General features: G+C 36.0%; 4 protein-coding genes across 6 annotated transcripts; all 4 read left to right on the top strand.

The window, feature by feature from the left end:
* The first annotated feature begins 20,670 nt into the window (after positions 1-20,670).
* LOC131017905 (ethylene-responsive transcription factor ERF061-like) lies at positions 20,671-21,973 on the top strand. The gene has a single exon (XM_057946644.1). It carries the CDS (start codon positions 20,962-20,964, stop codon positions 21,787-21,789), a length of 828 nt encoding a protein of 275 aa, XP_057802627.1. The 5' UTR covers positions 20,671-20,961; the 3' UTR covers positions 21,790-21,973.
* An 8,028-nt stretch (positions 21,974-30,001) lies between these two features.
* Positions 30,002-36,274, top strand: LOC131017904 (uncharacterized). Of its 2 annotated transcripts, XM_057946643.1 has the most exons (17): positions 30,002-30,153; positions 30,259-30,407; positions 31,077-31,127; positions 31,211-31,386; positions 31,798-31,875; positions 32,004-32,115; positions 32,744-32,828; positions 33,148-33,199; positions 33,307-33,368; positions 33,441-33,553; positions 33,640-33,752; positions 34,011-34,079; positions 34,211-34,268; positions 34,417-34,490; positions 35,140-35,188; positions 35,317-35,396; positions 36,068-36,274. In XM_057946643.1, exons 2-17 carry the CDS (start codon positions 30,284-30,286, stop codon positions 36,128-36,130), a joined length of 1,359 nt encoding a protein of 452 aa, XP_057802626.1. In that variant the 5' UTR covers positions 30,002-30,153; positions 30,259-30,283; the 3' UTR covers positions 36,131-36,274. The 2 variants fall into 2 exon arrangements, with proteins under 2 accessions (XP_057802626.1, XP_057802625.1); XM_057946642.1 differs by having other exon boundaries at positions 30,025-30,407.
* A 5,383-nt stretch (positions 36,275-41,657) lies between these two features.
* LOC131017902 (abscisic acid receptor PYL8-like) lies at positions 41,658-43,318 on the top strand. Of its 2 annotated transcripts, XM_057946641.1 has the most exons (3): positions 41,658-41,939; positions 42,023-42,238; positions 42,712-43,318. In XM_057946641.1, the coding sequence occupies exons 1-3, from the start codon at positions 41,814-41,816 to the stop codon at positions 42,925-42,927; spliced, it is 558 nt and encodes a 185-aa protein (XP_057802624.1). In that variant the 5' UTR covers positions 41,658-41,813; the 3' UTR covers positions 42,928-43,318. The 2 variants fall into 2 exon arrangements, with proteins under 2 accessions (XP_057802624.1, XP_057802623.1); XM_057946640.1 differs by having other exon boundaries at positions 42,023-43,318.
* Positions 43,319-55,671: 12,353 nt separating this feature from the next.
* Positions 55,672-62,117, top strand: LOC131017901 (probable polygalacturonase). The gene is made up of 6 exons (XM_057946639.1): positions 55,672-55,935; positions 56,158-56,761; positions 59,418-59,538; positions 59,618-59,792; positions 59,885-59,955; positions 60,036-62,117. The coding sequence occupies exons 2-6, from the start codon at positions 56,417-56,419 to the stop codon at positions 60,662-60,664; spliced, it is 1,341 nt and encodes a 446-aa protein (XP_057802622.1). The 5' UTR covers positions 55,672-55,935; positions 56,158-56,416; the 3' UTR covers positions 60,665-62,117.
* Positions 62,118-72,089: the final 9,972 nt, after the last annotated feature.

Raw genomic sequence — 72,089 nt, 5'->3', positions numbered from 1 at the left:
CTTAAATGTAACTAAATTTTAATGTCCACATCAGATTTCTGAAGAAGTAAAATTACTTTATGCTTAGATGCATTTTTACATGTAAAAATTAAAGTTCGATTTGCTTCTTTTATTAAATATTTAAAGTGAAAGGAAATATTTATGAACAAATCGAATTTTACCTTTTATGTATTTTTTAAAATAAATAATTTTAATAATAATTTATAAAGTTTACAATAAAACAAATGTATAAAATAAAAAATATAAAGTTAATAAAAGTTAAATGTGAGTGATACTCACATAGAGTACCGGTGCTCAAGTAAAGTACTCCCTCCGTCCGGCCCAAGATGCTACATATTTCTTTTCGGGCCGTCCCAACGAAGATGCTACATTTCTATATTTGGCAAAAATAAGGAATTTTAAACACTTAATTAACACTAATTAAGTATTTCTTTATTACCTTCTCTCTCCTACTTTATCACTTTATTACATTCTCTTTCTTATTTTATCACTTTATTACTTTCTCTCTCCTACTTTATCACTTTATTATTACACACTTAAAACATTAATCTACAACTCCTTAAATCCCGTGCAAAAAAGCAAATGTAGCGTCTTGGCCGGGACGGGGGGAGTATAATATACTATTTCCTCCGTTCTATAAGAGTGTATCACATTTTTTATTTTCGTCTGTACCATAAGAGTGTATCACTTCTATTTTGGAACATGACCTCACTTTCTTCATTTAACCACAATCACTTATTTTTACATAACTCCACAATCAATTCAACTACAACCACTCATTTTCATTTTACACTTTATTTACTATTAATTTTTTTCTTAAAATTCGCACGATCTCTTATGTGATATATTTTTAGGGGACGGGAGAATATTTGATAGTTATAATTAGTAAAGTATAAATATATATTCATGTTGATGTTGTGCCCAGATAGAACATACGTGTGACATTGCAACTTAATTTATTGGGTTTATTCCATTGATGATTTTTTTATGTCGTAGATATGCATACCATATATATACCTATATAGTAGCGGATCTGGTGACTACAAATTTTATTTTTTAAAATTATTATTATTATATACTTCATTCGTTCCTAAAAATTATGATCCAACGGAGGTACCATAAGTTTTAAGAAAAAGTATGATAGATGTGTTTGAGTGGAGATTGGGTTCACACCATTTTGTTAATAGTGAGAGGGAAAGTTTGTCAGGTCATTTCCAAATAAGAAAATGTCACAATTTTCAGGGATATTCCGATATGGTAATAAAGTCACAATTTTCAGGGACAAAAAGAGTATATATATAAGAAATACGAGATATAATATACTCCTTCCGTCCACGAAAAAGTATGGCATTTTTGCCATTTTGGGTGTCTACCAAAAGTATGACACTTTCCTTTTTTGAACATGGACCCACATCTTTTTCCTTATCTTTTATCTTTACAAATACCTTTTATTTACAAAAAAAAAACCACCTCAATTCAATCGCAACCACTCATTTCAAAAAATATTGGGACCCTTTCTCCACTACATAAAAATCACCACCAATTTTATTAAAATATGTGCCCATCAAAAGTGCTATATTTTTGGTGGACGGTGGGAGTAATACATTATTTTAATAGTCACGCTAATTGTTTACTCCATTCGTCCCTCAAACATCTTCATCTCTTTCTATTTTGGTCCGTCTCCAAAACATCTTCCTAACCTATTTTTGGAACAATTTCATTAATTATAATTATTTTAAGGGCAAATTGCATGAAAATACCTCACTTTATACCAAAATTTGGTTTTTTGACAATCTTTTCAATTGTAGCAAAAATTTGAACTACCTTTCAATTTGTTGCAATTGACTTCCGGAGTAATTTTCCGGCCAACTAAATGCTGATGTGGATTCCCGTAAAGTTGATGTGGCATGCCTCGCCGGACGACAAATTGCATGAAAATACCCCACTTTATACCAAAATCTGGTTTTTTGACAATCTTTTTAATTGTAGCAAAAATTTGAACTACCATTCAATTTGTTGCAATTGACTTCTAGAGTAATTTTTCGGCCAACTTAATGCTGATGTGGATTCCCGTAAAGTTGATGTGGCACGCCTCGCCGGCTAATCAAACGAAAACGTCTCGAATTACCTTAAACGGTGTCGTTTTCCACGATTTTAAGCAAATTACAATTTCTAGTTTTATATATTTGTCGATTAGGGCTTCAAATGTCCTCATTTCTTCTCCCAAATTTTCTCATCTCGGTTGAAATTCTTGTTCCATAAATTCTCATTTGCAGCAAAAATCTTTGAACTGATGGATTCTTCTTCTCAAACGGGACGACTGAGCTCATACAATTTTCCCTTACCTCCAAAATTCTGCAGATGCGAAGAACCAGAGCCGTGCATCTTGCAGGCTTCAAATAGTGTGACTAATCCGGAGAGGCACTACTTCTCATCATGTACAAAAACACCCACATCAAGTATCTTGTACTCTTTAAAATATACTTTTATTTAATTCATATGTTTTTTTTTCTTTAAAAAATTTATGGAACAAGAATTTCAACTGAGATGAGAAAATTTGGGAGAAGAAATGAGGACATTTGAAGCCCTAATCGACAAATATATAAAACTAGAAATTGTAATTTGCTTAAAATCGTGGAAAACGACATCTTTTAAGGTAATTAGAGACGTTGTCGTTTGATTAGCCGGCGAGGCATGCCACATCAACTTTACGGGAATCCACATCAGCATTAAGTTGGCCGAAAAATTACTCCGGAAGTCAATTGCAACAAATTGAAAGGTAGTTCAAATTTTTGCTACAATTGAAAAGATAGTCAAAAAACCAGATTTTAGTATAAAGTGGGGTATTTTCATGCAATTTGTCGTTTGATTAGCCGGCGAGGCGTGCCACATCAACTTTACGGGAATCCACATCAGCATTAAGTTGGCCGGAAAATTACTCCGGAAGTCAATTGCAACAAATTGAAAGGTAGTTCAAATTTTTGCTACAATTGAAAAGATTGTCAAAAAACCAGATTTTGGTATAAAGTGGGGTATTTTCATGCAATTTGCCCTTATTTTAATTTCACTTTTTGTGGGACTCATTCTCCACTTTTAATAACTATTACTCTTACAATTTCACTTTTTGTGAGACGCATTCTCTAACATTAATTATTACTCTTGAAATTTCACTTTTTGTGGGACTCATTCTCCACTTATCAAATACACAATTAGCTTTTATTAAAACTCGTGTCATCTTCCCTTAGGAAGATGTTTGAGGGACGAAAGAAGTAGTAATATTTTACATTGATATGTTATCTTTTTTCTCTTTTTCCTTTTTTTTAGTTAATTTTCAATGATGATTTTGAACCAATCCTCTAACTAAAGTAAGATATGAGTTATTAATAATGCAAATTAGTTTATTTTTGTGGAAAATACTAACATTGTTTCAAAAAAGAAATGCATAAAGGTTGATCTTTTTAATTATACTTTAATGTATTGTTAAATCGATTAAAAAAAGATCAATTATTTATCATAATCACTATAATAAGTGATTAGTTGAGTTCTAATCAAAATTCTATTTAAACATAAAAAAGAAATTGTACAAACTACCCAACAAAATTGGAGTTAGGGCTACTATGCCCGAACTTTCGTACAATATCTTCAAGTCTCATACTTCAACAAATTTACCCCCTAACGATAAATCCTGAATCCGCCTGAGATTATATATGCGTATCGATCATAAGCTAACTCAACATTAATTTAGCCAATTTACACGGATTGAAGTATGAAAAGCAAACTCGACTAGTAATTAAATTCTTTATTTCACACAAGTTAGCACGTGAACAAGGTACCAACCATGTAACATATCCATGCTAGTCAAAACCTTTTGAAGCAAGCATCCGTGCTTACTGATATTTCACGTATATGATCGACATTAAATGACACTAATCAATGAGAAGCACATTTTATTAAAATTACAAGTCAATTGTCATAAATTTTCGTAATTATATTGATATTACATTAGAGTAATATTTCCGACGGCCACTTGGAATCTAAAGTCTACAAATCAATTGTATGTCATACTTTTTTCGTATTATATAATATTTCCTCAGTCCCTATAAAATATATCAACTTTTAAATAACACGAATTTTAGTAAAATGATTGAATGTGTTCTGAGTGGAGTAAGGGTCAACTTTATTGTGAGTGAAAAATTTATGAAAAATAAATTAGAAATATTTTATAAGAACAAATGAAAATAACAAATTGAATATATTTTATGAGGATGAAGCGGAGTATATTTTTTCATATGATACCTCATATTTTACAATTCTAATTACACGTTATGTGTATTACTCCCTCCGTCCCACTTCAAATGTCTCACTTTCTATAATGGGACGTTCCACTCCAAATGTCCCATACCTTTTTTGGCAATTCACTCTCACTCTATACTTAATATTTAAACAACTTTCATCAACCCACTTTATCTACTTTATACATATTTCTTAATCTTCGTGCCCAAAAGAAATTAGACATTTGGAGCGGAACGGAGGGAGTAATATTACTATACCACTATACCAAGGATAGGATGGCAAAATATCTTTGTCCATATTAGCTTTGGACGAGGCAAGAATTTCACTACTGTTAATAAAAATTGTTACACACATCGTGTCTTATTTAATTTTCACTTAGTTTGCCGGATGTTATTAATGTAAGCAAGCAAGTGGTCATGTTCTAATTGGTACATGAACAAATTTCATTCAATTTTACTTTATCATTCGGAAATATTACTATAATTGGTATAATAAATTAGTCAAGAATTTATCTAAAGTTGGGAAAGAGTTAGTGTGTGTATGGGAAATGAAGAGAAAGAGGTGAAATATGATTTGACTTTTTAGGAAGAGTTAGGTTTTGGTGTCACATGCATGCATGGAGAGACGAAAATACCCTTTGGAAAATTAGATGGGCCATCATATCACGAGCACTGTCGTCTCTTCTTTTCTTCATTTCAAACTTTTGCCTTTACACCTTTAATGCATCAAACCAATCAGCAATAATGGTCCCTCACTCCTTATTTATTTCTATTATTATTAGTATTAAATTTCATTTTCAGTAATTCTTCTTATTCTTCTTCTTAATTCTTCTTCTAGACTTGATGGCCACGTCTTGCATAGCTTTAATTAGAGGCTCTTATCTCTAAAATTAATTAAGCTGTAGTCGGGAATTGCTGAGTGTGCTATCCTTCATGTGACAAAATCACGTGTGGATCAATCCTTTGATTTTTAATTTTTATCATTCATTATTTGGTGTTTTTAATCATCAAACTATGTATAATAATGGTATAGGCTAAAACAAAAATTCCTTTTAAAAATTATAAATTGAAAATCATTTTCAGAATTTAGATAAGTAAAATTTATGGTTGATTCATCACTTTGTTGAATAAATTCAAGGTTTAAGGTTCCATTCATATAAGGAACGAAAATTTTAATTTTTAAAATTCAGACATTTACACAACGAATTCAGATGAGTTATGCATAAAATTCAAACATTTTAGTTGGTTTGTATTTTATATTTTAAGATATGTCTATAGCCTAACTATACATAAGCAATAAAATTAATGGGTTAAATACAAAATTTCCCCCGACGTTGGCAACCCTATCGCCTATAGCACCCTATACTTAGGGTCAGTGTTGTTTATTACCTCCACATGGAAAAACGGGATCAAATACCCCCTCCCCCCACTTAACAAAGCTTAACACTGTCCGAAATGATTTTTTTTTAATTAATGTGGGCTCCACTCCAACGGTTTTCAGCAGGAGTCAAAAGAGTGTTTTGCTTAGCCCACCAAAACCAAAGGTTTTTGTCTTCCACTTCAACCATTACAATTTCATATTCCAAAATCTTCAGTGTGCGCCGCCGCTTCTTTGTGGAAGAGAAATCCAATTATCTGCAGTGTTGGGAATCTTGTGGAATATCCTAATCCTTGTTTTGATGATACCAAAATTCATAGGTCGTATTTGTAATAGACTAGAATTATTTTGAACGCAAGTGTTAGAGTTCGGTTCTAGTTTAGCTTGCGGTGTCGAAGAATGAAGACTGAAGACTGAAGAACGAATGACTGAAGACTGAAGACTGCAGATACCAATTGAAGTATCAGTTGAAGAATCAGTTAGGAACTGATTACTTAATGCGCGCAATGGACTGATACTAAAGTCAAGTATCAGTTGAACATTCCTCCTAGGACTGATCTTCCAACGTTCAGAGGAAGCCACGTACTCACAAAGTACAGTCGCATTAAATGCAGAGATCTTAGGATCTTATCTCTGCAGAGGTCATTCCTATCTGGTGGTTACTTTTCAGAGACGTCACATCTCCTGTCCATCAAGAGAGTCGTTTCCACCCAGACAAGGAACCTCGAAGATTGAAGCCTCAGCCCAAATTCGAATTGCTTTCCAACGGAAGAAATCTTGATGACGTTCTACGCCAACGGATCTATTCAAGGGTTCTCCTACAAATAGCGCTCGAGGATCACTTCAACCTTCACCGATTCAACGACATAAGCTAAAGCTCTGCCGAAATTGCTACTCAGCCTAAAGCTTAACCTCCCCAAAGCTTGAATCGAAGAAGAGAATTCCAAAGCTAAAATCAGTCACTGCTGATTACATATATTCTCTTAGACCTTAGGCGAACCTCTGTTTACCCAGAAGCCAAAGGTCAAACTTGCTTCAAAGAACTTGTTCTTTGTAGCATAGTTGGCACTCGTTCAAACCTGCCCCCCAAAAGAGTGTTTGAGTGATTCGGAGTTCAGGAAAGTACTCTGACTCTGAGTGAGAAGTCTTAGCACGGGTAGGAGTGAGCAAAATCCGGTTAAATCCGAAAATCCGAACCGAACCTAACCGAAATACTAATTCGGTTCGGTTAATTTGGTTTTCGGTTCGGGTTTGGTTTTGAATTTTGAAATTTTTGATTTTTCGGTTCGGTTATGGTTTTTATGAAAAAAATATTTGGTTAACCGAAAACCGAACCGAAATAATAATTAATTTAATAATTTATATATATTATTTAAAAATTAAAATGATTATTATTACTACTATATAAAATAGTCAATAATTACTCTTAATCTCGGTCAATTTTAAAAAAAAAATAAACTTTTCAATAATTACTCTTAATCTTTGGTTAAGATGTTTTGAAATTTTGGATTATTATTTTTTAAGGATTTCGAATCTTGTATATTGAATATTAATTAGTTATTTAAACTTTAAAAAATATATTGTGTATTTATTTCGGTTATTTGGTTTAAACCGAAACCGAACCGAAATATTTCGGTTCGGTTTTGTTCGGTTTTAAGCATGTTCGGTTCGGATTTGGATATTAATTATATAATTCGGTTTTAATTTGGTTTTTGTTATTCGGTTCGGTTCGGTGACCGAATAACCGAATGCTCACCCCTAAGCACGGGTTGTGCTGAGCAGAGAAATCTGACGCGAGTGAAGCGTGGGTACTGAAGAAGGATTTTCTTCAGTGGTACGGTTGTGAGCACCCGACAAGCACACGGTTTGGTTTGCAGTGCACCTGTTAAGCACTTGCGGAGTGGATTGTTGGTCTGATCAACCGACCGTGGATGTAGGAAAGGGTCTTTCCGAACCACGTAAAAGTCTCTGTGTTGTTTACAGCTTTCAGTTTTACATTCTTACTTGTGTTATTTCAATTGATAAACTGAACACTGATTAACTGTAAAGAGAAACCTAAAGACCAACAACGTGTTCCACCGAGGTTATTGCGAAACTAAGTTTAATTTCCGCTGCGTATGATATCAGTTTGACTGATCTATCTTGTGATAGTCAGGAAGAGTGTTATCATCTCTGTTTTAGCAAACCCGACTGAAGCCTTTATTTGCATCAGTTAAGTTCCAGTAACTTAACTGATAACTCTTTACTAAAGAGCTTTCAGTATCAGTCGTCAACCCTGTTTGGTCAAAACTATTTTCAGTAAAACATGAGTCTGTGTTTGCGTGTAAAGTTTCGTTTCGATCTCTGATTGAGGAAATTGTAAAAATAGCCCATAGGTGTATTCCCCCCCCCGGCCATATACATTTTCGAGACCCTCAGGACCTAACATGCAGCCAAGAAACCTTGCATGCAATGGGGGAAGACGATGCAGGCGATTCAAGGTAAGTAGTCTGAATTCGAAGATCGTCCTTATTTTTCATGGTTTAAGTGTTTGCATTGTTTTGTTAGTTTTGAAATTTCATTTTGATTTTTTTTTTCGTTTCAGTGTCGTTTTTATGGGATTTTGGTTCCACTATGGGGGTATTGGGAGAAAAGGGATAAATGGTGTTATGAAGAGGTTAACTCAGATTTAGTAACTGAAAAGCTTCAAACAATGACATTCGAAAGGGTTGTTGTGAAATTTTCTGAACTAGGGTTCCCAAATCCTAGAGAATATTACGTGTAAGACTCTAAGGTCCCATACGAAACTGGTCTTTATGTTGTTTATGATGAAGATTCAACTAGGAGAATATTTTATTTAGCTAGTTTGCTTGATTGGAAAGAGGTATGTTTGTACATAGATGGTAAGAAGTTGGCTATGCCTACTGAATTGATAAGTAAATTACGTAGTACACTGGATGAAACTGAAATTGAAAATTTTGATGAAAAAGTGGAGGATGGGGGTGATAAGCTTAACAGAATTGAAATATGGGAGGGTAAGGATGATAAGCTTAAGGGAATTCAAATAGGGGAGGGTGATGATGGTGAGACTGTGAAAAGAGTTGAGGTAAGGGAGGGTGATGATGGTGAGACTGTGAACATGGTTGAGGTAAGGGAGGGTGAGGATGGTGAGACTCAGGGAATAGATGATACATTTGCTGAAAGTGATGGAGAATAATCTAATACAGATTTGAGTGAGAGTGGTGAATCATATGATGAAATAGATGATTTTAAGGAAGAAATTGAGGGAAGCTTCAAGCTTGGACAAACATTTTCCTCTGCAAAAGAAGCAAGGGAGGCAATCAATCTGCATGGAATTCAGCATGGTTATAAGCTGCATTTTGTGAATAATGAGAAGACAAGATTGAGAGTGGTTTGTGTGAATGAGAAGAGTTGCATTTTTTTGTTCTGCTGCTCAAAGATTGGGGATGATGGAGGCATGGCTGTGAAGACATTGATTGAAGAGCATAATTGCTATAAGCAAATGGAGGTGCCAAGTATGACACAATGTTTCCTTGCAAACTACTTCAAAGAGAGAGTGTACAAGGATCCTAAATTCAGTTCCAAACAGATGCAGGAAGAGGTGGAGAGTTATTTCAAACTTCATGTCTCTTTGTTAAAATGCAAAAGAGCAAGGAAGATGATTATACAAAACTCAATGACAGCATTGTTAATGAGTTCAAGATACTAGGTGCTTATATAGAAATTGCGAAAGAGGCTAATCCTGGAAGTAAGTGTGAATTGCAACTATCAAAGGAAGGTGAAGAGGCTGGCAGAAGAGTGTTTAGAAGACTATTTGTATTTAGATGCTTGCAGAAGGAATTGGATGGAGGGGTGTAGGCCAATAATTGGCCTAGATGGATGCTATTTGAAGAGTGTTGCTTGTGGTGTATTGCTCACAACTGTGGCTAAAGATGCAAACGATCAAATAATGGCAATTTCTTGGGCAGTGCTGAGCAAGGAAAACTATGTCAACTGGACATAGTTTATGCAATGGGTGAAAAATGAATTGGAGCTTGATGAAGGTGACAGAATAACAATAATTTCTGATATGCAAAAGATATATTGTGATTTTTATCTTATTTTACTTGTTTAAACACATCACTTACTTATACATGATATTTCACTTGAACTTGTAGGGATTTGTTAATGTTGTGGAAAGCATACTCCCCAATGCATAACATAAATAGTGCTAGGCACATTTATGCCAATTGGTCCAAGAAATGGAGAGGTCTGGAGTTGAAGAAAAGATTTTGGATTTGTGCATGGAGTTCTTATGAAGAGGATTTGAAGGAGAACTTGTTGAAGCTTGGAGAGATCAAGAAGAAAGCAGCAGAGGATCTTATGAAGTATCCTCCACAAACTTGGTGCAGAGCATACCAAGATTTCAAGTTTAGTACCTTTATGGTTGACAACAATATTTCTAAGTCATTCAATTCAAGTTTGTTAGAGGCTGGGAGCAAGCCCATTATAAACATGCTAGAAGATATAAGAATGTTGGTTATGAATAGGTTTAGGGATAGGAGAATAGGTAGTAACTTTTGGAAATCTAAGTGGTCCCTTGCTGCCGTGAGAGTGTTCCAGGTAGCTAGGGAGGATTCCATGAGTTTCCATGTACTGTGGAATGGTAACAACTGTTATGAGATTGAGGAGGGGTTAGATAAGCACACTGTGTTCATTGATAGGAAACAATGCACATGCAGGGTTTAAGGATTATGTGGTATACCTTGTCAACATGTAATTGCGGCTATGTATCACTCTAAGATAGACACTGAGACTAAGATAGCACACTGGTATCACAAGGATACTTCTGAGTGTAGTTATGCACACACAATCCAGCCTATTCATGAGGTTAAATTCTACAAGACTGAGGCTCATGCCCCAATTGAGCCTCCATCAGTTGAAATGAAGATAGGTAGGCCTAAGAAACAAAGAGTGAGGGCTACCAATGAATCAAGGCAAAAAGCTCATAAACTTTCCAGGATTGGTCAAGTGCAACTGTGTACCCTTTGCAAATCCAGTGGCCATAAGAAAAATGGTTGCCCTAATGCACCAAGTGATCAGGTAATGCATAGTATTAAATTACTCCATATGTCCTATTAGGCTTGTCCCATTTCTTTTGGGCATGGTTATTAATGAGAATTAAATTAGTGTAGTAAAAGTGTGTAAAGGTGTGGGGCATATTATTTGTAGTGTAAAATCATTACCAAAAATAGAAACATGACAATATCAATGGGACAACCCAAAGAGGAAAACATGACAAGATCAATGGGATGTAGGGAGTACATTATTTGCTTCATGTAAAGTTATAACTCCATAATTGAAATTTGTGTAAATGTCAAGCTCTCATGCTTCTACATCAAAGGCTCGAAAGGGTGCAAAGGCTGGATTGAGAGTTCATGTCAACCTTCAAACTGGAAAAATAACAATAAATGTAAGATTATTCCACATTTACCTTGAAAGTGTGTTTGCTTTGAGGTATAAGGGAGGGATAAGCTATATTTACCACCTTATACTTCGTTTGCTTTGATGTATAAAAAAATTTGGGCAGGTTGTATAATTTTTCGGGCAGCCCCTTATCCATTGGGAAATGGATAATTTTATACCTAAGATAGGGTGGTATAATTTTATACCACCTTATAATGAGTGAATAAATATATTATCCTTCAAACCAAATAAGACATAACAAATGTGGTCCCCACTTTAAGTGATAGATTTATACCTCATTATCTTATCCCTCCATTTAGAGGGATAAAAAGCAAACAAACACACCCTGAGTGTATGATTTACACATATGTAACTTATTCCATAACTACATTGCTTCCTGGAATGTCTAGTGAGAGAGTGGTGGTACAGGGTGACGTACCAACTCAAGAAAGCTCGGATCCAAATATCATATATCCAATTCCAAATGAAAGGCAATGCAAGAGGAAGTACAAGGACATAACATTCAATGCAGAAGAGAATGAGAGTAGGAAGCCTGGCAATCTTCCTTTTAAGCTACTTGGTCTGAAGTGGAATGGAGCAAGCAGTGTCAGTACAAGTTAGTTGCTTGATGAAGCTGTATCTAAAAGCACAAGACTTTCCAGAGCTAAATCATCACAAAGCTCAATCATTTCTAATGTCTAGAACTTCGAATGGACGTTTGGTTTTGATTTGGCAATTTGGTGAAGTTAGTAGTTGTTTATGTCTCTTTGGTTAAATATTCTATTTTTTGGCTTAAGACATTCAAGTGTTTGGGTCATAACATTTTTTTTTTTTTTTTTTTTGTGAATTTGCTCAAGTGGATTTCATTTGGGGTATTTTATGTTCGAATTTTAATTGCCTTGCATTATTTCATGACTCAAGTTAATATAACACTAAAGATTTAATTGATGAAGAGACCATAATACATGTTATAGCAAAATACTTATATATAATTCATTGAGAATAAGAGAATTTTAAACCAAACCATTGCATTGCAGTACAAAGAAAATTGCCAAAAAAAAAAAAAGATCCAGATGAATATCAACATTGAATAAGCTACAATCTTCTTCCTCCATTCATCACCATCAACCTTCATCTGCTGCAGGGCATAATTCAATTCAGCTTTTTCAACATCAGAATCGCAACCTCTTACTTCAAGCTTATTCACCATTTTCCTACATTCCTTCAATTCATTTATCATAAATTTAGCTCGTAATGGGCTCGTCACACTACTAAAAAAAACTCACAATTTTGTGCCTGAAACGAGAATACCATCCAAAAAATGAAACAATGAACGCCAATCTCAGAAATTTCAGCTTCATAAAGAAAGAAAAATTACCTTCCAATTTCGACACCCATAAAACCTACGACCTGGATTATCAGTTGTCCATAAAGTCATTATAGGTGCCTTCAACCTCGTGCCATCAATTTGTAATCTACAGAATCGTGAAGTAACTTCAATGTGTGTCTCTGCCATTCTTCTTCTAGATGAAATGCTTAACCCACAAAACGAATTCGAAATCATATTGCTTATCAATTGCATAGAAGAAATAAAACCCTAATTTAATTTGCAATGTTTCGCTCCCAAAAGACATGAATTCTAAATCGAAGAACTAGGGTTCGTTGATTTCCAAATGAGGAATCAGCCTCCCCAACGTTTGATTTTAAAACAGTTGGAGTGGGGGCCATATTAATTAAAAACAAAATAAAAATTATTTCGGACGTTGCTAAGCTCCGTTAAGTAGCCGGGGGGGGGGAGTATTTGGTCCCGTTTTGCCATGTTGAGGTAGTAAACAGCGCTGACCCTGAGTATAGGGTGCTATAGGCGATAAGGATGCCAACGTCAGGGGGAGAATTTGGTACTTAACCCAAAATTAATTTATTTATGTTTTTATACTGAACTATACAGATGAATGTGTTGATGTAATTAAATTTTGTTAAAAAAAATACTCACTCCGTCCATGAAAGAACATTATAGAAGGAAGTGAAGTTTTAAGAAAAAAGTTGTATAGTGTATTGATAATGGAGAAAAAGTTGTTAAGTGTTTTGAGAATGATGAAAATGTGTTGTAATTAGTAATATTAGTTGTGAAAAAGTGAAAAGTAAAAGTAAATGGAGTATTACAAGTGATGGGGTATAATCCAAAAATAGGTAGAAATTTTTTTTGTTGATGTCCCAAAAGGAAAAAATATGAAATTCTTTCAATGACGGAGGGAGTATAAAAAAAATGTGACACATCTCTTGATGTTATTAAAATCATGTCACTGATCACTAAAATTAAAATACTGTAACTAAATGGTGCATTTGATAGCAAATATCGTATCCTCAGGGACTGACAAACTAAAATACAATGAATAATCCTAATAAATATTGAGTCAATATCCAAGCAAGCAAACAGAAATACGATGAAGATCTAAAAATACGACTCAAATAATGCAAAATAAAATCAAAGAAATAAATCAGATAAAAAAACATTGATCCAATAAAATGTATTTACATTAATTAAACCTATGTATTTCACTCATTGACTCAATTACAATTTTAATTCAACCCAGATGAGACAACTCTATTCATAATCTTCTCTAACGAACAACTATGAAAGCAGATTAATAAATTCCCTATCACGTTTATGTTTCGAAAGAATAAAATAACTCCAAATAGTTCACTAAAAATAACTTCTTATAGCCGACCTATCACAATCAAGTCTCAAGGTAAAACTATATCATGCATTCATAAATCGGCTGAATAATTATCACATCAAGACTCAAACTGAATAGCTAGACATGCAAATTATTGATTAGGTAATTCACAAGAAATCAGACACCAGAAATTATGAATCATAAGGTGGAGTGCAAATTGATATCAATAAATCAAACACACAAATTCAATCAACTACATATAAACCATAGAATTAGAAAAGAAACTAGCCATACATAATAAATAAATAAATAATAGACATAATAAAAAGAAAAGCAATTAAAATAAATAAAACCCAAAACTAATTCGGAAAGAAAAACTTGAATCTTCAATCTTTTCAGAAAATAAATCTAAGCTATAAAACTGAGAAAACAGTAATTCTAAATTGAAAAATATGAAAAGATAGAGAAGAGAGGTGTCTAATAGATCAACAAAAGAACCTATATATATATATGTGCATTCATTGTTGTGCGCGACTTCTTGTTTTAGTTATATCTTCTTCGTCTTAACTACGATTTGTAATCCGTTTGCGCCCACGAACTCGTATCGAGATGGTCTACAACTTTATTTCATGTCAATTTTCCAAATTTAACTTTAATATTTCTGTAGATTTCATCAAAATACGAATAAATATTACATTTCACAAGATATATAGCAATTTAAGCACAAAATAATCATCACACTAAATTCTTTATAAAATTGACATTATAAAAGCATTAAAGATAATAATAAAATGAGTGTTATCAGTCACTGCAAGACAATTTTAATGTAGTGAATATTAGATATGATGAACATTATTCTACTCCAAGAAGCAAGGTATAAATAGATCATTCAATTGTGTTGTAGTGGATGTTTGATTTTTACATCTCTCTTTTAGTGCATACTTTGTGATACGTAAGAAAAAAGGTAAAAACGGATCATTCCTCTCGTTTTTAGATGTGATGCACAATAATTAATCAAAACCAAATTAATTGTGAGTACTCTTGGGGCATCTTAAATCAAGAAAAATAATTAATCAAAACCAAATATTTTGAATATTTGTTTTTCTAAAAGCAATTCTAAATTTTCAGTATTTTTCATAAAAATGTCCCGTTATACAAAATTTAGTGATGAAAAGATAACTTACATCGCCAAATGTAATATTTTAGAGACCGTCGTTATTGGAAAACCATGTTAGGAATCATCATTGTTGGAAAACATTGAAAGTTAGAGATATTTTGTCATCTTTTCGTGACCTAATTTTATATAGCGGAACATTTTATAAAAACGTTGAAAGTTCAAAAAAAAAAAATTATGAGACAACGAAAATTCGAAACATTTTATGACATTCTGAAAGTTCAGGACATAAAATAATATTAACCCAACAAATGATAACAAAACGAGAACAAAACACGAAAAAAGAATGTCAAAACAGTAATACTCCTTCCGTCCCAAAAAATGGTCCTAAAAAGGGACGATACGAATTTTAATGAAAATGCATGATTAAGTTCATTGTGAGTGAGGAAAATATCTCACTTAAAAGATAGTGTTAATAATGCTAATTAATTATATTATGAGTGAAGATAAGGGACCATCACATGATAAAAAAAAAAAAATTATGGATGTCATAAAATACTAGCAAACACGATTATTTTTTTGTGAACTAGAGAGGTCTAATGTTCTTTATTTCTCTCTCTATCTATCGGAAAAGTGGGATTCAACAATTTCACACTTAGCAGCTCAAGAAATATAACGAAAAATAAAAATGACACTAACTATTATCGTAGGCATTCCGTAAATCAGGCACGTGTCTATAAGGTATCATTACTAGTAACTAGCAAGTCAAAATTTTCACGTGTAGCTAAATCTTTAAATTCGATTATTTGTGTGTGCAATTTTGTATAAGTTGAATCAATTATGAGTTGATATTTCATGAATAAGAATTCTTCCTGAGCCATCAGTTTCGGAAACAATTGCGACTTTTGAAATGTATTAATAATGTAGATACATGCCGTAGCTAAATTCATCGACCTAAATCATTTCATTCATTTGAATATAATTATTCACAAATTCCTCACCATCTTTTTTCAGATACAAATATACTCCCTCCGTCCCAAACGAAATGTCCTGTTTTCCTTTTTGGACTGTCTCAAACGAAATGTCATGTTTCCTTTTTTGGCAATACACTCTCTCTTTATACTTAATATTTAAATAATTTCCACCAACCCACTTTATCTAGTTTATACACATTTCTTAATCTCTGTGTCGAAAAGAAATAGGACATTTCGTTTGGGACGGAGGGAGTATATCGTAATTCACTACAAGAAAATGCGGCTCTAACGACCGAAATTTCGGTCGTTAAAACCCAAAAATCGGTCGTTAATATTTTTAACGACCGATTTAACGACCGTTTTTTTCGGTCGTTGTTTGCATCGTCGCCCGAGTTTTAACGACCGTTTTTTCGGTCGTTAAATTTAACGACCGATTTTTTATTTTTAAAGACCAAAATTTCGGTCGTTAAAAAGAGAAAAAAAAATAAAAAATAAAAATAAAAAAATTATTTTTTTTTATTTTTTTAAAATAACGACCGAAATTTTATTTTTAACGAATGAAAATTCGGTCGTTAAAAATTAATAAAAAAAAATATTTTTTTTTTTTAAAAAATAATATTTTTTTTTTATATCTTTGTATCCCACAAGTATTTTTAGTGTATTTCTAATGTATTTTGACCTTAATTGCATACCATTTGACGAACTTCCCAGTAGGTCACCCATCTTACTTGTGCTCTAAGTCAAGCACGCTTAACCTTGAAGTTCTTTTCGAGTAGTCACTAATAGGGAACACTCGTATTATTGATATATATAGTACCTATTAATTCATTTAAACTCTAATTCAATATAAAATATCATTAATCATTCATAACCTTATAATATGTCGAGATAATAACTAAGATTTGTGGTGTCGACGAAACATTGACGATAAATATACGATCGAATTTAAAATAATAAAAAATTAATATTATCGTAATTAAAAAAAGAAAAGAAAATATGAGTATGAAAAATAACAATCAAATATACAACAAAATCAATATTAAATCAAATAATCAATATTAATAAAATTAATATTTGAAAAATAATTTTATTATTTTAAAATAATAAAATTATTAATATTTTGAAAATAATGAATCTAATAATTTAGAAAATCAAATAAGTCTAATAATTTATTATAATAAGTCTAATAATTTATTATAATAAGTCTAATAATTTATTAGTATAATAAATCTAATAATTTATTGCAAATAATATCGCATTTTTATTAATAATCAATATTATCTATTTTTATAGAATAATATTATGAAAATAACAATCATTTCAAAATATTCTCTATAATTTGAAAATAATAATTAAATAGAAAATTAATAAAAAATAATTAAATATTTATATATATATATATATATTTATATATAATCAAAAAATAAAAATAAATAAAAATAAAAACGAAATTTAAAATTTTTAAAATTGAAAAAATAAAATTAACGACCGATTATTCGGTCGTTAATAAATAAAATAAATAAATAAAAAAATTAAAATAAATAAAAAATAAATAAATAAATAAAAAATAAATAAAAATAATTTTAACAACCGAAAAATTCGGTCTTTAAAAAAAAATAATTAAAAAAATATTTTTTTATTTAAAAAATATTAAAAAAATAAAAAAAAATAAAAAAATAATATTAACCACCGAATAATTCGGTCGTTAAAAAAAATAATTTTTTAATTTTTTTTAAAAAAAAATAATTTTTTAATAAAAAAAATATATATTAACGACCGAATTTTCGGTCGTTAAAATTAAAAAAAATAATTAAAATATAAAAAATAATTTTTACGATCGAAAATTCGGTCATTAAGAAAAATTAAATATTAAAATATTAAAAAAATAATTAGCGACCGAATTTTCGGTCGTTAAAAAATAAAAATAAATAAAAAATAAAATCGGTCGTAAATCGGTCGTTAAGGCCGCAAAATTAACGACCGAAAATTTCGGTCGTTAAACGCGTGTTTTCTTGTAGTGATTCTACCTATCCGCAAAGTCTATCGCGCAAAATTTATGCTAGGTTGGCAGTAATTTTTCAATTTAATTTAATAATTATAACTTAATTATACATGTAAAAACATATGTTTATAGTGATATTATATATATGCACAAAACGTTCGTGGGTATTATAAAACTAAAACATGCATGTAACAGAATTTGTACGAGAACACTCTCACTTATGTATAAAACTATACCATATTCAAGGGAAATAGTGATGTTCGAAATTTTATACGATATATTCAAAATCTTTATTACGTCAAAGTAAACGAGATATAAATGATCAATACTCCATCCGTCCCACTTCAAGTGTCTTATTTTATTTTTGGGTTGTTCCACTTCAAATCATGTTTTTATTTTTAAAAAATATTCTCAAAAAATGAGAATTTTTGGGGTTCGCATCACTTTTTCAACTCTACATCACACCACTTAATAATCTAATTAACATACAACCGTGTCAAAAAGAAACATGACACTTGAAATGAAACAGAGAGAGTAAAATTTATCACTTCAAAGTAAACGAGATATAAAATATTCAAAAAAATTTTTTTACTTCGTTGTACCTCGAAGCAAACACATAATCGGTGTAATTATACTATTTGATAATTCCATATAAATAGTAAACATTGTTACTCTACCTATGAATATAATTATCATTTGATGAGGGTGAATTATGACCTTAAACTATATCATTCACTTGGAATATATCTGTCACAATATCTATGGTCCTATTTGATGCAACTAAAAAGTGGATTAAAAAAAGCTGGGACGCGTGTGGTAGTAAGAAAGTTAATGATGGACACAATCCAATCCTATCCCAAAATTAAAGAATAAAAAGTGATTAATTATTCATGGACAGATTTTATTTTGTGATAGACATCGACATAGACCAGGAAAAAAAAAATGAACACAACAACATTACGCGTGGAAGTAGGCAGTTCATTATGACATTATTATCACAGGACATATTTTTAGCTTTTTGTTAGAAAAAAGGTGACTCGTAATAAATTCATAAAGTAGGCTTCTGTCTGTCAGATGTCCACGGTGTGGCCTCTAAGACTCAAATTGTGAACTCACTTTTGCCAACCATAAAAATATCACATATGGAGTGTTAGCATAGAAACTACATTTAATTAAGGGTGAAAATTAAAAATATTAACTTTATTAAATTATAGGTAGGGAGAAGATAAATGTGATGAGAAATAAAATATAAAGTAATGTTAAATTTTTAAATATAATAAATGGGGCAAATTTTTTCATGGATTTGAATTATGAAGCGAGCGAAAATTTTATCAATTAATTAAATATCAGTCAGCATGATTTCAGGTCCTCTTGGAACACAATATTCTTCCCGGGGAGGGAACGCGGCACTGGTACCCTCTGTCCGCGAGTGTCCTCCGGGTTGATGTTGATGCCTCTTTCGAGAAAGATGGGTTGTGCTGTGGGATGAGATTCGTAATAAGGGATTGTCATAGGCAGATCATCATGGTTGGATGCCAAACTATAGGGTACACAGAGACGGTACTTATGGGCAAACTTCACGCCATTTTGCTTGCGGTTGGAACCTGCCTGGAAAATGATATCGGCCCCATTGTGGTTTACACTGATTCGCTCCTTGTTGTGCATGTTTTGTCGGACAAGACACATGGATCGGATTCGCTTTGTGATGAGTTATGGGAAGCTTTTGTTCATGCTCGTCATCATGTCGTTTTGAATTTTATTCATATGCGGCGTGAGGCTAACTGTGCAGCTCACGAGCTCGCTTGACATTCTTTTATTTTTTCTGATGTGATGATCTGGAAAGCCGATTTTCCTAGATATTGTTATTTTTTATTCCTCGTAATAAAGTTATTCACTTTCCGTTTCAAAAAATATATATATATATATCTTTATTCAGTCATTACAAACAATTTATGCAACACTATATACTGACTTATACAATATTCTTATTTTTCACAAAAAATAGCATTCTCACTATAACCTAATCTTATTTTTATATATGACATACTTAGTTTTAAATGTAAGAACAAAAAATTTACACTCACTGTCCACCTAAAAAAATTTATAATTTATCATTTTCGTCCATCTACAAAAACGTGTTCCAAATTATTTTTTGTAAATAATCTCATTAACTATTATCCTGAAGATTTTTACATCTTTACACGTATTGTTATTCATGGACCCACCATCTAATTTGTTCTGTCATTTCTCTGACTAAATTTATGCTTTAAAAAAAATTGTGAAATCATTTATCCATCACTAAATAAATAATTAATTATTTTTTAAAAAAATTGTGTCAACCTCCCTTAAGACTTCTTTCCGTGAACGAAGAGAGTATTAAAAGGCTTCATTTCTTTTTTATGGTATTAGTATTATATTCAAAATTTTATCTGTGAACCACATCAATAATACAACCCTTAACAATAAATTCATCAAATTTCTTTTTAAGAACCTTAAGTTTGTCATAAATGGTATTAGTTTATAATCTGAACTTGTATAATCCAATAATATAAGGTACTTTTTGTGTGGATGAATGATAAAGAGGGACAAGAAAATTGAGGTGGAACAAATTAGAGATTTGCAAGAAAATTATTCTTTGTAAGGAAAAAACGACCTCACAATATCTTCACACAGTAGTGTTTAGAAGAAACTATATGAGCCGTACATACGAAATTAGTGGCATAATAGTCAATTCAGCAGAAGATATATATATATATTTTTTTTTTTGAGTGAAGATATATTGACACGGATAAAGTTGGATCATAAATGTGAATTGCTACTAGCCTACTAGCATGGCAAAAAAATCCTCTCCTCACCTCTATAAATATATCGTCCAACACAATCAAATATTCATAAATCTCACCATTTTAACCCAAATATCAAATTTCCCTCTGCCATCACTTCCTCTGCTATAATCTATTGATCCTTTCCTTTTATCTGGGATCAATTTTAACCCAAATAAATCTTTTTCTTCTTCGGAGAAACAGGGGCATTTTTTGAGAACCCTGCTTCCTCCCCTGTTTCTAAATTTTCAAAAAAATGGCAAGTATTCATGATTTCAACGCTCCCCACGCGCTATCGCAGCTGATTCTATCGACGAATTCGAACACGTTGGATTCGATCTTCTCCTACTGCGAAGCTGCGAATTCCGTCGCTGCTGCTCAAGCAGCGACGGAATTGGAATTTCCGTTGGGCTCGTCCGTGTATTTTAGGCAGAGAGATTTGCTGCGGAAATTTTCCAACGAGAATCCGCGGATTCCCGCGGCCGACCCGGTTCGGTGCGAACCGGGTTTGTTTCCGACTTATTTCAGCCCGAGCAAGAAGAAGCTGTACAGGGGCGTGCGGCAGCGGCACTGGGGGAAATGGGTGGCGGAGATACGGCTGCCGCAGAACCGGATGCGCGTCTGGCTCGGCACCTACGACACGGCGGAGGCCGCCGCCTACGCCTACGACCGCGCCGCCTACAAGCTGCGCGGCGAGTACGCGCGCCTCAACTTCCCCAACCTGCGCGATCCGGCGAGGATCGGCCTCGGCGACGGCGCCAGGCTCGCCGCCTTGAAGAGCGCCGTCGACGCCAAGATCCAGGCCATCTGCCAGAAGGCCAAGCGCGGGAGGAAGATGAAGGCGGCGGTGGCGGAGAGCAGCAGCGCCTCCACCACCACCACCACCGAGGAGAATAACAAGGCCGCGGAGGAGTCGCCTTCGCCGTCGTCGTCTGTGGCGAATGACGAGAGGTGGAGCGCCGGCGGTGGCGCGGAGGAGGACGCGCCGTGGAGCGGCGGCGACGCGGAGTCGCGTGAGTGGTACTCGCTGGCGCGGCTGCCGTCGTTCGACCCCGAATTGATCTGGGATGTTCTAGCAAATTAGTACTATTATCAAAGTAATTCAGAGCAGTGTTTGAATTGTTTTTTTTAATACTAATTAAGTTTAGTTTATTAGATTTCGAATTTATTTCCTTCTTGAGGTTGTTTGCCACTGCCAGTGTGCTCTTGTTTCACCTTAAGTACGGATTTCATGTTTCCATAATTTTACTTCTCCTGTGTTTTAGTTACTCTCGCTTTGGTTTAGCATGAGCTTTAACAAAATAGTTCATGATTTTTATGTAGGGGAGAAAATGTGTCATCACTCATTATTATATAAAATGAGCGGTTCAGATTGAATAAAAATCGGTTCTTTCTAGAGAGAATAGCAAATAGTCACATATCATATAATCTCTTAACACAGTTAACTTCTCCTCATCTTTTGATTTTGGATTGTTAGCCTCTCAACATCTTTTAAGGAGCATAAAAATTCTCTCTATTTTTGATAGACACTCAACTTTTTCCAATATTTTTTATTTTTATTTCTCAAGCCGGTCTCATCCTACAGATATAAATTGTCATAGTTCTTAAAATTTCAATTGAGGAATTATATTATTACCGACAACCATTATATAAGCATAATAAATTAAAGAAAAAAAATGAAAATTTTCTTCATTAACATAGCAAAATTCAGTTAAACCCGATGGAAAAAAAATAGAACTAAATGAAACAATAAAAAATGAAGGTACGAAACTTGTCCACTTCTATAAATCTTGAGACAATATTTTCGGGCTTATATCAAACAAAATGAAAATTCATTAAAAATATTAAGTAAAAGAAGTTCAGTCTTTCTAATAAGAGTGTGACCCACTTGAGAAATTGAAAATAAAAAAACATGAAAAATATTGGACGAAGTTAAGTGTACGTCAAGAATAAGGGGGATTTTGCACTCCATAGGAGATATTGAGGGGCTAACATCTCAAAATCAAAAGATGGGGAGGTTAATGTGTTAGGGCCTTAAGGGGTTATATGATAGAGTTTAGGGTTAAGGTACAAATTCACCCCTAAACTAGACACTCCTAGAGCATAAACCCCCTCATTCTCGACCTTGGCCCAAATACACCCCCAGAGTCCATAAAATGGGTGCATTTAAACCCAGCAAGTTAACAGTCGTTTCTTGCCGTTAACTTATTGGGTTAAAATGCACCCTTTTTATGGACTTTGGGGGTGTATTTGAGACAAGGTCAAGAATGGGGGTTATACGCGCAAGTGAACTTAATTTTTTTTTTTTTAATTTCTAAGTGGGACCTCCTGCTCGCGAAATGAAAAGAAGTGTCAGCGGCAATGATATAGAGGCATCGGCGTTTTTAGGAGAAGGAGGCGAGGCATAGTCCTCACCAATTTTTGAAAGCTACCGGCGACGACGTCACCAGATTTTAGAGAAAGGGATGGTGGCGCCAGGATTTGACAGATGAGCACCATCCTTGCCTAGTCCTTCAGTGGCGGTAGCGATAAACTTTTATAGGGGAATTAGGGCTCGATTGGTATTCGAAATTTCACGAGAGAGAGAGAAGAAAAAGAAGAAGAAGAAGAAGAAGAAGAAGAAGAAGAAGAAGAAGATTGAGAGGGGAAGCTAAGGAGCTCGCCGACAGCCCACTCACCAATTGATCTGCGTGAGCGGGCTGTTGGCGAGCTCCTTAGCCTTCCCTCTCAATCACACACAACCTTCTTCTTTTTCTTCTCTCTCTCTCTCTCTGAAAATTTCGAATACCCAAATCGAGCCCTAATTCCCCTATAAAAGTTTGTCGTTGTCGCTGCTGAAGGGCTAGGCAAGGGTGGTGCTCGTCTGTCGACTCCTGGCTCCACCATCCCTCTCTTTAAAATTCAATGACGTCGTTGCCGGTAGCTTCCAAAAATTGATGAGGCCGTTGTTCTATGCCTCGCCCCTTTCTCCTGAAAACGCAACTGCCTCTATGTTATTGCCGATGACACTTCTTTTCGTCCGGCGATTAGGAGGGCCTACTTAGAAATTAAAAGAAAAAAAAAAAGAATTTCAGTTAACTTGCGCGTATATCCCATCATTCTCAGCCTCAGCTCAAATACACCCTCAGAGTCCATAAAAAGGGTGCATTTAAACCCAGCAAGTTAACGGCAAGAAACGGCCGTTAACTTGCTGGGTTTAAATGCACACTTTTTATGGACTTCGGGGGTGTATTTGGGCCAAGGTCGAGAATGAGGAGGTCTAGTTTAGGGGTGGATTTGTACCTTATCCCTAGAGTTTATTTGCTACTTCTCATTTCTTTTTATAAAGGGTTAATATGCAAAAACACCCCTAATGTTACCACCCCAACTATACTTAAGCCCCTAATCTAACATTAATAGCAACTAACACCCTAAAGTTCATTAAGTACTACAATTAAACCCATAAACAAACAATTTCTTTCATAAAATTAAGAAATTCATTTTTTTTTTCTATATAATATATAAATGAAGAGTTTTCTCCTTCCATTTTTTCCCACCATTTTTTATCTCTCTTATCGCATCAATTTTTTCATTATTTTTCATCTTTTTTTTTCTTTTACAATTTTAATACTTTTCTAAATAATATCAAATTTAATTTATGAAGAAATATTTAATAAGCATCTTATGTTTAAGTTTGTAACAAAATATTTAATATGGTATAAAACTTATTAAAAATAAATTTAAAACAAATAAATTATTAAAATGTTAAAATATTATATTTTCTTTCTCTTTGTTAACATTTTACAATTCTTTTATTTATGTTTGTGTATGAAAAATATTTATTTATATAAAAAAATTGATGGGAGAAGAGAGAGAAAAAATGGTGGGAAAAAATGGAGGGATAAAACGCCCCTTTTATATATTATATAAATTAAGAAAAAATGAATTTCTTAATTTTGTGAAAGAAATTGTTTGTGTATGGGTTTAATTGTAGTACTTAATGAACTTTGGGGTGTTAGTTGCTATAAACGTTAGGTTAGGGGCTTAAGTGTAGTTGGAGTGGTAAAGTTAGGGGTGTTTTTGCATATTGACCCTTTTATAAATAAAGGATATTTCTAAGTATAAATGATAAGGAAAAGATATACATCATATCCTAAAAAAAACTGACATATTTTTTACGGACGCCAAAAATGGCAAAAGTGGTATACTTTTGGAGACTGGAGGTAGTAATGTATTAAAATATTATTTTTATTACTGTAAAAATTTAAAAATAGATGTAAAGATAAATAAATAAATAATTATTATTTTTACTTAATTAATATATCGTTTTGCTCTTAATTCACGACTAAGAAGCTTCGTATTTATAAATTTAAGCAAAATAGAGTCATTCACGATTAAAAGATATTTTGATCATGAATTATAAATAAAATATGATTAAGTTACGATTCATTATAAGTTCGTGATCGTGAATTAAAGGCAAAATAAGATCAATTCACAACTATACAACTTTGTGGTTATAAGTTATTATAATTATAAAGATAAATTTGTAATACAATGCTGCAAATAACTGCGGATGAAATTAGGCTCGTATACTAAATGAAATTAGACTCTAAGTTAACAAGAAGTGTATAAATTTTTGTCCTCTATTGACATTATAAATTAAGGGTGTGTTATTTTATTGATAAATTTATCATAAGAAAATAAGAGATAATAAAAAATTTATCCCTTTTAAATCTCTTCTTTTTTCCCCTCGGTTCCTACAAAAGAAAATTTACATTTTTCATTTATCGTGTTGACTTTAAAGAGGAATAATATTATCACACAAAATATGAAGGGATAATATTATTGGGGAGGGTTTAGCGCGCCCCAATATCTTTTTTTAGGCTTCGGATGAGCTCGAGTCTGGGTCTTGGGGGACGTGTTCGTTTGGTTTCTCCGCGATGGTTGCTATCCCATCGACGTTGAGTTCCTTTTGTCACCAATTGAACTGTCATCGTGGAGTTGGTGATTGGCGTTTTTACCCTTATGGTTTTTTTTTTTTTTTTTTTTTTTTTTTTTTCTCTTTAGGGCACATGATGGTGCTTTGCTTTCTTACAACACGGGGAGACCGAATTTGCTTAGGGGCGATGGTTAGGCCGGAGCTTCTGAAGCCTTTCCTCTCTCTGTTGCTGTTTCGTTGGTTTTGTTTTTTTTTTTTTTTTTTTTTCTCTTTGCGGTTTTTAGACGAGTACTCTTTTTCCTAATTATGATTTTTTTTCATGGGGTTTTCCATAACAAGGTTTTAATGAGGCTCGGCCCTTAGTTTTCTTTCCTGTGCATTCAAGGGTTTCTTTTAGGTCTTTTTTCCTATAATAAAATCGTGTTTTAATAAATTTATTTATCATTAAAGTAAAAGGTAGAAGTGGAAAATAGTAGAATTACCTTTTGTAGAAAATAAGGGAAGAGAATGAATGAATTTAAAGGGAGAATTTTCTTATTAAGGTTAGCCATGCTTACAGAACGACCATTTTAGCTGCTCATAGTCTAGCTCAGTTTTCTAAATCTTATTGTCGGTTGATTTGTTGAACTGTGAATTTCACTACTTAATTGAGGGATATGGTTTTGAATGAAATTACGTGAATATGAATATATGTTTTCCGATTAAAAAATAAGGGAATAAATTTTTATTATTCCTCATTTTTATGACAAATTTATTAATTAAACAGAACATGCCCTAACTATATACAGAAATTTGGAAAACCTTATCGCCCTGATATAATCAGAATTCCGCATATGTAACGGCAGTAGAGACCTCTAAACTAGCTATATAGTTGAAAAACAAAATTTAGACATATTCTGTTGCCTATGAAATGGTCTCATGTGTGATGCACAAAAGATGTCTCAAGAAAATAGTAATTTAATTTGTAGTCCAAATTGATGATTCTTTCCTCTTGTTTTACTATGACAACACGCCCGTATAGGAGTGTCAATGCTTATATTTGTTTGTTATAGATGTTATAAATATGCATTACATTATCCTTAAGGAGATATTCAAAGGATGTAGATTTCAATTTGTAAACAACTAAGTCTGTAGTTTAAACCCCACTGCTCTTTCACATTTGAGATATATGCATTACATTTGAAAGGTGAAAATATGATACATTATATATATAATGGTTAATCATAATTTGCAATTATATAACGATCTAGTAAAAATGTCTGCAACTCACATTTTTATTTAAAAAGCTACAAACTTAAAAAAAAACAATTTATTCCCATTACATAATTCGATGAGTTGAATTATATAATCTGACGATGAAATAATGAATCAACTCGTCAAATTCTCAAGTGGATTCGATCATTTCGTTTAGATGATTCATCATAAATATCCACTTCGTGAATTATAAGTTGACTTTTACATCTGACATAAAAATAATGTGCTTTGATCATTTCGTCGACATGATTTATCATAAATATCCACTTCTTGTTTTATCACAAATACAAAGTTTTATGCGACTTCACAAGTGGCTCTAACAAGTCTTACATACATCATTAACTTAAATTTCATGGCAACTGCTCCACCATGACAAGTATCCGCCTTTCACACATTCAAAAGAATTTATCTGAAAAATAGTTATAATGTTTAAATATACTAATTTTAAATGTATTATAAATTTGCACACAAATTTGGAAGCTAGGAATAAATGTGTGAACTTAAAAATTGTTGTGATTTTTTCACAATTTAAACTTTTCCCCAAATTGAATGTGTCGTGACTAAATTGAATCTAACATGACACCAATCCAATCAAAGAAATATCGTATTGCTTGTAGATATATTTTAAAATATAATTTGTTTAAATCCATATCGCTCCCCCCTCCCTCAAACACAACCAAAAAATTGGAGAAAACTTGTGAAAAATACCATTGATGTGCTTGTAAGGGATGCAGTAGCGTCAGTTTCTTCCCCTGTTTAAAATGGTAAAGAAAGGATTTGAAATACTTCACCCGTCCACGAAAAACTTAACACTTTTATTTATATTAGTAGGGTTCACACAACTTCATTTACATTTAAAGTGAGATTCTTATTTCACTAACAACGCCACTAATATTTTATTAAAATCCGTGTCGTTCACAATGTGATAATTTTTTTGTTGATGGAGGGAATAGGAGTGAAGAAGACTAAGAGATATGGTGCTCAAAGTGATTGTAACGAGAATATGTTATTGAGATTCATGCGCTCTCTTATTATGCTTAATACTACTTATTTCATATCCATGTAAAGTATGACACTTTAGCTCTATTTGATGTCCACTAAAAGTATAATATTTTTTTTAGTATATGATACCACACTCTATTTTTATAGTATTTAATTTTACAAATACTCCTTATCACCAAAACCAACCAATGACCCACACTAGTTCAACTTGAACCACTAATTTCTAAATAGTGAAACTTTTTTATCAACTAAAAAGTAAAAAAATATTCACCAATCATTTTATTAAACCTGTGTCAAACTAAAGTTTCATACTTTTTATGGCTAGAGTGAGTATTACTAGAAAGAGACGGGAGCGACATAGATGTTGGCTGCAAGAAGACGTCTAGACGGAACCATGACTAAAGTGCGATGATGATTTGTATATATTTCATGAATTTCAAGTCAACACTCCAAAAACATAATAACAAAAATCATTTATTTTCTATGTTGCACAGGTGCTAGGGGCGGGTGCGGGAGCATTACGATTTGAATGCGGGGATACGAATTTTCAAAAAATATAGGGTGCGATTCGTGAATGATACATATGTTATATTTATATATTTTATTATATATGACCAATCAAAATGAAAAAAACGAAAAAAAAATGTTCATAAATTAAATGTTGCATTGTAAATTTAAGTCAAAGATCAAGAAATAAAATACATATAATAGCTGGAATTGCAAGATAAAATATTTCAATCTGCCACATTTATTCTTATAATTATTTAATTATTAGTTTACTACTAATTATGATAAAACTTAGAAAATAAAATATAGTAGGATTATAATTTCTTGAAATTGAATTCTTCTTTGTTGAGGGATCAAAGAGACACAAATAATTGTAGGGCAATAAATTGAAAAAATTGCAAAAGAGCCCAAAAATAATGAAATTCTTCAAAACAACCCTAAATGCACCCGATTAGCGAATCCGATTTTTTTTTAATTCTTTTAGCGTGGCGAATCCCGTGCGAATCCCACGCGAAACGCACTCGCACCCTGCGCGTATCCGATACTGAAATGTGCTATTTTTTGAAGAATCTGTGTATCATAGTTTATTTTTATTGAAAAAAATAGTTCCACGGTTCAAACAGTGAACCGATCCGAAATTACCAGTTCACGGCTCGAACCGTAACTATCTACGGTCTAACTTTATTCATGGTCCGATTTGAGTTTTTTTTTTTGACAGTTTAAATAAAAAAATTTAAAGGCCGCACCCCAAATGACTCGAACACAAAATCTTTGGCCTTAGGCAATAACCCTTATCGTTTCGCCAACACCCACACAAAAAATTGAAACCGTAGAACCAGGGGCGGATCCAGGATTTGAGGTTAGGAGGGGCTGAATTTATTGATCTACGACGTATGTAGACATTTATACGGGGGTTCGGGGGCGGGAACCCCCGATCGAAGCAAATTTTTTTGAACATTCCGTACACTTCATTTTCATGCATTTTTTTTATCAATCACTTAATATAATAGATAATTGTTTGCAATTCAATTAATTCAACATCAAGTAGATTGAAAGTATACAAAACAATACTTTTATGCATTCTTTTAAAAAAATATATTTCATTGTCTAAACAAATAAACTAACTTTCATTGTTAATAATTAGTAATTTTACTTTTTACTTTAGAATGGACTCAAATTTAACAATAAAAATTAAATAAGAAAAAAAGTAGGATAAAAATAACATAAATGTAACAAATCAATGTACAATTTCAAAGAATTAATATGGATAGTTGGATATACTATAAATAATGTATTATATTTTTTTCTTCTATTTCTTATTTATATACACATATACATATATATAGATATATAAAGTAAAATAAATTTCTATATTTAAAATATAAAAAAAAACTCAAAAATTTGGAGGGGGCTTCAGCCCCCCCCCCCCCCCCCCCCCCCCCGCCACCCACTGCGTAGAACTGACGGTTCCGATCCAGGTTGAATTGGAACCGTGAACACCTCACGGATATTTTGATAAAAAAAATTTGGGGCGATATTTTGATAATTTTGTTTATCGATAATTCAATAATTTGATTGGGAGTTCCCCTTAATTGTTAAAGCTTAAGCTCGAGATATCTCCAACTGAATAAATTTAATTCGATTCATTTTTTCCCGCCAAATCCCCACCCCTAGGTCTTTATTTTTCCCGCCATTTCTCAATTCCTCATTGGCTTTTGCTGCCTGCACCGTCTTCCTACAACACTCCGATCGTTCAATTCTAGTATCGTATCCTGCAATTCTCCAGAATTCACGATTGTTTTGGGCTTAGGGTTTTCAGCAGGTTTTTTCACTCCGATTATCCCCCTTTTACCTTAACTCCAGTAATTCTAGGTAGGAAACGCTGAATTGTTCGGAAATGGTCAGAGAAGAAGTTGAGAATACGCGTACAGACATGGTAATCGACGGGGTGGAAAGAGCGCACAGGCCAAACAATGAAATTCCTGATGGATTCAACTATAACTATCTCAAGATTTACTACGGTGACACCTTTTGTTTGTTTTGTTTTGTCTTCTCTAAATTCAAATTTCCCAAATTCGATTCATCTTTAACCTTAATGCTTGGTGATTTTATATTTTCCAATATTTTGAGTGTTGGTTTTACGATCTTAATTGTTGCCCTTGGGGGGCTGGAGCTTGGGAATAATTGCTTATCTTGCTGATTTTCGCTGTTGAATATGTGGGAATAAAATGTGGTCGATCACTGTATGAGAATCATGTTGATGTTTTAGTTGTGGATTGTGCTATACTCAATTATGCTTGTGGCAGCATATAGTTTCAGCTTGAAAGTAGGAACGGAAGCAAAATTAAATAGTTCTCCACCCACTTTGATCGTAGAACCAACTAAGGATACATATATTGGCAGATTTGGTTAATTCCTCTGTCAATTACTTTACTATTGGTGTTTGCACAATTATTCTTTGGAAGACAAACTGAGAAGATATTTGTGCTCTTCAGACTTCTTGTTGTGGTTCTGGAAAAATGTAAAAAGTTTCTCAAAAATTTAGGCTAGAAGTGCACGAAATGAATGAGAATCATAACCATGTAAAAAATTTATTATCTGGTTTGCAGAATCATAATTTTATGCTGACTAAGAGTGCTATTTTTCTCTACATTGTGAAGTTACTCTTTTCTTTGATCTCATCTTTGCAGGGAAGTTTTTTCCGTATGCTGATATGCACAAATGGATGTCATATGGAAATGGTAATCCTTATTTTCTTATGCGGCTCCTGCTCTAGTTGTCATTCTTTTGGCTGACTTATCTAACTATATGTTTTACTTTCTAGATGGAAAACATCCAGGCTGTGATCACTCTTACTTTGGGAGAAGAGAGTTTTCATTCACCTTAGAAAATGATATATACTTGCGGTTTCAGTCTTTCAACAATGTAGCCGATCTTGAAAAGGCCATTAAGGAAAAATGCCCTTTCAAAATTGATATTGGTCCTGTTTACAGTGTGGATGTAAGTATAACTTAGCTTATACTGCATAGAGACCACTTATTACTCCCTCCGTCCCATGAAGCATGACACACTTCTTTTCGGCACGAGAATTAAGAAATTAGTATTTTGTGTGTTACGTGTGGTAGGTGAAAAGGTGAAAATGTGAATAAAGGGTAAATTTTTTGTCATTTTAAGAAACGCGTCATGCTTCGTGGGACAGACCAAAAAGGAAACTGTGTCATGCTTCGTGGGACGGAGGGAGTATAATCTTGCTACAATGCCTAGTTTCTGTCAATTTTGTTCACTGATACAAATATTTACTATTAATAGAAAATGCTACGCATATAGGATCAGTATTCCTACATGAATACATTTTCAATTGCCTTGAAATATTATAGTAAACCATCCATTTTTTCACCATTGGATTTGCAGCCTGCAAAAAGACATGCTTATGCGCAGTCTGGTGATAATGTTTTCAGCCCAGTGGAGAGGGAACTCATATTTGATATAGTACGTAGTTATTCTCTCTCTAGCTTTTGTATTTTGATTGTGGTGGAATTTCAGATACAGGTGAAGTAAATGAGTCCCATACTCCCATAGGAAGCCCAAATTATGAACCCATTACCTTACAACTGCAGGACATATCGGATTACGATGATGTCAGATTTTGCTGCTCAGGAGCTGATGTTTGTTCAGCATGCTGGCCATTGATGACAGTGGCCATTAAAATAATTGATTCTGCACTTAGAGGTAGGAAATGATGTACATGATATACAAAATTGTCTTAGTATGAAATTTATGATTGTGACATAAACCAAATTACAAAAGCACTGTAATAAAATACCAGAAGCATCAGACTACTCAATCCTTTTAGGCATTTGCTTTAGCTGTTCAGTGTATCACAAATCCAAATAAAATAGAATATGGGCATTTTACTAATGAATTGGTATCTCTAGCTGTTCAAAAGTATCATGCATTCTGCTATTTAGTTGGTATCTTTAGCAAATTCAATTTACAAATAATGCAAATAAAATTAGTAACAGGAAACCTGGTATGTTGTTTGCAACTGAACACTGGTGTAAGCTTGCCTAGTTGAAATAATTTCATTTTCAAATATCTTGCTTTATTGATTTACAATTGAATTTCTGGCGTACTTGCCCACTCTTTTGTACACTCACAAGTCACAAATATAGGTTTCTTCTATCTTTCACTAAAGAACTTCTTTGCCAAGACAATACTCTCCCACTCTGTTATTCTGACTCTCTCTCTGTTTTTATATAAGTTTTGGTCTTTCAATGCTCTAGTTAACTTGTTTGTTGACTCGATGACTCTTTTTGGCATGCTGTTGGCCATATTGACTTATATGCCTCTTATGCAGAGGACTTTGGATTCAACCACATTTTATGGGTGTATAGTGGTCGTCGTGGTGTGCATTGCTGGGTTTGTGATGGAAAAGCAAGAAGGTAATGGTGCTTTAGTTCAGATATACTCCCTCCGTCTCACAAAAACATGAACAAAGAGAAATGCACGAGTTTTAAGAAATGTTAGTTGAGAGTTAAAGTAAATGAAAAATGGGTCCCACTTTAAAAGGTGTTGTGAGAGTAATGAATTAATTAAGGAAAAGTAGTGGTGGGCCATGATGTACTAAAATGGAAAGGTTCATGTTTTTGTGAGACACCCCAAAATGGAAAAACGTTCATGTTTTTGTGAGACGGAGGGAGTAATTACTTTTGACATTTTCTTGACTCTAGTATATACTGAATTGTAATTATCATTGGCAAGGTTGAACAATGAACAAAGGGCGGCCATAGCTGAATATTTACACGTCCACAAGGTTTAATCTTATTCTTGTTGAATAAATTGAATCTATTTGAATATATCTCGAGCACTATTATGGTTCTAAAATCCTTTTGTTTTTTTGTATGTCGTGTTTTGCTCCAGGGAAATGAAAACAGCCTTAAAAAGGTTACTCTAGTTGGGCAGACGTTTCATCCTTTCCTAGGGTAAGCAAATTGTATGATTGATGTATCTCTCTAGTTCTTCATTCACTAAATTACAATTTTTCCATCCAACAGGAGATCTGCTGAAGTTGTGAAAGAATTTTTCGAGGAAAAGTATGTTTTGAGTCAAAATTTATTTTCAGATGAAGATAGATATGAAAAGATACTGGAAATGATTCCAGATGAATGTAAGCTAGTGTGCTTTGTAATTTCTATTTCTTCTTTGTAGCGAAAGAAATAGTAATTTATATCCTTCCCCACTCTTAATCCGCAGCCATTACTTCTGAGCTTCGGGGGAAGTGGCAGGATAGGAAACGCTCACGTGAGGATATCAATGTTGTTCGATGGGGTCAACTTAAACATCTTTTGCAATCAGGGAAGCAGAAGGTATGAATCCTGGTATTGATATTACATTATAGGCCTTTACTAGGGGATAAGGAAGAAACACAGAAAAATTCGACATAATCTTTTTCTAGAACCATGTAATATTTGTGCTTTGTTTACATGTAATTGATGTTCTGGTAGTTTCCTCATTCAGCACAGATAAAATATTAAAAATCAAATAGATTTTCTATTTGATACATTTGACCGGTATTATTAGCTGTATCCTCTCTAATTCCTAAGTGATTCTTCACTGTATTTTAGATGCTGGGTATCCGCAGGTGTGTTGAAGAAATTATGTTCACCTTCACCTATCCAAGACTTGATTTGGAGGTTTGCCATGCTCTTTTTTCAGTCGTATTTTGGTTTAGGGCAGATCATATGTTTAGTTCTAAGTTAGATGTATACAGCAATGCTCATTATGTCTGTGGATTGGTGCATGAAGTTTGTTGTTTCCATCTCAGGTCTCAAAACACATGAACCACTTGCTGAAGGCACCTTTCTGCATACACCCGAAAACAGGTTTGTTTAACATGCCTCCTTGTATCTTCAATATTTGCTGCCCAGGATGATCATATAATACTTGGCAATAATGTCTTGGTGAATTTCTTACTTTCAAGTTCATCAACATATTATTAATTTATAATCCAGTTTCTCATTATCTTTTCAGGCCGTGTTTGTGTTCCCTTTGATCCTAAACACTGTGAAGATTTTGATCCTTCTTCTGTGCCATCTCTTTCCACGGTGAGTAGTCACAAGTTAAAATTTATACAAACTGAAAAATACTTAGATTACACGCCTAGAAAATGTATAAAACATTTATGATCATTATTGGTAATGTTGTCTGGTAATACACTTTTCTGGAACTGAATACTTCCACTCAAGATAATTTTCTTTACTAGATAATACTGTTGATCACACTACTGGGATGAATATTGTTGTGATATTTTTTGCTCAATACGTTGCTCCCAGCAGAGGCATAAAAACTAGTTTAGTTAGAACTGTAACACAACTACAAAATAACACATAGTATTGGCTTTCAGATGGCCAATAAGTCCATTGGCCTGCCATGTTCCTTGCCATTTACCCGCTGTTTGATCTTGTCACTGAACCCCTGGATGGTGAATTCTGCTGTAATTTATTTTAAGAAAACAAATTTGCGCTTCTTGTCCATGACTTATATTGCACGATAGCATGATATGTGTTCTTTTAGGCTTATAGTGTGTTTTCTTGAGTTAAATTGCCATTTCCTCCTGTTCAGTCCTTAACAGAGGGACCTGATCTTTGATGCTTTTTCCTGATCTCTACTGACTTAAAATGATTGTGGAAGATATGATTCATCATGGTGCAGTGTTGATGACTGAATCCAATTTTTTCTTTGGTGAACATGCAGCTTCTGGAAGAACTTAACATGGGGGCTCTAGGAAGTGGGGGTGTGGAAGGTATGTAGTAATAATCTTTCAAAGTTCAAAATATCAATATTACCTCTCTCTCTCTCTCTCTCTCTCATGTTCATAATTGTGCCCACAATGTGACCTTTTGCCATTTTGGTGAAACCTTTTGTTGGCAGAATTGGAAAATACTTCACTTGGCAAATCAATCAGATATTTTAGGTCTTCTTTTTTGCATCCTCTGCTAAAATCCTGCAAGGTATATTCCTAAGCCGAAATCTTGTCTTTATCGAGATATGACTTAATCTAGTGGGAAAAAAGCAAAAAGAATAAAAGCAAATTGTACCCCTATAGTTTTCCTTTTATACAAATAGAATTTGCCCTCAATTTGTAAAGATGTACTCTCCCCGTCTACGAAAATTATAGTGTTTTCATTTAGGTACACATATACCTTTCAACTTCATTGACACTCATTATTTACAAAAAATCCATTTCACAAAGCATTTATTAATTATTTAACAAATTAATTTTGGTGTCAACATTTCCAACTATTTTGATAGACTTAGAAGAGAGTACATATATCTTTTTCCATCATACACTTCCCATTCCTTGAACTTTATTCCTTTGAAAAGTAGGGACAGAAAGCAAAATTGAAAAGTTAATTAAAAAAAAAGTACAAGAGACCAAAATAGGAGAAATATACCGAGTGCAAAATGTGCATTCTGTTTATTCTATTGCTCATGTACATCCATTTCCACTTGTTTTCTTATACGGTTGTCGAGATATTTACAACTTGATGTAATGGTAGTTCCCAGATATGGTTTCTTGACAGATTATATTTATATCTTTGACTATTGTCAAAAATATGTGGTGTGTAATTATTTATTTTTAACAATACAAATAACAAATATTTTGTGTTGAAAAATGCAGGAGGATATCGAAAATGCTTATGCTGCTAAAGTTCAGCAGTCAAACAATTCGTTAAGCTGGTAGAGAGACTATGAATTCCTGTTTGACAAATCACAAACACTAACACTGTTGCTTGATGTAAATGCTCTTTGTTTATTTAATGTGGGAAGAGCTACTTTCGTGTCTTACATTTATTCCATCAATCAATGGCTTATTTTTATAGCTGAACTGAATGCTAAACAGCCACAATCTACCCACAATTTAACAATTTACTTAAAGTAGAAAATAATTTAATTTATTTAACTTATTTTTTTAAAATAAAAGTAAGATTTAGTTATTTTATCATATTATCTACATTATAGTTATTTTTTTTGCAATTTTTTGGTAACTTTTTTATTTTTATTAAAAAATAAAGGGGTAATTGCCTGTAAATTCCTAATGTTTATACGGAATTGGTTTTTGCACCTTTTTTTATTTTTCTTCTTTTAAATACCTAACCTTTAGTTTTTGTCTCAAATTTGTCCGGTGATCGGTTTTTTTTTACGCCGGCACTGGAAATGCCACTGTGGCAGCCGGAATTGATGAGGTGGCAGCCAGAATTGACACCTAAACATAATTTTTACATGTGGCAAAAAAATAAAATAGAAAAATTTCCAAATCATCATCTTCACCCTTATCCCTCTTCCCCCAACTCACAGCCGCCTCCCCTGCCAGCACCACCGGCGCCGTCCCTTCGCCGCCCCCTTCCCTCCCCCAACCCGCCGCCGCCACCACCACCACCACCGGCGTCTGCATCATCGAAAAGTAATCCCGTCCCTTCAATGGAAAATTCATCTCTCAAGCCCGTCCCCCTGCTAACCTCATCGCCTCCTCCACCGCGCAGAGTAATTCGCCACCGCCTCGGACTGAACCGGCTTGCCTGCTCGCAAGCGTGAACAACGAACCACCACCACCACCAAATTTCGTCAGCCCTTCCCACCACCACCACCAAATTCTGTCATCAAATTCGCAGCAAACATCTGAGAAACCGTGCAATTTTGCAATTTTGGATCCGTGAAATTGAATCGCTGATTATATTCTAGATCCGTGAAATTGATCGATCCATCTCACCCGTAGCGCCTCCATCTGTAGTAGAGAAGTCGGGAGATGGGGCAGCGTTGGGCTGCAGCGGAGGGTGGGGAAAGGGGAGGGAGCGGCGGTGGGTGGGGGAGGTTCTTGATCTGGAGCTTGGTGAGGTGAAGGACGGCGGCGGGTGGAGCTTGATCGAGATCTGGAGCTTCTTCCGTTGCTCCAGGCGGTAGAACGTTGCTGGTGGTGGCTGCGGGTGGCGGCGCCGGCGGTGGTGGAGGTGGCAGGGGGCGGCGCCGGGTGGGGAGAGGGAAATAACGATTGGGGGGGAAGGGGGTTGATTTTCCTTTTTTGTTTTCTTTTTTTTTTTAATTTTTATTTCCACATGTATTTTTTATTTCATTTTTTTTAGATTTTTTTGCCACATGTCAAAAATGAGCCAAGTGGAGAATTCCGGCTGCCACCTCGTCGATTCCGACTGCCACAGTGGCATTTCCGGCGCCGGCGTAAGAAAAAATCGGTTGCCGGACAAATTTGAGACAAAAACTAAAGGTTAGGTATTTAAAAGAAGAAAAATAAAAAAAGGTGCAAAAACCAATTCCGTGTAAACGTTAGGGATTTACAGGCAATTACCCCAAAAATAAATTAAAAATAAAAAATGCAAAAAAAATTAAAAAAAAATAAGTACAATGTAGAGAATATAATAAAATAACTAAATCCTATTTTTATTTAAAAAAATAAATTAAATAAATCAAGATTATCTTTATTATATTAGTGTGGGTGGCTACAATGTGGCTGCATAGATTTATTGTTTTTGATTTTATACAACATTAAACTCAACGTGTTTTACCACCAATAATGTATTTTCAACTCCATTTTCCAACTAATTTGTGCAATAATTTTCTAAAGTTGTCCCTTTCTATAATAAATAGTGATTGATTTCTCATTGTAAATACTCTTTTGTGTTCCACAAAATTAGTCTCTTTTCAATTTTCACATAGTTTAAGAAAGGAGTTATTGCTAGAAAATACTGTCAATTTTCTAATTTATATTATGACCCATTTTTTTTGTCAAATAGTATATGAATTTAAGATTGATTTTGAATCATTCCTGGATAATTTTGCTCAAATCCAATCCCAATAATTCACTAATTAGAATAATTCTCTAATTAGGGGGTTTAAGTAAAGCTACAGACCAATTATAGGGTAGTATAAAGTGTTTTGCCCAAATCCAATATAATAGTCCCACGACTTGCTATTTCTCACTGCGACATCAGATTGGATGTAGGTGAAATTTTTCGCTGTGGGACGATTCAGAATAAATCTTAAACTCATGTATTTTCTAAAAAAATAAAATAAAGGTCATTATATAAACAAGAAAATTGTCAAACTTTAGGTATTTTCCGGCAATAACCCCTTTAAGAAAACATGTTTAACTGTAGTATAATTTATATACAATTATCTTATTTTGCTCTTATTTACTTTTTCACGTACTTTATTCACAATCATTAAATAAGATTGTTTCAGCAAACTAATAATTTAATACAATTCTAATTAATAAATTAAACCATATTTTTGACACATTTTAAAAAAGAATATAGAACTAATTTCATAGTATAGAGTGATTACACAATTTTGTGAACTAGAGATAAAAGTATCATTCCCAATTTCTTGTAAGACATTAAATTTAACATCATGTAAGCCCATTATGGCATTTAACAAAATGATAAAAATAAAAAATGGCATATACATAAAAATAATAAAATAAAACAAAATTACTAGCTAGACATGCAAAAGGTCCATGGTCTGATGTTACAGAAATTTGCCATATTTGTACAGTCTGTCTTTCACGCGTTGGAGCCTATATTCCCGGGACCAAGTCAAATCAAAGACTTTACTTGAAGAAATTAGTAATTTTTTTTAATGAAATGAAATTTTTATTTAAAATAGACTATTGGTTAAAGATAAACTCAAAAAGACAATAAAAATCCCATCATGCAAGAGATAAGAGAAAATTGCGGAACCTATTAATGTAACTCAACTATCCCTATTTGTCTTTTCTTAGAAAATTAACCAATCTCACTTGCCACAAAAGTAGGCTTCAATTTAAACCAATCAAAAATGTAAAAACCACCCTACACCCATCTCCAACCAATCCCCTTTAACACACAATTCTTCTCCACTCATTTTTCCTCAATTATTATAATATTACCCCAGCCTTTTCCTTTTGCCCTTTTCCTTTTTTATTAAAAGTTGTTAGATAGATAACTCAAGTTGCCCCAAACTTTCCTTCAGATAGAATGATCTTACTTGGGATGGATCCACGAGAATTGTAATTCAGAATTGTAATTCAGTACTATTTCTTTACTTTATTAAGGTAAGAAATTACAGTGTTAATTTTAATAAATTATCCTTAAATGAATATTATGCTATATATTCTATTGTTTAGTTTATGATAGCATTTTTTTTTAAAAAAAATTATGTATTTATTTTGATTATAATTTCTCAAAACTTATTATTAATGCTATTGATTTTATAAATTACGTAAAAATGAAAACTTAATTTGTACATTTTTCCTATGATTTCAAATAAATGAATAAAATAACAAAACGAGCTTTAATTTTTATGTAATTTATAAAATTAATAATTATTTTTTTATGTATTAAAATTAAGGGTTAATTGCTTGTAAATTCACGAACTTTAGCGAAAATTCATTTTCAACACGTTCTTTCAAAATTTCAATTTAATACACCAACTTTAACCCGTTGTTCAATGTAAACAACGATCAAATCTCCGGCGAATTAGAAACACACGAGGCTATGACGTGACTTCTAGTTTCGGAGTCCAGATGTGGTGCGCCTCTCGCTTCATACACAAGCCACAGAGCACCCAAATCCTCCGCTACTTCCGCTAGGCCGCCGCGCCGGATGAGGGTTTTCAGGGAGGGCGCGCGGCGGAGGAGGATGAAGGAGAGGAGGGTTAGAAGAGGAACATAGGAGAAGAAGAATTTGAAGAAGAATTTCAGAGAGGGAGAGGAAGGGCCGTGGGGCGGCGGAGGGAGAAAGAGGGGCTGCAAGCTTAGATCTACAAATCGTGGAGGAAGAGGGAGGGCGACGGGTGCCAAAAATCGTGGAAGAGGAGGGAGTGTGGCGGGAGGAAGAGAGAGTGTGGCGGGGCGGCAGAATAAGAGGGAGGGCCATGGGCCTAGATCCGCAAATCATGGAGGAAGAAAGAGGGCGGCGGGCGGCGGAAATCATGGAGGAAGAGCGAGGGCCGTGGGGCGGCGGAGGAAGATGGAGGGTCACGAGCCTAGATCTGCAAATCGTGGAGGAAGAGGAAGGGTCGCGGGGCGGCGGAAAACGTGGAAGAAGAGAGAGTGTGGCGGAAGAAAGAGGGAGTGTGGCGGGGCAGTGGAGGAAGAGGGAGGGCCGGCTGGGCGGAGAAAAACGACGACGTTTTAAGCTTCTCTAAAACACTGCGTATTACTCATCGGCGAACAATTACAAAAGCGTGCGCCGGAAAGCCACGTCAGTGCCACGTGTGTTTTTAAGTCTCCGAAAATTTAATGGTTGTTAAAATTGAACAACAAGTCAAAGTTGGTGTATTAATTTAAAATTTTAAAAGAACGTATTAAAAATAAATTTTCGCTAAAGTTCGTGAATTTACAAGCAATTAACCTTAAAATTAAATAAATGTATAAAAAAGGCTAACATAGGCTAAAATGAGAACGGTGACAACATAACATATCTCTTCATCCCTAAATTCAAAAACAAGAAGAAAGATAATGGTATACTTCCTCTTGTGACCTGATTTGGGAGCGAATTTTTAAAAATAGTTGAGAGATACATATAAAAAAATTGAAAAAGATATACTAATAGATTATTTTTTAAATAGTTAATTAGATGAGTTTCTATAAATATTGAATGTGAATAAAACTAAAAAGATATTATTAGGTATTAAAATGAAAATACTAGTATATTTTTTTAGGACTGAAAATACTACATTTATTATGAATAAATCAAAGTAACAATTAAAAATTTGAGTTTTATGGAGGAAGATGAGTAATACCACGTCCGTCCCAGTAAACATGACTCATTTCTTTTTGGCATAAAAATTAAAAAGAATATGTAAAATTGGATAATATGTAGGACTCATAACCTTTTAAAAGTTAAATATTACTCTATTTATCTCATAAGAATTTGCACTAATTTCTATTTTGAACCTCACAAAAGTCTGCACTTTTTTTTTGGACTCCTTCTTCCACTAATAAAAGTGGGTCACTTATATCACCAATAACACATTCACCTAATATTAATTAAAATTTGTGCTATCAACAATCATGCACACTCTCATGAGACGATTTTTTTTTTTTTTTTAATTTTATAAAAATGAGTTATTTTTAACTAGAGGATTCAAGATGAAAAGTGAGTGATGTTCAATGTATTTATTTATTAATGTAGGTGTACTATTTGAATATTATTGATAATTGTTTGATTTGATGTGGATGAAATATTAAAGAAATAAATTTGGACCATTGAGGCAAGTTGCAGGTGCCAATGGCGGTGTGTTTTGGACTGTTGTGAAAGCTCTGACTTTGGTTCTCATTCAGTCATTCACTCCCCCTCTCCCCACCCACTACCAATCCCCTCCTCAATATCCACTTCCTCCTCCCTCACAAATCTCCACCGTTGATTCCCACAATGGTCGGCCCGATCAACGGCGGCGGACCCGAGGAGGATTTCATCCGGAGGCACCACAAGCACGACGTCGCCGAGAACCAGTGCTCCTCCTCCCTCGTCAAACACATCAAAGCTCCTCTCCCCCTCGTATGATTCCGCGCTCAGATCTGCGATTCATTTTCTAATTGGATTTTTGCGCCGGAGATTTTTGAGCTGTGATTGTGCCGCAGGTGTGGTCGCTGGTGCGGCGCTTCGATCAGCCGCAGCGGTACAAGCCATTCGTGAGCCGGTGTATAGCGCAGGGCGATTTGCGGATTGGGACGGTGAGAGAGGTTAATGTCAAATCGGGGCTGCCCGCCACCACCAGCAAGGAGCGCCTCGAGCTGCTCGATGATGAGGAGCACATTTTCAGCGTGCGGATTGTCGGTGGAGATCACCGCCTCAAGGTACCGCCGCCTTCTCTCTCGTTTTCCTTTGCTTTTCCGATTCATTGGACGGAATCAGCTACATTTCTCTGTCTGGCATTCGTGATTGAAAAATTGAATTCGACGCTTTTTATTAGGGTTATTTTCTCCCTTTCCGCTTTGCTCGATTCAATTTCCAGTTTTTTGCTTATTGATTCCCAATTTCCGGTGGCTGATTTAGGTCAAATTAGCTTGAATTATAATAACAATATGTGGTAATCACGGTGTTTATCCATTTTTACGTATTCAGAAACACATTGTTTGATACATTTGCTTGAATGTGTCGTCGTCATAATCATCATGATCATCATCTTTACTTGAATGCGTAATGAATTGGCTTGTGATTTGAGACTACTGAGCCAAAACTATACGACAAATTCCAGCAATGATGATCTTTATTAGGGCAAATGTGTGGCGAGGGTATGAGCGGCGTTTTTGTGTTTTATTAATCGCAGAACTACTCCTCCATCATCACCGTTCATCCAGAGACGATTGATGGAAGGGCGGGGACAATGGTGATCGAGTCTTTCGTTGTGGATGTACCGGAAGGGAACACCAAGGACGAAACGTGCTACTTCGTGGAGGCGCTGATCAAATGCAACCTCAAGTCGCTGGCCGATGTGTCGGAGCATCTAGCCGTGCAGGAGCGGCAATCGATGGAATCCGAGTAGAGGGTGTTGCTACATACATACATACATATATCTAAAAGTGAGTTGAGAGAGTGGCGTGGCGCCACTCCTCCTCGGCCGTCTTTCAGCTATCTGTGTCGGTGAAAGGGCGACGTGGGTTTGTTGCTTTAGTTTCTTGCAATCTGTTTCTCCATGTTGGAGCCCACTGTAGTTACATTCGAGATCCATCATCCATTTTGGTATGTGCTTCAAACCTTTGTTTTGAGATTGGGTTGTAAATATTGTAGGCTAGGAAGATGAATTACTTAATTTGATATGTCGTGGAGATGTTTTTTGTGGTTTTGATGCTGTGACTATTTGCGATTACAGTTTGGAGTTTGTAAATTAATGTTGTTGTCTTGTGTTTTTGGAGAATATAGCTCTTATTGAGGAAGTGTTTGTCTCTACGTGGGATATGCGCTTTATTCGGGGAATATCTTATCTGCTGTGGTTTCTGGTGTGCGCTACGCAACGTTTTAGCTCCAATCACCACATGGTCAAGATATATGGATTTTAATATTTAAAAAAAAAAAAAATCAAGTTGTTGGGATTTTTTTTTTTTAGAAAATGGGAAGTGCTTCTTTAAAACTCTTGAGAGATTGGGATTTGGTGGGCTTGATGAGGTTAATATTCTACCAATAAATTGTGACTATTACTTGTCGACCTCGATGAATTGTGATCATCAATATTTGTTGATGGCGATGAATTTCGTTGGAACAACATTGTATTTGGTACGAGGGGTGGACACATTTTGCTTTTGCACAAACAACGAGGAGACAATAGTTCAAATTCTTAGAAAAATCAAATTGGAGCTTATAAATTGATTGAGAGCTAGAAATTTAAATGATCATTAACCATTGTTTTATATATTACCACAATGCATATTACCAATTTAATTTTTCTTTTCATTTTTGGGAATGATTCGGTTGAGTGTGACATGTGAAGGAGGAAGCTCGTTATAGTGCGTGCAATCGAGTTCAAGTAAACCTTCCTTTAAAGGAAAAAGAAACTCGATGAGCGGTAACCAAAGCGGCCACCATTTCAGGTAATCTCAAACACTAAGGATATCTGCCTAACCTTTTTTAAACACAATCTTGACTTCTATCAAAGCCTTTTCTTACCATTTTCATCAAATTCATATCACATGTTTTGCGTTATAGTATCATTCACTTCCTAAAGTTTTGTTTTATTTAATTTAGGATTAGTGACGCCTAAATACATGAATTTTGGATCAATTTTGATTTTTTTTCACGAACTTTGAAAGTTGTCAAAAAAAATACAAGAATTTTAATTTATTTTATTTTTCCCACGAACTTTGAGAATTATAAATAAAATGCACAAATTTTGGCTCATTTTGTTTTTTTTCCACTAAATATATTGTTATTACAAAAATGTTCTAATTAATTTTTTATATTATTTTTTTCAAAACGACGTCGTTTTGATTACGAAATGTATTTTAAAAAAAAAATCATGTCACTCATGAATAATTGTCATCTATCATTAATTAAATTAATTAAGCTATCTAGTTAATTATAAAAGAATTATTTGTATTATTTTTTTATAACAATATATTTCGTGGGAAAAACAAAATGAGTGTATTTTATATGTGTGTGTATATATATATATATAATTAAATAATTGTTTCTATTACAAAGCAAATTTTGAGAATATGTCTGCACCAAATAAAAATTTTATATTCCAATTTTGGAAGCTATGAAGGGGGTTTAAAGTATTAACTATTGGAGAAATACATCCTAATGATCTAAATTATATTAATTTCTACGAAACTGACGCGTACGATCAATATTCGCTTATAGCAAATACCCAAACAATTAATACGAACATGATCATTACAATCAACCGATTAAGCCTAGGCTTGTGCGACGTGACATTTACGTGGATAAAAATTCAAAACGACGCCGCTTTAATTTATTAAAATTGCAAGAAGTTCTAAGAAAACAAAAATCGAAACTACATTTGTTGTTAAAAATGCGTAATTATAATATCTAATCTGAATTGTTGATCTTTGTATAATCTATATTTTTCATTAAAAGTGCACAACTATAAGTATATAAAATGCATTATCTAAAGAGCATGTATGATTATATAGTATATTAATATTACTTGAATATTCGATGGTATACATGCATTACGTATCCAAATTAATTAGTCTTTTGATCTTCCGGGCATAGGGCTATAAACGAGTCGAACTGAGCCGAGCCGAATACTAGCATGCTCAAGCTCGGCTCATTTAAATATTCGGGTGTTCGAGCTTGGCTTGAGCTCGATTTGAGCTTTTATTTTGTTGAACGAGCTTGGCTCGTCACCCACTTACCAAGCTCGAGTTCGGTTCGAGCTCGACTCGGGTGATGCTCGATAATGTCGAATTTGAGCTTGAGTTCGAGCTCAGTTCGTTAGATATTCGAGTTCTAATTCGCTATAAATTTAAGAAAAGCTTCTTAATTAAGAGTAAACGAGTCGAGCTCGAGTTCGACTCGTTTAAGGCTCGTGTATTAACTCGATTGAAGGCTCGATTGAAGGTTCGTGAACAGGCTCACACACATATTTGCGAACAATCGAATCCAAACATGTTCGCGAGCTCAACGAGCCGAGTACTATCAGGCTCGAGCTCAGCTTGATAAAAATCTCGAGCTCGAAATCAGGCTCGAGCTCGGCTCATTTACTATCGAATTGAGCTCCGAACGAGCTTTTTTCGAACCGAATCTTGAATAACTGGCAAGTAGCTCTGTTCATTTACAGCCGTATTCGGGCAATATATTTGACACAAATATTTTAAGTTCTTAAAATGAAATAATTCAAGAAGGTCAATTGGCCAAAATGAATTTCAAGAATTGCGGATTAAGTTCGCGAAAAGAACATTTATTTTTTTATTTTTCTTTTAAATAACAATAAAAGAAAATCAATTCTGAAAAACCTTTTATACTTGCGACAATTTTTTCGTATAAACGAAAATATAATGTATGTATTTGGATCCTTGATCTTAAGATGAATTTTGAAAACAAAATTGAATGGTTATTTGTTTTGATTGGCATGATTAATGAGGTTGGTGGATAGACATAGAGGGATGGGTGTAGCTTTATTCTCGTTCTTCCCACTTCTCTTACTCAAGCTTTTCCTAAAGCTGACATCCCAACTTACAAAAGCAACTATTATCTTAATACTAGTATTATTACTTTCACTAAAACATAACATTATGTTATAACAAATCAGCCAAAAAAAACATTATGTTATAACAAGTGTTATCTCAATGATCATATATAAAACCATGCATCATAGATCAGTATTTAGGTTCATTTGTTTCCACTGTTATTATGTGCTATTATAACCATCATAATGTTTTTCCCATTGAGTTTTTATTCAGATGATTTTAATGAGGTCTTAGCTCTTTGTGGATTTATACGTTGTTTTTCCTATTTTTCTCCATGAATATAAGTTGCAGTTTAATAATAATGTACGTACTATTATAATCATGATGGCATGATAGGATAGTTTTTGTGCCGTTTTCATATACACCTTGCTTTTCATAAATCTAATAATTCCGATCCACATGATAATATTTTGAAAATGAATAAATATTTATTAATATAAATTAAAAAATTTAATTATGAATTAGTTATTTTATTTATTTATCTACATTTATGCCCTAACTATAAACAGAGAGGATATGGTAGTTGGCCAGCTTTCGTGTTTGCACGCATATATTATATGAAGAACGGAATTTATTGATCTTCTATGAGCACTTTTTATGAGAATCGTTCATGTTTAGTTCATATTAACATTGTTCATTTTTATTTCATATATTTATTTTGATTCTAATACTTCATAAATTTTCATTGACAACATTAATTAACTTTATAAAAACATAAAAAAAATTGTTTTTTTATTTAACTTCAAATAAATGATTAAAAGAACTGATCGAACTTTAATTTTTATACAATTCATTATATTATGCTAATAATATTTTATGAGATTTTAGTTACAAAATAAATCCATAAAATAAAAAAATATACTCCACGTGAGAATCTCTATATACGAAGCTCGGTTTTGAAATTAATGAAATGGTGGGAATTCTTTTATCCACGTGACGTGATTGATAATGCACGAGTTTACGACACTACTCGTAAAATTTACATTATGTTCATACTTCTTTTTGGCCAATCACTCCTAAAAATAAAGGATTGAATGATAAATCCTTTTTAAAATTTAAAATTTATTTATTTTCTTTGTTTTTTTAGGCGTATTTATTTTCTTTGTTAGTTTACATCTTTCTTTCCTTTTCCTTAGCAATGAATATAGATTAAAAAGTTCCATTTTTTCATGAGTTTAGGATTCACTGAGGATCCTATAAAATCTAATTGAAATTCAAGAATTTTACAATGGATTTTTCATATTTACAATCGATAGTTTACTTCTTACAAATAAGACTCGTTGTAATTTATTTCTCAGGGTAACTTTCAGAATTTCGTCACGAACTTTAAATCTATTTAATTAAGATACAATATTTCGATTTGTGTCAATTCTTCGGAATTTTCCAATCAATTGAGGCTATGTATGATGTGCATAAAACAAAGTCATTTTGACACAAGAATATTAGCAAAAAAGCAACGATCTCTAGGAATAATTTTGAATTATGCATGACCTTTGAAAATAATTGCAAATTAGAGATGGTGTTTAATATTTTTTTAAGCTAAGAGTGCGTTCTATGTGGCTGATAAATTTATCATAAAAAAAATGAGCGATATCAAAAATTTCTCCTTTAAAAGTTCTTTTTTTCCTCTCATTTTCTACAAAAATGAGAAAAAAAAGAGAAGAAAAGGAATTTTAAAGGGTAGAATTATCTGTTGTAGAATATAAGGAAAAAAAGAAGGAATTTAAAAGATTTTTTTTTTGTTAATCCTCCATTTTCTCATTATAAATTTATCAAAAAAAAGAACACGTCCTAACAGAAAAGTATTATGATTTAATTAGAATGTTTTTCAACATCCTCATGAAATTCTAATTAACACGAACTTATTTGTGTTGTTTTATTTCCTCACGACTGATCGGTTGCTTTGTTTCAATTTCCTCCAATGTAATTTAAAAGGCGTAAATATTACTTTAAATTCTAAATTATAATCGCTTTATAAAAATATTTTAAACTATAAGAAATGTTTATTGAAATCCTAAACTATCAATTTTGTATAAAAAATGTACATAGCCTATTCCGGCTCTCGAATCTTTAACGTGGCTCGTCAGATCTCACATTGTAATTTTTTTTAAAATGATATGACACAAAACAACATATCATATAAAAAAATTTCAAAAATAAGAACGTCTTCTCGAACATGTGCTCTCGTTGCGCTGCTGCCACACCGGAGTTGATATGCTTCCGCCGCACTGCCGAATGATCGTCTGACTCCTCCCCCTTCCCGTAGCTGTTGTTGGGCCTCAAAATGAAAGACATGACAATGATTCAATTTTACCGACAATAATTCAAAATTTGTGGCAGGTGCATCAGTTTAGGGAGATAGAAATAGGGAACTGAAACGTAGAGAGATGGAAAAAATCACACTATGGACGATATTGAAGTTGTAACTGCAAAGACATATAGTAGAGGGGTCGATTTCTAATATGCTACAAGTTGAAGGTTGCGGTTGCTATTAAAGCAGAAGCTGTTATTGCGAACAACTAAGAAGTGCTGCATCATTTTGGTGTTTTACTGATTAGCTTTTAAAATTATATTATCTTTGACAGTATGGTTTAATTTCTCTTTCTTCTTCGTTTTAGCTGTTGAGTTTCAGCTGGTGTGAGAGAGTTATTGTTACGAGGTGTATTGTAGTGATTGTGTTGAGCTTCCCGATTCTACTGATTGTAATCTTGTATTTCCGGTTTACCTTTTCTAGTGACGACAATAATAAATTAGTTGGCCCTCCGTGGATGTAGGCCATCTTGGCCGAACCGCGTAATTGTTGTGTCGTGCATTCTTGTACGTTTGAGTTTTGATCATTACTCCTAACATTTGGCGCCGTATGTGGGAACGAATCCACCACAATGTCTGCAGCAAGATTTGAGGCCGAGAAATTCAATGGCAAGAATGACTTCAATCTTTAGAAGATCAAGATGCGCGCATTGCTGATTTAGCAAGGTTTGGGCAATGTGTTGAAGGAGGTGAAGATTGATCGAAAGGGGAAGGAAGACGTTGAGAGCAGTTCCAAGATCTATCACGAAGAGATGGATCAGAGAGTCCATAACGCAATCATTCTATGCTTGAGACATAGGGTTCTTCGCGAAGTCTGCAAGGAGAGGATACCGCATTGAAGGTATGGAACAAACTCAATTCTCTATACATGTCTAAAACAATAGCATATAGACTGTATGTGAAACAATACCTTTATCAGTAATAAGATTACAGAGGAAAATGAATTGAGAGAACACTTAGATGATTTTCAAAAGTCGGTCAGATCCAAGATGAGGATAAGGCGATTTTGCTGCTTAATGCATTGCCAAAATCGTATGAGCACCTTAAGGATGCAATCTTATTTGGTAGAGAGAATAAGATTACATTAGAGGAAGTGATCAGTGTCTTGAAAACAAAAGAGTTGCAGAAAAATACAGAAAGAAAGAGTGTTTCTCAGCCAGAGAGTTTAAACATCAATAAGGGGAAACCAGGAAAGTTCAAGAAGGGAAACCACCAATCTAAGAAGGGAGGCCAACCTAAGCAGAAAGAGGCTGATTGAGATGAAGTTAAGAAGGGTTATCACTGCAACAAACCAGGACATATTAAGAAGAATTGCTATTCTTGAAAAAAGAAGCAACAAAAGTAAGGAGCCTAAAACCAGAGCTCTACAGATGTGGCTGAGGAGAATCAAGATCATGAAGTCTTGAACATAATTAAAGAAAGCATCTGCGGGGGATTCTTAGATTATGGACTCTGGTTGTTCATTTCATATGAGTCCTCATAAGGAATGGTTCATGGATCTCAAAGAAGGGAATATATATGAGGTCAGTAGTGCTGGAAAATGATCACTCCTGTAATGTGAAAGAAATTGGAAGTATCAAACTAAAATTATTTGATGGATAAACAGAATCCTAAGTGAGGTTAGATTCATTCCTGAGATAGAGAAGAAATCTAATCTCTCTTGTCAGGTTGGAAAAAAAAAGGTATGTTAGCATCCAAGGCCGGATCAGTCTATGTAAGAAAGATTCCACCATTTTATTAAAGGGAACAAGAAGAAATGGTCTATACCACCTTGATGGCATGACTGTTGTGGGAGAATCTGCAAGATAGAAGCATGTTATAACATGAGAGGCTGGGACATCTCAGTGAGTTAGGAATGAACTATCTGGCAAAGAAAGGAACTCTTGATGCGGGTGGAGTGATTAAACTTGAGAAATGTGAATATTGCATACCGAGCAAAGCAAGAAGCATGCATATTCAACTGGGAAAAAAAGCAAAATGGGGTGACAAAAAGAATGAACATAACCATCCTTGAAAAAGTAAGATGCATGATATTGTCATCTGGAGTTGCTAAAAATTTCTAGGGAGAAGCTGTGATCTAGCTGCCTATTTGATAAATAGAAGTCCTTCATCTGCAATTGGATAAAAAATTTCAAAACAAAGATGGCTGGGAAGGACAGTCAATTATGGATATCTCAAGATGTTTGATTTTCTAGCTTATGCCCATATCAAGCAAGACAAACTTGATCCTAGAGCTAAAAGATGTAGTATTATGTTAGGATACCCTAAATTAAAAAAAAAAATCACACACACACACACACACACACACACACACATATATATATATATATATATATATATATATATATAGGACGAAGTTATACTAAGAATGTTATCTTTCGTGAGAAATGAGAATGATTGAATAAGCCAGTATATAATGTTGAATAAGCTGCTTGTAATGACTGAATAACGAAATTCAATTAATTAGATAGAATTTTTGCTCCCTCCAGGATTCGAACCCAAGTAAAAATGTTACGCAGTCATTACAAGCAGCTTATTCAACACTATATACTGGCTTATTCAATCATTCTCATTTCTCACGAAAGATAGCATTCTTAGTACTATAACTCATCCATATATATATATATATATATATATATATATACATTCTGAGTCATATCATTTAGCATATAAAATTAAAATTACACAGTGACATTCGACGAACTACGTGGGGCTGAAAAATAGATACATAACATTTTTGATACAAAAATGATAGTTTGAAGTTTAAATAAATGGAGTACTATTTATTACTCCATCCGTCCCGCTTCAAATGACCCAAAAAAATTGGACACGAAGATTAAGAAGTGTGTGATAAAGGTGTAAAGTGGTGGTTGGACAATCAAAAAAATAGTGTTAAATGCCCAATTTTATTTCTAAATTTGGGTTGGGTCATTTCAAGTGGGACAATCCAAAATAAAAATTGGATCATTTGAAGTGAGACAGATGAAGTATAATTCATGATATTTTTGATAAAAATGAGTTGTTGAATTGAGTTTTAAATTCAACCACGAATTTTTAAAAGTACGAGAGAAATCGAGCTGAGAACGTAATATAAATTGCATAGAGATTTTTTCCCCCCCTTCTATTTGATATTTGAATCAATGAGTCTCGTATTTACTTTTGGACATAGGTGCCCTATTTATAGCATATTCTCTAAGCATACTATCGAAGCCCAAGTGATAGTTTAAATACAATTCGCGTTATCGTTCAAACTTATAACGGAAGTCCGATCTGATTAGCCTTTGAGTATACTATTACTATACTAGGTCTCTTAATTTGAGTTTTGCCTTCTGGTGTGACTTTAGCTTTGTATAATTCAACTCTGGTGATCCAGGATTTGCAGTTGTTTTCAAGTTTGAGTCCTAAGCTTCTTTTTAACATGTAATACTCCCTCCGTCCCACTAATTAAGACACACTTTCCTTTTTGGGCTGTCCCAATAATAAAGACACATTTCCAAAAAAGGAAATAATTAGGGCATAAGATACACTAATTAATTGCACCTTAATAAAGACACATTTCCTTTTGCCTCTCTCACTCTCTCGTCTCTCACTCTCAATCCAGCTCTCCGTCTCTCTCACTCTCTCGTCTCTCTCTCAATCTAGCTTCTCCGGCGAGCCTCCGACCACCGCCGAGCACCCCTCGCCTCTCCGACCACTGACGGGGGCAGAGGGCCGAGACCTAGCCCTAGCCCCGCCGAACAGCGCGGCGCCCCTCCTCTCTCTTCTCCTTCTCCGCCGCCTGCTTCTCCTTCTCCAGCCGACGACGGCTCTGGGGCCGCTCCGCGACCGCCTTCCTTCTTGTTTGCATCTCTCCCTGTCTGACTCCTCTCTCTTCCCCTCTCGGTTCTCCCTTGTCTCTCTCGCTCATCTCTCTCTCGACCTCTGTGTTTGCCGCCGCCGCCTTCTCCGACCGAACAGCCACCACCCATTCTCTTCTCTTCTCCGACAGATCTGGTTCTAGTGGCTAGGGTTTGCAGGGCGGCGGAGCTGGGGGCTAGGGGCTAGGGTTTGCAAGCGTTCGATTTTGGGCAAGACCCCCTCCGCCTTGGTTCTGGAATCCTCCATTATCGCCGCCCATCTCCTCGCCCCAATTCTGCCACCGCCTCCCTCCTCCACCAACGTCCGTGGCCGGCGTCACTGCTATTACAAATTTGATGTTAATTTTGAATCAAATTTTGGTGCTAATTTTTTTGGAATTTTTTGTGGGTTCGATTATCTCTTGGTTTGATTTGCAATTGTTTCTGGGTTCCGATTTGCAATTATTTCTGGGTTCGATTTTTCAATTTGCAATTTCCAATCTATCCAATTTGCAATCTGTCCCATTTCCAATTTGCAATTTGCAATTGTTTCTGGGTTGATTCAATCAGTGCAGATGAGAGAGAGAGATAGTTGGGGTTGGGGTTGGGAATCGACGGTCGTGGTCGACGGCGGCGGCGACACTGGTGGTCGGCGGTGGTCGGAGCAGATGATAGATAGAGAGTTGGGGTTTAATAAAGACATTAATCAATTACACTAATAGTGGTGGACCACAACACTTTAACAACTAATCTACCTTTCCTTAATCTCCGTGCCCAAAAGATCTATGTCTTTATTAATGGGACGGAGGGAGTATCATTTAAAATAATTCATAGATATTTTACGCCATAAATTAACTATTGAATTTTAAGCCATTACTTATAAATTGAACCTTTTGGGGGAATGATAACAAAGGGGGTTGATGAAAAACGTCGTCATAATAATTTGAAGTTTTAATTAATAACTATTTTGAAAAATGAAGTGGCGTTAACAATTATACAATAATGCGACAAGTTGAGGGCACATGCAAAATTTAGGTCACCAGCTATCTTGTATAGTTTATCGCTCACATGCACTCTTTATTGCAATACCATCCAATTTTTGTTGCTTTGGGATTTGGGTTTTTCTCTGCATTTCTTTTGTTTTCTTGCAATTCTTGATCTACGTAGTTTCAATGTCTTAGGTTTTAGAGCACTTAGAGTCAATGAATTTGGCTGAAATAAGATTTTATTAAAAAGAAAAGAAACAACAACGGAAAACCAAAAACCCTTGAAAGCACAAAGCTGCAGACTAAGGGCCGAGCCTCGTTAAAACCTCATAACAGCTGAGGAAAAAGAGTACTCGTCCAGGACCAAGGTTGACAGAGCTGAGTTAGGAGGTCTCAAGGATTCCGGCCGAACCATTACCCTTAGGCCTCCCGGCTCACAACCGATCCAGAACCAAGAGAAAAAAAACCAAAAAATCAAGCGAAACGAGTAAAAAAGGGAATAGAAACATCCTCCTGGACAAAATCATTTAAACCAGCAATGGCATGAGGCCAAAAACCCTCCTCCCTAGCTTGAGAAGCCAAAAAAGTCTGGACATGAATTTGGAACTATACAAAGTCTGGTGTCGCATTTAGCATTATTTTACGACAAATTAATTTTGAGATTTAATTTTATTGACCATGAGAGACAGATTTACTGCAATTTCGAGATCACAAGAGTTTTGGTAGCTACCAATTGCACTGCAAATGTTTAGTAATTATTTATCTGAAAAGAATTACTATTATATATAAACACATTTAGTTGTCGATTACATTAATCCATGTCGTCTAATTGACGTGTAAGAATAAAATAAATTGTAGGTCTAATACAATCTACGTAACTATGAAAATTATTAATAATTGTTTAGTATCATACAAATTATCCAGCTTGAACACAACATTCTTTTATTGATATATATCTGAATAGAAAAGTTGCGTGCACTTCAATTTCTTGATATATAGCTACTATTGTATCTTCTTTTATGAAAAGACAAAACCTCTGGCACCTTAACTGTTGGTTTAAATTATTGTTTACGACTAAAATGCAACTTTAGTCGCATCAACTATATATTAAGTAATTTTATCATTGATTTACTATTGATAGTTGATTTTAATTTATATATATACATGCAGCCAGTCTACATAATCTTGTCTTGTGCAAGACAGGGACGTTAAATTATTACTCAAGAATTTATTGTTGTATTATCATCATAATATGTTACTCCCTCCGTCCACGAAAAACATGCCACTTTGCTTTCGGCACGGGTTTTAAGAAAATGTGAGTAAAGTTGGTAGTGGAGTAATGGTCCCACTTTAAATGTGAGTGGAGTTGTGTGGACCCTACTACTAAAAATGGAAGTGGCATATTTTTTGTGGACGGACGAAAAAGGAAATTGTGGCATATTTTTGGTGGACGGAGGGAGTATTATTTAATCATGTGTGATTCATGTCATATCAATATATCTCCAATAATGTGTATATTAGCTTAACATGATAGTTTAAGTAGCAAACTATTCCATCCGTCTCATAAAAATATGAACAATTTACTATTTTTGAGCGAAACATGAATGTTTTAATTTTTGTACACAATCTCCTTATTTTTTATTCCTCATTTTCATACTTATTCATAAAAATACATCATGGTCCATCACTATTTTTCCCCAATTAACTCATTACTTTCATAATACTTTATAAAATGGGATCTATTTTTTATTCACAATAACAGCTAATATTTTTTTTTAAAAAAAATTACAAGAGGTATCTATTATATAATCAAATTAGCAACCCCACGCAGGCGAGACCTTTATATCACACAAAGGTGGAAAAATGATGCGCACACAGGCGGAATCATTACCCACATAAAAGTGAAAAACTACTCACACAAAAGTAAGAAAACTACACCGCACGCAGGTGGATCAAACCCAATACCTCTCATAAATATTTTTAAATTTAATACTCCCTCCGTCCCACTTATCTTGACACTTTTATAGAGAGTAAAAGTGTCAAGATAAATGAGACATAGAGAGTATTTTTTAAGACCAGTGCCGCTTTCAATCGTTCATGTTAAAAAAAATGACCATATTATCTTTATATTATTGAGTTGGAAATAAAGTGACTTATCACTCAATATCTAATTTTTTTATTCAACAAAATTTCTTTTGTAGGAGAGATCTCTCATCTACTCCGATAAACTTGCCACGCCACACAAATTGTTACTTGTAATTCAATCCAAAACAAAAATAAAAGAAAAAATAATTTTTGTAACACTAATAATCTGGAACAGAAAAGACAATATGACAACCAATAATGATGTGGCCATTTTATTTTTTGTTTCAACATAATAAATCTTTTTAAAAATGAGCACGACTTTGTAAATATCTATTGAAAGGCGTAGTTAAACCGATGATAATTCCATGAATAATTCAATAATTTATAGTTTCAAGAAGCACCAGACGTTTACTATCCGTTAATTTATTTTTATCCAATATTTCCGAATTTCCAAAATTCCAAATGCTATCACGAAATAATTGCGAACCTATTTTCTGCTCAAAAGAATCTCTCTCTCTCTTCACACACTCTGCTCTGCCCTGCTCTGTATCTTCCATAATCTCTCTCTCTTCGCGGCAAAGACAAGCGCTTCTTGACAAGCATTACCTCCTTTTTCACACTCCAGGTAGCTCCACACTTTGCACACACCACACACAGTCACATTCTGCTTTGTGTGTGCGCGCTTTTTCTTTGTTATCTTCTATGTGTTTTCTTCGTTAAATTCAATCCAGAACTGTGTTCATTTTTGGCAGAAATTATTTTCTCCATTTGATAATCGGATGACTTCTAATTTCTCGTTTCCTCACTTCATTTCAACTTTTTTAATTCATTTTTTGGTGAACTGCAGGTTTTGCTCCGTGCATCCATCGTCATCCTAGAAGATTTGCATTTGGAGTTTTCTCCTCGGACTATTTCCAGATCTCTCTTTACCTTTTTTGCGGCGCTTTACTTCCTCTGTTGAAGCAAAAATAATTAAATCTTTGCTACTCTTTCAGCCATAACTACTCTTTCCTTGTTGCCTTCTGTTTGTTTTCTCTCACTAAATCAGCAAGCAAACTCCTACCGTCTTTCATCCCGTTGGAAAATCTGAAACGAATCAGCTCAAAATGTATCGCTGTGATTGTTCATTTTCGTTTTGTGTTGGGTGGTTATTACTGTTATTTATTAACTTTGGAGAATTCGCGAATGGTGATTGGGCAACTTGCTCCGGGATCGTTCCGATGAGTTACCGGAACGATAAGATATCGATAACGGACTTCGGAGGCGTGGGCGATGGGGTGACGTTGAACACGAAAGCATTCAGAGAAGCAATTTACAGAATCGAGCATTTGAGAAGGAGAGGTGGCTCGCTGCTTTACATTCCTCCTGGAGAATATTTAACCGGACCGTTTAATCTCACAAGCCGTATGACTCTTTACTTGGCTAGAGGCGCCGTGATCAAAGCCACTAAGGTATCTAACTTTTTTTTCATTTCTACTTTGCATCAAATATCATTACGCCATTTTAGTATGTTTCTGCTGCTGCTCTTGATTTATAATTTCTATGGAGTTGTTTCTGGTGTCGTTATCTTGTTTGAATCGGAGTTTTAGGAAGTTCGATTTGCCTTGCATCGCCGTTGTACAGTACTTGAGTAATATAAAGATCTTGGTGGAGTTGGAGAAATATGCTAAAGAAATGGTGATGTGTTTTCAGTCAAAATGTACTAATTTTCCTGACTAGTATAGTAGTATGCACTTCATGATTGATCTCCTGTTGAACTGTACTTGAGCTTGAGGACAGCGAAGCAATGCCGTTGTAGTTTCTGTTTCTGATAAGCATGATGAGATGCAAACTTTATGAAGAGAATTCGAAACTGGGACCATATGGTATGTTGATTGTGATGTATCTGGTTCAGTAGGACAAGTCTCGGGTTATGTAAAACGAGAACGATAGCTTTAAAAACTCCGATTTAGGTAGTAAAGAATCATGTCTTAGAGCATCAATAACGGTTACACGATAGAGCTTACACGATAGCCCTATCGTGTAAAAGCTCTATCGTGTAACCGTTGCAGACGCGGGTTACACGAGGGCTACACGTTCTATCGTGTAGCCCAATTTCTCGATAGTGTAAGGCGCGTGCAATGCACGCGCCTATTTAAAAAAAAAAAAAATTTATTCCTCGGTTTGCGTGTAATTTTGACCGTTCAATTTTTTTTTTTTTTTCCCTTTCTTTTCTTCTATTTATTCTTCTTCTTCCTCATTTTTTTCCCTACGCCCTCTCACTTCTTCTTCTTCATCTTCTTCATTTCTTCCTCTCTCTACACCCCATGGATCCAAACAACCCAAATTACTACGATCTAAATTGGTGTCCCGATCTATCCGACGAATATCATCCCGATTTATCGGGATGTAACTTGGGGGATGCTCCTCAGGCCGGCGAGGAGATGCCTTCGGCCCATAGTGCTGCCAAACCAAAGAAAGGCAGCCGAAGGAAAGAAGTCGCCCACAAGATCCGACATGACAGGCCGGCGTCGGTGGCGGAGGAGGAGGGGGCGGAGGATGACGGAGGTAAGACTATCCGTCATACCTACACCACTGAGGAGACGGACATCATCGTCCAAATTTGGATGGAGGAGACAAACGACGCCATCCGTGGGACAAATCAAAAGGGGTTCGAGTACTGGAAGAGAATCGTCGCCCGTGTCAACCCTCTCATCGGCGCCCACCTCAAAGTTCGTCAGATTCAAGGCCACTGGACCCGAGTGGCCCAAGAGGTGCGGTTGTGGGAAAGTATTTGGGTGGAGGTGCGCAGCAAGTGGCCGTCCGGCCATTCTGACGATATGCTCCGGGACAAGGCCCAAACTCTTTTCAAAAGTCGGAGCGCAAATAACGCCTCCTTCAACTACTGGAATGCGTGGAAAATTCTCCGGAACAACCACAAGTTCAAGTCGATGTACCTCGAGGGAGACGTGCATTCCTCCAAGAGGACAAAGACGACAGAGGAGGGCGCCTTCACCACCTCGGCGTCAGGCGAGGAGATCTCGTCTGCCCGGCCGATTGGGAACAAGGCGGCGAAGGCGGCGGCAAGGGCGGCGAAAGCGAAGGGGAAGGGGAAGGCGGCGGCAAGCTCCGAGCAGTCATCGGAGTACAAAGAGCGGTTGGATCGGTCCGATCAGAACTTGAAAAATATCACGGCCGAATATGCCAAAAAGAACGAGCTCAAGGAGCGGGAGCTCGACATGCAACTCCTCAGTATTGATACATCGCATATGAGCGATGTACAGAGGATGGCCCACGAGCACATGGTACAAGAAATGCTCAAGCGTCGTGGCCTTATCTAGACTAGGAGTTTAATTTATGTAATTTAAATTATGTTTTTAATTTTTTTTTAATGTAATTTTTAGGTTTTTTATTTGAATGAAATTTTAATTATTAGTCACAGGTGTTATTTAAATTTGAGCAATTAAATTTAAGTAAAAAGCATAAAAATGGAAACTAATTCTATCATGTAAGCTATCATGTAATCCCACTGCAGCATCTTTACACCATGTTGTCCCCCATCATAAAGTAGGCTATCATGTAAGCTATCATGTAACCCCATTGCGGATGCTCTTAGAAGGGGCATTTAGTTTGTCTTGTGGACCAAGGAGATAGCTGGCTGACTTAACTGCATGTGAAGAAGGTCTTTCCAATAAAGTATGGTTTGCCAGCTATTATAATGGAAAAAACCATTATTCTGTTTCTTGCCAGATTAAGTGATATTGAGAAATGGACTGTAGATGATGACATGGATATGTATGAAGCAACAAATGAATCTGTGAATGATTGCTTCTGTGAGAAATAAAGATGATATTTTTGAAGAAACTCACCCTGATCTACTGTTCCTTTTACAAGTTAGGGAGTCTCTTATGTATTGGTAATGCATCCTGTCAGCGGGCGAATGAGCCGTTGCAGTTTGCCTTTGAGCCATTAGAAGCGCTTCCAGCACGAAATAGGTTACATTTCTGAGAGAATACAAGTTAATTTATTTGGATGATAAAACTGTAAATTGCTTCACAGGTTATGACATAGAACACTACTCTCGATTCTTTCTGGATCTTTGACATTTTTTGTTGGTTAATGCTTCAGGATGTTTGGCAGTGGCCCTTGATAGCGCCGTTGCCCTCTTATGGAAGAGGAAGAGAACGGCCCGGAGGAAGGTACATGAGCTTCATCCATGGTAACGGTCTACATGATGTGATAATCACAGGTTAGTGTTGTGGTCCATATATCAAACTTAGGCCACATCTCAAGGCAATCAATTCTAACAGAATGTTTGGTTTTGATAGGGGAAAATGGAACAATCGATGGCCAAGGTGGCATCTGGTGGGACATGTGGAGGCGAAGAACTCTCAAGTTCACTCGACCAAACCTTATCGAGTTCATGAACTCGAGAAGCATTCTCATTTCCAATGTCATTTTCAAGAACTCGCCCTTTTGGAACATACACCCCGTTTACTGCAGGTAATAGTTGGTTGGGTTGCATTGCATCCATGTGAAAATTTATTATGTGAAAATTTAAATTTGAACTCCCTTTTTCCCTCGTCTTTTGCCAGTCATGTTGTGATTCGATATGTAACGATTCTTGCTCCAGCTGACTCTCCCAACACTGATGGAATTGATCCAGGTATAAAATCAAAGAAGCATATTTCTTGCTTTTTGTTTCTTTAATAGCAGAAACTGATCATTTTTCTCTTGCATCATAAGACTCGAGCTCCAACATATGCATCGAGGACTCCTTCATATCAACCGGGGACGACCTAGTAGCCGTGAAGAGCGGGTGGGACGAATACGGGATAGCATTTGGTCGAGCCAGCCACAGCATCACCATCAGAAGACTAACCGGGTCATCGCCATTCGCTGGAATCGCAGTGGGAAGCGAGACCTCCGGTGGCGTGGCGGACGTCCTGGCCGAGCACATAACCCTGTACAACATGGGGATTGGCATACATGTCAAGACCAACATCGGCAGGGGAGGGGTCGTGAGGAACATAACCGTGTCGAATGTCTACATGGAGAACACGCGGACGGGGATAAAGATCTCAGGCGACGTGGGAGACCACCCCGACGAGTATTACAACCGGAATGCTCTCCCGGTCCTCAAGAATGTGGTGATAAAAAATGTTTGGGGTGAAAGAGTGCAGCAACCCGGCCTCATCCGCGGCCTTAGAAACGCGCCGTTTACTGATATTTGCCTCTCCAACATCCATCTTGGTGGCGCACGGCCGTGGCAGTGCTCGAATGTGTTCGGAGCTGCCGTTCAAGTCAGCCCGTCGCCGTGCGCCCTGCTCACCTCCTCCCGCCAGCAGCTAGGTGCATGCTCGTCTTCCTTTTAAAATCTCATTAATTTGTAGTTTACTACAGTTATCATTTTTATGTGAGAAGACAGCAGTTTTCATGTGTTATAGTAGCAAATTTGTTTTTTTGGATGAATCACATTTTGTGTTCCGAACTTTTAATTTTTTTCAAAAAATATCACCTGACTTACATTTTAACTTCAAAAACTCATTCCAAAAAAAAAAAAAAACAGGATTTATATATCACTTTACAAAATACGGCGATGAAATAATGAGTTGCTTTGCCAAATGTTGCATTATTCAATATAAAATTGTAGAAAAATCTTAAACCCTAAGAATATACCAACCCCAAATTATGTAAGACAGATATAAATCAAACTTTTTTTATTCCTAAGTCGAGAGTTTTTGAAGTGAAAAAGTATATTAATGATAGTTTTTTGAAAAATGCTGAAAATTAAGATCTTATGGACACAAACTATGATTAACTCTATATTTTTTTTTCTTTGATGAAATGAACACATCAACAAACATAAAGATATTGATCGATCCTTCACATCTCAAATGGACGCAAATTTATTTACATACTCGCTAAAGCCTAAGAAGGGTAAAACTTTCATAACTCAGATATACACAAATACTGAAATACATACATACATACATATATATATCTATATAAGCAGCAGTGACATACATATCAAAATATCTAGAAGCAGGGGATTATTATTCGTACTTGATGCTATATTGCTCGTGATTCATAGCCTTAGATGCTTCTAGAAATAATTGTCCAAGAATTTGCGCACGCCTTTCATGAAGCCGGCTTTCTTCGGCTTCTCTTCCTTCTTCTCATTTCCGATCCTAAAATGCTGCCTCAATTTCTTCATCTTCTTCTCGCGATCGAACCTGTCGTAATCGTACCGTTTGAACACGGCTCTCTTCACCCGATCCTCCTCTTCTTCGTTGTCGCTGTCGCTGTCGGTGTCCTCGCCGCGGCGGTGGCGGAGGTGGCGGAGGTGGTGGTGCATCCTCATCCACCGGCCGGGGATCCGCTTGCCTCCGCTGCGAACGATCGGCTGCTCGAAGTCGCTGTTCTCGCCGGAGGAGAGGATCATGTCGTTGCCGTAGGGGATCGGCTCGTTTTCCCTCATCGTAGGGTAGAATTTGAAGTGGTGGCGGCAGGGGCGCTTCACGTGGAAGCGGCGGTTGACCGGACGGAAGGTGATCTCGGTCAGCGGCACGGCGGAGACGACGGCGAAGTTAGGATCTGTCTCCGCGTTGGATTTGGCGTCTGCATCGGCGTTGAACGGTTCGCTGGGGAGGCGGAGCGCGGGATCGGCATCGGAGAGAGGAAGCTCGGTGGTGGTGGCGGCGGCACTGACTGCCTTGTCGATCTGCGGCGGAGCGCGGGCGAGTGAGATGGTGAATAAGTAGAAGAGAGCTGCGGCGATGGTGGCGGTGCGGAATTTCGCCATGGTGAAGCTGTTGGTAATTTGGTACTTTTTTGAGGTGTGGAGAGATCTGTTATAGGCGGGATCCGGGCAGATCGGGCAGGTTGGAATCCGAGTGGACTGGGGGAGATGAGAACGGGCAGAGGGGTTGACCGTCCACGTGTCGTGAGATGGGGCAATTGTAAATTTGGATCTGAGTTTTGTAGGCGTAAGATGATGCGTAATCGAAACAATCTACGGCATAGTGCGTTGACTTTTTCTGTCCCTAGGCTTCATATTTTCTTCTCTTCACACATCACAATTCACACATTTACTTAATTATATGTGGAAGAGCATCTTCAACGAGAATTATTTTGGAGGAAGTTAGAGTGCGTTTACTTGAGTTTATAAGGTATTTAAAATAATTTATAAGTTGTTTAGAAATTTATAATTTTTTTAAGTATATTTAGTAAAATAAATTCTTTAAATAATTTATAAGTTTTTATTGTGTTATTGCCTCAACGTTGATTCATCGTTCTTTCACGGTGGAACCTGACTTTAGTTAGTTCCCGATGCTCAGCTACACATGCAGCTTTTGAGTAGATCATGCACATGTTAGTTTTGAGATCATTCGAGCTAGATGTACTATTTGATTTCAATCTTTAAGCTCCAACATAAAGAAAACACTAAGTGGAAAGAGATAGTGTGAGCAGATGTTGAAGGAAGCAAAATAAAGAGAGACAAAGAAAATAGGGGGTAGCAGGGTGGCTGCCCGGAGACGACACGACAACATTGCTACAGCAGCGGTGGTTCAGAGATAACGGAGTAACAACTTCTCAGCTTAGATTTCGGCCTTTCTCAAACCCAAGGTTAGTCCTTTTGCGGCAACACCATATTCCGATACCTCCACTGCCAAGTTCATCATCATCCTCACTCCGGCTAACCCCCCAGAGATAGCAAAGATAGGACGAAGAAGACATACAAGAGGTGAGGTGAAGATACATGCAAAACTTCTCTCTTTTACTCGGAAACATAGAGAGAATGGAGAAAGGAACAAGAAGGAATAAGTTAGTTAGGGTTCCAAATACATCTCGAGGAACGCAACTGTTAGGACTGCAATTTAAGTCAAGAGATGGTCTGCCACAAGTGGGCTAAAGGAGGGTAATGGGCCTTAGTTTTAGGATCACAGTGAGATGTATTCTTTTTTTTATCTAACCTAAGTGAAGAATTAAGATCTCGGTGACTTAACGAGACCTAAATTCTAATAAGATTTCAGGTTTATATATAAATTTGTGTATCACTTTGATTTACTATGGACGAGAGTTACATATTAACTTGAGTACTCTGTATCTTGGGTGATAGAAATTTACATATGACATTTGGTAATCTGTATTGGGTGCCCGTATCCGGTATATGATGATAACATCCCCTTAAGGAGCTCGAAATATTTATTGCACTAACTTTTCTTGTTGATTAAGTTCATGTGCAATAATAAGGTTGAGTGATACTACTTAAGGATTAATAAGACATTAATTTATATAAGTTGTCAAAAGTTTTAATTAATTAATAGATGTTGAATATCTTAAAGGGTACAATAAGTCTAAATACACAAGCCTAGCTGAAATGTTCTTTGCCAGTTGTTCTTTGAAAATTTTCTCCATCATCCGCTGATATGTAGCTCCCGCATTTTTTAAGCCAAAAGGTATACTTTTCCATCCATACACCCCGCAACAGACGGCAAATGCGGTTTTGGCAATGTCTCCCTTATTCATCCTGACTTGATGATATCCCTGGTATGCATCCATCATGGACAATAGAGCACACCCTGAAGTGGTATCCACCAGCTGATCGATCCTCGGCAGAGGATAATGGTCCTTTGGGCAAGCAGCATTTAGATATCTGAAATCCACACACATCCTCCAGGTGTTTGTTTTCTTGGGTACCATCACCGCGTTTGAAATCCACTCCGGGTATTGCACTTCCACAATGTGCCCTGCTTCCAACAATCCGTAGACCTGTTCCCTTATTGCCGCATCCTTCTCTGCCCCAAAATTCCTTGTTCTTTGCTTTACCGGCTTCACCTTAGGGTCCACGTTGAGGCAATGCTCTGCCAACTTTCTGTCAATCCCCTTTAAGTCGGTGGTACTGAATGCAAACACGTCTGCATTTCTTCGAAGACAACCAATGAGTTCCTCTCTGACCTGATCACTCATGGCAGACCCAATCTTTGTTTGGAAACCCTCTTTCCCTGGAAACAATTCGATCATGTTGCAGACATCACTGGTGGACACCAGCGCGGTTTTTTCTGTGCTATCTCTGTCTTTTAATAAATTCGCCAACTCTTGGCGTTCCTCTGCTAAGGCATGCACCTCGCCCACCTTTCCCCTCTTCCGTGTATCTGATCCCTCTGTCACTATTTCCCTCTTCTGTCCCGATGAGTATGCAAGCATTTGGACGTGGCATGCTTTCGACGCTGTTTGATCCCCACAAACTTCTCCTACTCTCCCCCCCTCGACGGGGAATTTCATTTTCAAATGGAACATAGAGATTACCGCCCTGAATGCCGTCAAGGCAGGTCGTCCGAGTATGACATTGTACGCGGGTTTGGGCATGTCCACAACTAAAAATCGTACCATCCTTGCTCTACTACTATTGGCTGCACTGCCGAGGATCAACGGCAGCTCCACATAACCTAAAGGCATGACCATCTCTCCCCCGAACCCAAACAAAGGAGCATTTGTGGGCTCAATGTGTACCTCTATTCCCATGTTTTGAAGGCATTCCTTGTATAAAATATTCACGGCGCTCCCTGAATCGACGAAGACACGGTGAACCATGCAGCACGCTATGTCCGCCGTGATGACCAACGCATCATCATGCGGGTACATTAGTGTACGTATATCCTCTGCTCCAAAAGTAATCGCCGGCTCCTCTGCCGCGCCCGTAATTTCCATGACCCTTTTATGATAATATCCTGTTTTTACTGCTCTGACGACCTGCTTTTTAGCCCGATTTGATGTGGGCGTCCCGTTCTCTCCGCAAATCATATGCACTTCCCTTCTGTATGGTGGAGGAGGGGCTTGCCTCTCTGCCCCCTCTCTGCGATTATCCCGGTTGTCATCAGGCCTACGATCTCTGTTGTTCCCCTGCTCTTGTCGCTGATCCCGGTTATTTCTTTGATCCCTCTGATCTCGCTGATCCCTCTGATCCCTCTGATCTCGCTGATCCCTCTGATCCCTTTGATCTTTCTGATCAGTCCGCCTCTGGCCCTCATTTCCTCTGTCAATGAACTGGTCGAGATATCCCTGGCGCACCAATAACTCCAATTGGTGCTTAAGATGTCCGCAATATCTTGTGTAATGTCCAAAAGAATTGTGATACTCACATAACTTGGTATTAGACCCCTCCTGGGGTGGCCCATTCCGATAAGTTCCCGGCGCCCGAAAGAACGGTTGGTCTTTTATCAGTTGGAAAATTTCATCTTGCGGTTTATTCAAGGGCGTGTACTCAGTAAACCGCGTAACCTCATTCACGGTGCGTTGTTGATGGGATGGCATTCCTCCCTGGGGTGGCAATATCCTCGGAGGCAACCCTCTGAAAGGGGCCCTATCTTGGTGTCTTTGTCTCTCAGGTGCTTCCTCGGTTTTCTTGACCCTATGTTTATCATTTTCCACCTTTCTCGCCATCTTGGCGTCCTCCAACTGCAGGTAACCTGGCAACCTTGCCATAATATCATCAAAATCCCTTGCCGGTCGGATTTGTAATTCATCAAAGAAGATCTCCGGCCTGAGTCCTCGAACATATGCGCAATTTTTTATTTGTGATTCTGCCTCTGGTACTTCCAGAGCGGCAAGATTAAACCTCGCTGTGTCTCCATGTTGGTCTTCCACGCACATACATTCGTTTCCAAACCACCTATCTTTCCCAACACCTGCTTCATCATGTCTTCCATCGAATCTTTCTTTGGCTCATTGATAACTCCTCCGCTAGATACAGAAAATCCAGGTGGAGGCTGCAAAGTATTGTTCGGATTGCCGTAAGAAAGGTTAGGATGCGGGCGTGCTCCTGGCTGGAACTGCTGCTGACCCTGTTGAAATTGTTGATTTCTGCCATACATTCCTGGTTGTCCTTGCTGGAAATTCCCATAATTTCTGCCATTCACAAAATTGACATCTTCCATGCTTGACGGGTCTATCACAGCTTGCTCATGACGTCCAACATTCAACTCACCAATTTTTGTAGTCAGCTCTGCCAGCTGTGTAGCCATCGCTGCCTGTTGAGTAACCATTGCTGCCATAGGATCAGAACTTGACGCAGCTGCAACCTTCTTCAATTGTACTCGCTCAGATGGCCATTGGTAGCTTGTAGAAGCCATGCTATCAATAATGCTCCATGCTTCAGAACTGCTTTTCTGCAATAGAGAGCCACCTGCAGCTGTATCCATGTGCATCCTTGTACGCTCCCCGCAGGCATTGTAGAACATGATCACGAGCGTGCCTTCATCAAATCCATGGCTTGGACACTTTCTAAGCTTCTCCTGATACCGCTCCCAAGTCTCCGCTAGCTTTTCTCCATCGTACTGTTGAAACTGCACGATGTCCATCTTCAATTTCAGCGTAAGGCCAGGCGGATGAAACTTGCGTAGGAACGCATGAGCTAAATCTTCCCACACGATATTATCTCCCAGCTGTAGCGTATGATACCACGACTTCGCCTTATCTCGCAGTGAGAAGGGAAAAAGACGAAGACGGATAATGTCATCAGGGACACCATTCATCTTCACCGTGCTACACAGCTCCAGGAAATACGCCAGGTGCGCATTAGGGTCTTCAATCGCTTGTCCACCATATTGGCTCTGTTGGACCATCGTGATCAAACCCGTTTTCAGCTCAAAGTTGTTAACGTTCACTCGTGGGGGGCTCCTGGTACACATACTGTGGTATGAACGCTTCATTGATGGCTGGTTGTTTCTGAGCCTCTCTCGTCTCCTGTGCATCAAGCAGCTTCTTCAACTGCTCTTGCAGAGCTCGAATTTGGATTTGCTCTGGAGTAGCCATCGTTTCTGTCTCAACTTGATCGTTCTGCTTCTTTAGATTGCGCAAGGTCTTGTTAATTTCAGGGTCAAACTCAAAGAGAGGATTTCCGTGAGATCGTGTGTTCATATGCAACCTACAGAAACAGCAAAAAGATCAGAAAAGAAAAAAAAAACAAAAACAAAAAAAACTTGCAGTACTATAAAGTCCTATTGGAAATATTAAAGCAAAATCTAAACAGTCCCCGGCAACGGCGCCAAAAAGTTGATCACTAATTTATTAGCAACAAAAATACCGCAACTAACACGGTGTAATCGTAGCACAGAAATAGCAAGCAGAGTATCGTATCCACAGAGACTGTAAAACGAAATTACTTTATCTATCTCCTAAACAGACTCTCACAGTATGCAGGTAAACGAAAGCAGGAAGGTTTAATTAACTTAAACTAAAACGCAAATAATGATAAATAAAAGCACGTAGGAAAAATTCGAATAATAAAGACAACTGATCCTAGGGTAGTAAATTCATTAACTAAATCCACATAATAAATCCATTAATCCTATGTACCAGTTTAATCCAGTTATGATGAGAGATCACTAAATTAATCAATTACTCTCGCTAGAGCAGCAACGATCGTAGATTAGTAAATTATCTATCTCCGTTAGGTCTCAAGAAAATCTACTAACTCCCAATAGCTCCTAAGAATAGCTCCCTATGATTCACCTATCTCCGCTAGGTCTCAAGGTTAAAATCATATCATACATTCCTGAATCCGCTAAACAGTTATCTCCGCTAGGTCTCAAACCGAATAGCTAAACATGCAAACTATTGATCAGATAATTCACAAGAAATTAAGCACCAGAAATTATGAATCATAAACTGGAAGGCACAAAGGTATTAACAAATAAATCACATAAATTCAATCAACTATTTACAAACCCTAGAATCAGCTAAAGGAAACTAGCCAGACATAATAAAAGAAAGCATAAACATAATTAAAAAGAAAGCAATTGGAAAAACTGAATTATATAAAAACTGAATAAGAACGAATGTAGCAGCTTGAATCTTCAATCTTGTGGAAATCCAATCCAAGCAATAAAAACTGGAAAACAATAAATTCTAAAGCTAGGAAATTGAAAAACTAAAGTTGGGGACCCTAGATAGGTCAAAAGATGACCTATTTATAGTACCAGGGTAAAATACAGAGTTTGAAACCCAGAAGAACTCCAAAAACGCGCAAAACTGAAAAATCCGGGTAGCCGGCGACCTGCCCGGCGACCCATCCGGCGGTCGCCGGCCCAAGCACAAAAATCCTTCATCTGGCGGTGATCGCCGCGTCTTTTCCAACGTTCCAGAAGATCCGGCGACCCAGGCGGCGGTCGCCGGTCAGGTCGCCGGAAATCCTTCTTCGGGCGGTGGTCAACGGTGTTTGACCGCCGGGTTCTGACTGCTGCGCGCGATGTTTTCGTTTCGGCCATAACTTTCTCGTCCGAACTCGGATTTGCGATCCGTTTGCGCTCACGAACTCGTATCGAGATGATCTACAACTTTTATTTCACGACATTGTTCCTAATTCGAACTCAATAAATCTGAAAATTCCTTCAAAGTTCGAGTAAGATTCATGTTTCACAAGATAAAGCAAATTAAGCACAAAACAATCATCCAACACTCAATTTCCTATAAAATTAACATCATAATAACATTAAAAACCATGGAAACATGAGTGTTATCAACTCCCCCAAACTTAAGCCATTGTTCGTCCTCGAATAATGGAAAGAATAAAATCAATAACACGAATGGGTAAGAAATCTAGTTCATCGATGCCTCCGAATAATAAAGAATAATAGAATTCTCAAATCCTCAATAATTAAGCACAAAATTCACCAATAAACACAACCTATAGCAAAATCAACCTTGACATTCCAAACAATTGAATCTCACAAGGTATGTGTATCACTCAACTCTCAATTTGATGGAATAGGACGTGTATACTCTCATCGAAATTCAATACAATGCAGATCTCTTACCATAGGCTTGCCAATCGTCTACAATCTCCATCGCTAATAGTGTGCCAGGACTAAGATCAAAAAGGTCTTTTTATTCGGGTTATAATGTAGGGACATTGGTTAAGGTAGGGAAATATAGGCTAAGTGACTCAAATAGATCAAGAACACCAACCTTATAGCTTCACTAATCAAGCATGGAATAAATTCCATCTTCCACCCAACTATATCACAATAATCAACACAACTCAAGGGATTTAATCATCACAATACAGAACTAAACACTCTTTTATGCTCTCAATTTATTTCCAACACACAAAGTCGATTTTCAAACAAATATCTCAATATACACTTGACTTTATACTTTTTTTTTTCTTTCTTTTTCTTTTCTTTTTTTTTCTCTTTTTTTTTCTTTTCTCAACAACTTTCTAGAGCTTATAAGAGTAAATAGTAATACAATATCATCTCTTCTTTTTCACAACCTACTATGATATTCACCACACAAAGATCCCCATAGACTTCATCACCCCCCTATCATCCGGCTAAAAAAATAAAAGCTAAATAGGCTCAAAGTGGATAACAAAGGATAATTTTTTTCAAGGACAGTGTTTGGGAAAAATTGTGGCTAACAAAAGATGGCCTAAAATCATCTCATAATCCTGGGCACAACAACAACCTCGACACAGAAACCATGGAAAGTTCTAGAAGATCACCACATGCATGACAAAACTCACAACAAAGAATAAACTGTGTATGATAAACAGTTATAGCTCAAAATCTCACAGGTTTATTCAACGTCTAAAAGTCAAGGTCAAAATCACTCTAGAATTATGCAAATTAGTTCTAATTATGCTCAAATCATCAAAGAAAATCAAATTCTAATTTTTTTTTCCACAGAAATCATCATTGGCATCTTACCAGAAATCTCATGGAGCAACAATTAACTAAAAAAAAATCACACACCACCAACCAAGCAGGATAAAACAATAAAGCTAACAAAAAGATAAAAGTGATACACATATCTACTCTCACTCCCCTCCCCCAAACTTATTACAGAACATAAGTTCGAAAATAAGTTTGGAGGGATGATGATATGTGTGTCACTACTCACAGAAAAACATGCTCCATGGTGGTGGTATGAACAAGGCGCGAGTTCCCGCATCTTCCAGGCTCAACACTGCACTAAACAAAGAAAACAAAGAAACAAAAAGAAACTAAACGAAAGGAAAACAAAACAAAGAAAAAGGTTGGGTTACCTCCCAACAAGTCCTTAATTTAACGTCTAGAGCTCGACGATACCTCAAAAACTCATGGAGGTCGGAAACAGCATTCTAACCATTGGAAGGTTTTTCTACTCTTGGGTGCCCTCTCCACCAAAACACTTCTCTTGGCTCGGACATCCTCCACAAGCATTGCCCCTTTTTTCATTCTTATTCCGAAAAATCCGGAATTTCACTTTCTTCTTCTTGGGGGTATGAGTTTTCAAAGACCCCCCATCATACTCCAAAAACAAACACTTCTCAAAAGTCATAACTTCTTTTGGTTTTGGAGTTTTTTTCTTGGCTTCAAACTTTGGGGGCTCATTCTTCTCAACCTCTTCATCCTCCAAATTTGCTAGAAAACTGTCAGCCAAATTAATCACTTCATTCTGGGGAACTTCCTTTGGTGGAGGTTTCTGTGTGATACACTCCTCCAAAGGATCCTCTACAGCTGCAGGAAAAGCTATCAGAGAGTCGATCATGTTGCACTCATCCAGCGGTGGCTCGGCTGGTTTTCTCATAGCATCATAGATAGATAGAGTCAATTTTTCATCATTGACTCTAAATGTGAGATCTCCATCCTGCACATCAATAAGAGCACGGCCGGTAGCTAGGAACGGACGTCCTAAGATCAATGGAGTATTCTTGTCCTCCGGCATGTCCAAGACTACGAAATCTGCAGGAAAAATAAACTGCTCCACCTGCACTAGGACATCCTCCACAATTCCCTTGGGATATGTGATGGAACGATCTGCCATCTGCAATGCAATAGAGGTAGGCTTGATATCTCCAATCTCCAACCGGTTGAAAATAGAGAGAGGCATCAAATTGATGCTAGCCCCTAAATCACAAAGAGCACGAGAGAAATTCTGTCCTCCCATCATACAAGCGATGGTAAAGCTGCTAGGATCCTTTTGCTTCAATGGTAGCTTCCTTTGTAGCACTGCACTGCATTCCTCGGAAAGATTAATCGTCTCATATTTCCCCAACTTCTTCTTGTTGGAGACTGCATCCTTGAGGAACTTGGCATAGCCTGGCATATCTCTCAAAGCATCAAGTAAAGGAATGTTGATGTGAAGCTTTGAAAACATCTCCATGAACTTGGCTAACTTCTGATCCATCTTTGGCTTTCCCAGGCGATTCGGGAAAGGCGCTACAGGCTTGTACTCTGGCCTGGGAAACGTGGGAGTAGGAATGGGCTCCTTAACGGCAGCAGAACTTGATGCCTTTGAATTAGGCGGCGAATCACAAACAGTCGTCTCCAAATCATCTTCCTCAACAATCTCTACACCTTTTCCCTTGCCATCCTGCAGCTCTGGATGATTCTGATATTGAGTCCCACTCCTTAGATGAATCGCATTACACTGATTTTTAGGATTGATCTCAGTGTTGCTAGGAAACTTTCCTGGTGTGTGCTGCGCAGCTGCTTGGTTGGCAATTTGACCAACTTGAGTCTCCAAAATCTGCACTTGTTTGGACAGTGATGAAACATGATTTCCTATTTGACTCACTTGGGTCTCCATGTTGGTCTTCCACGCACATACATTCGTTTCCAAACCACCTATCTTTCCCAACACCTGCTTCATCATGTCTTCCATCGAATCTTTCTTTGGCTCATTGATAACTCCTCCGCTAGATACAGAAAATCCAGGTGGAGGCTGCAAAGTATTGTTCGGATTGCCGTAAGAAAGGTTAGGATGCGGGCGTGCTCCTGGCTGGAACTGCTGCTGACCCTGTTGAAATTG

This window comes from Salvia miltiorrhiza, chromosome 3, assembly GCF_028751815.1.
Source record: "Salvia miltiorrhiza cultivar Shanhuang (shh) chromosome 3, IMPLAD_Smil_shh, whole genome shotgun sequence".
NCBI classification, from domain to species: domain Eukaryota; kingdom Viridiplantae; phylum Streptophyta; class Magnoliopsida; order Lamiales; family Lamiaceae; genus Salvia; species Salvia miltiorrhiza.
This window is presented reverse-complemented; position numbering and strand designations above follow the sequence as displayed.

Coding starts and splice junctions, on each gene's coding strand:
- LOC131017904 (XM_057946643.1), top strand. CDS start 30,284: ATGGTCAGAGAAGAAGTTGAGAATACGCGTACAGACATGGTAATCGAC. Junction 31,128..31,210: donor ATGGATGTCATATGGAAATG/GTAATCCTTATT, acceptor TTTACTTTCTAG/ATGGAAAACATCCAGGCTGT. Junction 33,369..33,440: donor ACGTTTCATCCTTTCCTAGG/GTAAGCAAATTG, acceptor TCCATCCAACAG/GAGATCTGCTGAAGTTGTGA.
- LOC131017902 (XM_057946640.1), top strand. CDS start 41,814: ATGGTCGGCCCGATCAACGGCGGCGGACCCGAGGAGGATTTCATCCGG. Junction 41,940..42,022: donor TCAAAGCTCCTCTCCCCCTC/GTATGATTCCGC, acceptor ATTGTGCCGCAG/GTGTGGTCGCTGGTGCGGCG.
- LOC131017901 (XM_057946639.1), top strand. CDS start 56,417: ATGTATCGCTGTGATTGTTCATTTTCGTTTTGTGTTGGGTGGTTATTA. Junction 56,762..59,417: donor CCGTGATCAAAGCCACTAAG/GTATCTAACTTT, acceptor TTAATGCTTCAG/GATGTTTGGCAGTGGCCCTT. Junction 59,539..59,617: donor ACATGATGTGATAATCACAG/GTTAGTGTTGTG, acceptor TGGTTTTGATAG/GGGAAAATGGAACAATCGAT.
- LOC131017905 (XM_057946644.1), top strand. CDS start 20,962: ATGGCAAGTATTCATGATTTCAACGCTCCCCACGCGCTATCGCAGCTG.